Source organism: Mytilus californianus, unplaced genomic scaffold, assembly GCF_021869535.1.
Source record: "Mytilus californianus isolate M0D057914Y unplaced genomic scaffold, xbMytCali1.0.p SCAF_3, whole genome shotgun sequence".
Lineage (NCBI taxonomy): Eukaryota > Metazoa > Mollusca > Bivalvia > Mytilida > Mytilidae > Mytilus > Mytilus californianus.
Genome location: NW_026262679.1, coordinates 85371353 through 85430471, shown reverse-complemented (window position 1 = coordinate 85430471; position 59119 = coordinate 85371353). Strand labels below are relative to the sequence as shown.

The window sequence follows — 59119 nt, the reverse complement described above, 5'->3', positions numbered from 1 at the left end:
TAACCCCCAAAATCAATCCCAACCTTCCTTATGTGGTATTGAACCTTATGGTAAAATTTCATAGAGATCCATTCACTTAAACTAAAGTTAGAGTGCGAAAACCAATGTGTCTTCGGACGACGACGACGACGCCAACGTCATACCAATATACGACCACAATTTTTTTGCGGTCGTATTAAAAGCCTTGGCACAACAAAATGAGAAAACCAACTGCTTGATTTAAGCATACCTGCCAACCTCTGAAACCTTCAAAGAGGGAGATCTCCCTCTCAGCTATGACAGCTGAGGGGGAGATTTTGCGCGAACGACATTTTCAAGTGAAATATCTGACCTGTTTATTTATTTATCTACGAAACACATATAAGAGTTTATAGATATACTTTGTTTCTTTAAATATGGTTATATCCTACAGAAGGTGTGTTGTTTGTTTCATTCCTATTTCATCAACTTTGACATTTGAATCACTTCCAGACAACTTTCATCCCAGACCCCTCTGTTATAAGAGAGCAATCATATTGTCACAGGTGCATTTTGTGTGTGCACTTATCTATTTGACTTAAATTGGTTCAATACATATCTTATTAATTTCAATATAAACATTGAATAGAAGTTTAGATCTTTTAAGTGATTTTTAAAATATAATTATTTTTTTTTGTCTTAAGGCATACAAAATCTTTTAATTGCCCTTCTTTTATAATTCTTTGTTTAATTTGAATTTAGTTTATATTGTTTTATCAATTCACATTATTTTAAGAAGGGTAACTTAAAACAGGATTAAACAGGGGAAGTAACCCGAAATTTCTTTGAAGTGTTTTGCTTCAAAAGTCGTTAATTATCGTTAATTAGTACTATGTTTGACACCCAAGCTGTCAAGTGAAGCCATTTAATTTCACATGGTCTGTGATTTACAGGTAATTACAACCCTAATCAGTGAGACAAAAACGTAATTACTGTTGACTTATCATTCAAGGTTAAAATATCCCAAAGGGGGAGATTCTATACTCCCGCGCGGGAGGGTACCGGCAAGCGGGAGATTTCCCGTTTTTCGCCATTTGAGCGGGAGTCTCACGCTCAAAACGGGAGGGTTGGCAGGTATGATTTAAGGCATATTTAGATAATTGTACATGTGTGCATGTAGGTAAATGTTAATTATATTATCATACAGGTAAATTTGTGCTTTTGCTATTTCAATTTGGGAACTTATAATACATGAACATTAAGCACATACAGAATGTGACAGGGTTAAACATGTATGTAGATCATGATCTGATGGTTATTTTTCAGAGTTGGCATATCTCTTTGTCTTTTATATTTTTTAAAGATTAACTCAAACCAGTACTAGGGGTTGTCTTGAACTTCCCAGGAGGCGAGTAGTTTTTGCTCCTCACTGTGACTTTGAGAGGAAGATCATGGGTCAGCAAAAAGTCCTAATCTTTTAATGTGCATATATTGATTTTATGTCAAGAATTGACACACACTGTTCTTTCTTTTCCATTACAAAAATTGGTCAAAATAGCAAGTTAAGGGCAATATTCTAATAACTCCTTTAATTAAGGTTCATCATAACAAAAGGACAAAAATGGCTGTATTTCCACCTCAAAAACTACCCTGAGTACAGACTTACCTGTCCAGTTGGAAAAGTATTAAGGCCTGGCATCCACTGGATATATAAAAGTTAAATGCATTTTGAGTTTCAGAAAGATATAAACTTTTTGATATTTTGATATCTACTGGATGCCAGGCCTTAAAACTTTTCCAACTGGACAGGTAAGTCTGTACTCAGAGTCGTTTTTGAGGTGTAAATCCAGCCTTTTTTGTCCATATGTTATGATGAACCTTAAAAAGTTGTTCATTTAAAACTGTCATACATAATTTGTATAAAACCAATCAGGCGCAGCTTCAATCCTAAAGCTTAAACTATTGAACGCTATGGACAGAGCGGGAGTCTTTGACACCATAAAATATTCCAAAAGAAGAAAAAGTTTATATATGCATGTAGGATTTTTGAGAAAGAGCTTGAAGGAAAATGAAAGCTCTTTCTCAAAATTATATCCTTGGTTGCTTCAGTGATGTGATACCTGATCGTGAAGAAACTTTAATTAGTTTCTTTGTAACTGTATCAGTAAGTAAACGTAGTTCTTCTGTCTGTATATTTTCTAAAATTTCTCTACATCCTAACTTTTCCTTTTCGTTCATGTTTACATCTTTCACTGGTTCCTTCTCTCATCTCCTTACTATGTTCTTCCTTTGACTACGGGAATTTGTGAAACCAGTCGATAAGTAATTTTAGAGTCAAACATGGACAGTGAATGAATTTTCACTCCGGTTAGACACCTTGTAGTTTTTCAATTGTGTTTTTATATGTGCCTCGGAATAACGGTACTAATGACCATATTCATATCCCGCAAACAAATTATTAAGCGATTACAACTGTCTGTCTGTCGAGTTCTTTTCCCCGAATGTAAGATCTTCTGTTACTTTAGGAGTCCCTGTACCTCTAACATTGTCTAACGGTTTCATGTCGATCCGGCCCCACGTCGATCCGGCCCAAGTCGATCCGTCCCACGTCGATCCGGCCCAACGTCGATCCGGCCCATATTTAAAGTCGATCCGGCCCAATAAAAAAATATATTTATAGGGAATAAAAATAAAGATATATATTAATTGTAATTCATAAATGTTTATGAATTTTATTATAATGTAAAAGGTGTACGGTAAAAAAAAATTGGCCTTTGACAAATATTTTCTTTAGATGAGTTTAAAACAACTATGTTGATTATGTTTTCATTACAAGTTTTCAAGATTATTGGGTATAATTATAATAAAAACGTATATAACAGAATTTAGTACAATCAACAGACATCAACATTAATCAGCAGTAATTAGCATTTTCTTTCAATTGACTGTTTTCTTAACAAGTCTTTCATCCTGTGTAATAACAAATAGTTACATACACAACGGTACAAGCCGATCCCCAAGCTGATACATACAAACTCCACTTCTACAAGATGGTTCCAGCGCTCATCAAGGAAGCCAAAACTGTTTCGAGGCAGGTGCTTCTGGTAGATGAACAGAGTCTTGCCCGTTGGCAATGCACCAAGTATCAACGGTCACAGGGACGCCTCTCTTCACTATGGGAGCAACTTCAAGACGGTACCATCACCACCTTATTCTTCCTTCATGCCGTCGGACACATGTACGACATTCCTGTGCCAGACCCAGAACCAGAAGAAGACACTGACAGCGAGTGATTTAATTGACATTGAGTGAACTGTATGACTTGTATTATGTTAGTGCGGCTACAATCTATATGTTTATATAACATTTATTTATTAAATGCTTCATGAGTATTCTTTATGTTTAGAATAATATATATAGTGCGTTTGTTCTTGGTGAGCTAATCAAATTGAACAATTATAGTGCTGTTAGTTCTATATATTATATATGTACTGCGTATGATAGTTACTGTATATGTTATTACTTTATAGAACAGCCCTGATTTTTCCTGATATTCAGCATTGAAACCATGAAATTGATTGTTTAAACAAGCAACTAAATGATTAGGTTAAGTGCTTCTCTCACAGTTGGTGTCCACTGATGTTATCAAAAAACACAGATGGTTAGCTGGTCAAGATTATTTTATTTCAATATCACCTACACTAAATACATTATATATTCTTAGATCTACAAAATATTCTCTTAGACAATGTTTTTTCTTTTTTTTTCTTCTTCTCGTTTTTGCAATGTTTTCATCAAAAATTCAATTAAAAAATATATATATTTCATTTTTCTTTGAATATTGATGAAAATAGGAATTCTGCAGCTAATTTGGAAATGCTATGATAAAAATTTTAGATTTGCTCATTTAGCAAATTTTATATGTTTTAATAAAACGTGTCAATGTAATTATATTAAAATCAATCGGGTCCAGGACCAATCCAGTGTATCTTATTATAACCCTTTGTATTTAATTCAATTTTGATGTGCATATATTTAGAGCTGGCATTTTCGGTGTAGGATAAATATTTATTGTTATGGAATACATTTTTCAGTATTTATCTTAATTTCTTTTTAGAATTTCCGACTTGCATGCTTGTAGTACAATTATTGTGTGTGTATTTTTAGACTAGAAATCCAAATCTGGTCTGTGTTTCGGTCACGTAGAATTGGGACTATCCTCATCAGGTATCCCTAGCCTATATGTTTCCTTTCTTGTTATATTTAGAATGGTTCGAATTTGATTTCACTTATGGGGATACTCGAATAACTATATTAAAATCAATTGGGTCCAGGACCAATCCATATATAAACTGTATATATATATATTCTGCAGTTTTTTAGTATATACGGTTCAAATATTACCTACTTCTATTCATATGCAAATGTGGAGTGGACCCTCCACCTTATTTTCCACTGAATATAGGGGCAATATGTATATAAACATCTTTTTTGTTATATCGCATTGAAAAGAGTGAGATCAAATGCTTAGATTAAGAGAAAATAAGTTTAAATATGAAAGAATGTTTTCAAATGAAAATTAAACACAAAAACAATAAACAGCTCCGCCATGAGCGCATGATACGCCTGTCGCGTTTTCAAAAAATAAAGTTTAATATAAACTTCTAAATGCCATATCAGAAATTTATGAGAGTGTAAAAGGAGGTTATCTTAATAGATAAAAACCAGTCATTAAAGTTTAATGAAAACTGCTCAAAGCACTTTAAAGATATTGTCTGAAAACTGGAAAATCACCCTTTTTTTCATAAAATCCCATAACTGGGAAATGTAAAATGTAAAATCAATAAAAATTTGAAAGGGAGCTTACGTCAATAGAAATAACCAATTCACCAAAGCTTCATGAGAACTGCTTAAAGCAATTTTGAGTTATTGTCCGAAAACTTGAAAATCCCCCCTTTTTTAAGGAATAAAACCCCATTACTCGGAAACGTAAAATCTGAAATTTATAAAAATCTAAAGTGAGCTCATGTCAATAGATATAAACATTTCACCAAAGTTTCTTGCAAATTGGTGAAAGCATTTTGAGTTAATGTCCGAAAATAGGAAAATCACTTTTTTTTATGAATAAAACCCCATAACTCGGAAATGTAAAATCTAAAATTCATAAAAAAGACGAAATGGAGCTCACGTCAATAGATATAAACAATTTACCAAAGTTTCATGCAAATGGGTTACAGCATTTTTTAGTTCATATTCAACATGTTGACGACAGACGGACAGACAGACGGACGGATGAACAACGGTATGCCATAATACCTCTCATAAACGGGTGTATAAAAAGGAGGGTTCTTTTTCCAAATTGTCTTTGCCTAATGAATATTCTATTAAGAATTTCTTTTAAATATTTAGGAAATTTCCTTTTATCATTAAATGACATTTTATCAAAATAAATGTGAAAATTACAAAGAATATTCATTTCTAATGAAAATTAATCTTCAAAATGACAACAGATTATGGATCTATTCTAAATTTTAAAAAAATGGAAAATTAATAAAATAAAATCATAACTTTATATTACATTCCTTTAACTGTATCTGAACATGATTAATAAAAAAAAAAAACACTGACTAGATTTGTCGAAATCTTATGAAGAATATTTATATTTATCATGTTTATATTTCAAGTAAAGACAGAAAATGCCAAAATGTTGACTTTCTTATCAGATAACCTATGTGTAACATCTGTGGTCAGTTTATTGGGAAGAGTGATATATAAATTACAAGGACTTCAAACTGTGAAGCTAATCAGTTGTGAAATTTGATATTCCCTCAAATCTGAGGGCATTCTTCGGGCTGTACTATAAAGTATTATTGTAGTGCTGCAAGTGTGACCCCTTTTATATTATGTAAGTGACAGTGTAACTGTTAGTGTAAATGATTTAAGTGTTATATATATTTATGTGAGTGTCAGAGATAGTGTGTTTGTTAGTGTGTATGAATTTATTGTTATATTATAGTAGATGATATTATATTTTAGAGAGTGAAAATGTGCATTCAGTGTAATTATTTTGTTATTATCTTGCAATAAAGAATAATGGATACTCATATAACTTGTTTTTTTTTATCTACACACAACTATTCAAAATATTGTCAACTTTAAAAAAATATATTGACTATATTCGATATTACAAAAAAAGAATGTGTTATAGAAGCCTCTGATGTTACCTGAAAAAAAATATACAATTAATTATTATAACACATAACACCAAACAAAAGATCAAACTATAAAGACCTTGTTGATTACGTAACTTTAATCAATCAGGATTTGATTGAATTAAGTGATTACGAGTGGCATTACCTTAGTTCACAATCATCAGACAATTGTTGAATAAACAAACCAATTATAGACTAATGATTTGATTAAACAAGTCATTATGATGAGTTAAAATTTATAGGTTCCATTGGACAGTAAATATTTATTTAGCTATTCTGTGTGTGAATTAAATAAAATAAAAATCGCCATGACATTCAAAGTTATCATGGAAAATAACTTGATATTAATATGTTGAAGCTGCTATACAAACAGACACAATCACACTCATTTTCGTATCGATTTAAAATAATTCTTTGACTGGTACTCCAATACTTCACTTACCTGTTGTCATCCATCATCGATACTTTTTACAAATTCCATTTATACTGTTAAAATTTGTCACAAAATCCTCCAAAGTCAATATAGTTTATTCATATTTTATTATGGGGCCGGATCGACGTAGGGACGGATCGACGTGGGCCGGATCGACTTGGGACGGATCGACTTTGGGCCGGATCGACTTGGGGCCGGATCGGTTTGGGGACGGAACGACCGGATACCTTGTCTAACAGGGTAAGACGCCGCAGCTTGACCAATCATGATTTCTAGTGAGGCAAACGATTGATGCGTCCAAAACAAAGCCTTAGAGCAGTTCACAGACCGCGGTATGGATTGAAAATGGACGGTCATTAGTGTTAAACTGTCTTTGCAAAAGCAGAAAGTTGAATTTTAATCAGGTTAATTGATTGGATGATGTTTTTTCATGTCACTGAAAGTTCAGGGACAAATATTTCATGCCATATTCAGGACAAGAATCAGTAATGAACAACAATCCGATATTAAGGTTCTTCTGCAGAGTGGGCTGACGAGGATAAGAGCACGAATTTCAGCTGCAACTTGAAAAGGAGAGCATGTGGTAGACAGGGACAGAAATTTTGCCATGAAACCATAGGATATTTTTTTACAAAATCCGTTATTTTTTGTTTTCTTTTAATTTCAACTATATTCGCGTTTCTCGGTGTCATACATAAATATAATAGAAACAACATGTGTTTACGAATTACTATCAATTGCCAGTTTACTATCCACAGCGGTAACTGATACTAAAGACGGATTTTTTTCTTCGGAGTCTCCTTGGAGTCGGTTGGACGGCCGCCCCGACATGCCTTTGCACGCTGATGGTGACTCCGAGTAGCCTGAAAATTTTGATGTATATTATACCATTATATCATACTATGTACAAATGTACTATGCAAATCCTTGTTCAGTAAGATCCAAACATGAAGATTTGGAGGGTAACACGTACGAGCTCTAGGGGTCCAATACTTTCGTGGCATCCCATATGTGGTTTTACTAATGCCTTTTCAGCAAACTCAATTTTTGCAGAAACTATAAAAGATATAAGCCGAAACTGTATATGGCAATTTCAAAAATATTCAGCAAAGTTTGATCGACAAAATAAGGGTGAAAATCGCCGTGAGTTAATTGACCCCTGAGCGCAATTACTGACCTTGAAAAGTGATCGCCCTATTTTTGCAGATTTTGTACAAAATTTAATAGAAAGGGAAGAAACAGCTAGTTAAGCAAAAATGTTCAGCTCAAAAAGATCTACAAATCAGTTATCATTGCCGAAATTGTCAACCGACTCTTATATAAGTTAATACTCCTGAATGAGGATTTTTATTCATTTTTTGCATTTTTGGTCAAAAACTTAGTTAGAGAAAAAGCTAAAAAGATCAGCAAAGGTCATGTTTTTCTCTGACCGTTAATGACATCTTTAAACTAAATCCATTGGATGTTGGATGTGTACTGATTGATATTTTATTCTTAGATACATGATTTTTTTATTAGTTGTTATTGGCTTTGAACTAGCTATCAGTAACTGCGAGTACTCTCAGAGCTGTACTTTGTGTCTTTTTTGTTTTTAAGGATGTATTAATACTCTGCCACGTCCGTTCTGTGTTTTTATAAGATGTTTTTCTGCTTTGTATCAATCTGATGAGTTCAGCCCTTTTCAACTGATTTTTATAGTTTGTTCTTATGTTGTATTGTTACACCACTGTCAAAAGTTAAATGGATGGTTGGCGCCTTTAAACATGTTAAATCCCGCCACGTTCTATATGTGCCTGTCCCAAGTCAGGATCCTGTAAGTTAGTAGCTGTCTTTTTTGGTTTGCTGTTTTCACATATTGTATTGTTATAGTTTGTTCTTGTGTTGTTTTATCACACGAATGTCCCAGGTTATGGGGAGGGGTGGCGCCTTCAAACTTATTTAACCCCGCCATATTCTATATGTGCCTGTCCTAAGTCGGGAGCCTGTAGTTCAGTGGTTGTCATTGGTTTATGATTGTCGTATTTCTTTTTTCTTTTTTTATAAATTAGGCCGTTAGTTTCCTCAATTGAATTGTTTCATGTTTTTCATGTCGGGACTTTTATAGCCAACTATACTGTATGGGTTTTTCTCATGGTTTAAGGCCGTACGGTTGCCTATAATTGCTCACATCCACTTCATTTTAAATGTGTAGGATAGTTGTCTCATTGGCAATCATACCACATCTCCTTTTTTTTATAAGATATAAAAGTAAAGTCAACATGGCCAAATAGTCACAATATAGTTATAGGATTTATTGCCATTCATAGATGTTTTTTTCTCAAAAACTTTAATGGATAGCAATACAATGTAAACAGTAAAAATGATCATCAATTCATGACCTTCAAAATGCCACTAAATAAGATCTACAACAACAATAAATGATATATATTTTGCCAGCTGAGCCTCGTGTCAAAGCAAAATCGTGTATAGGAACTGACACGGAGACACAACTTGACGGCAGATACCTAGATTCACGCGAGAAGACCGTTTGAATAAAACAAAGAACCAGAAAAAGGATATGGATGCGCCAATGGTTAAATCATTTTTAAATGGAAAAAATTCGTCCTCTTAAAGGAAAACAAGAATGTGTCCATAGTACACGGATGCCCCACTCGCACTATCATTTTCTATGTTCAGTGGACCGTGAATTTGGGGCCAAAACTCTAATTTGGCATAAAAATTAGAGAGATCATATCATAGGGAACATGATTACTAAGTTTCAAGTTGATTGGACTTCAACTTCAAAAACTACCTTGACCAAAAACTTAACCTGAAAGACCAAAAACTTTAACCTGAAGCGGGACAGAAGGACGGACGGTCGAACGAACGGACGCACAGACCGAAAAACATAATGCCCATAAATGGGGCATAAAAATAATTTAAAAGTTTGAATTATTGTTTATCATTAGTTTGTAATAAATGCTGTTGGTATTGGGGTAAGAGCTTTCACATAAAATAGTATTAGGATTAAACTGGTTTCAATTTGATTGCACTATAGCTTATATTGGTGTGAGGGCTCGTCCTGGGTCAGAAATTGGGCTTCAAAGGGGTAGAACACAAACTGTCTTTTACTGATTTCATCGAGACCAAAATGTCTTGATCATGGGTCATGAAAGTAATGACTGTTTTTATTCCGTATCGTGCGTAAAGTATTACGTTTTAAATTCCAGTTCCCGTCACACTGGTCTTAGAAGTAACGCGAACGTCTCAGTTTTAAGGGTATCGTGTCAAGAAATAAGAATATTTGACGTATTGGGGTTTAGCTTTCATGTCGTATACTTGTATATGAAGAACTTCCTCTGTGGTTGATACCCAGATGGGTCAAACCAACCGTCATTTGAGATAATATTTCCTTCTTCTACACCAAGAACGCGGCAATCAAGAATAAGATTAAAGCCTCGGACTGATCTACTCGCAGTCAGAATGATACGTGTCCGATTGAGGTGACATGTCTTCTTTTATGAGGCGCCGTTTTACTATTTATTCCTTATTTTCTGATATCAAAAAATATTTCTTGATATCAAAAAATGTAATTCCTGATATCAAAAAATGATTTTTTGATATCAGGAAATATTTCTTGATATCAAAAAATATTTCTTGATATCAGGAATTCAATTTTTTGATATAAAAAAATGCCTTTTTTGATATCAAGAATTCGATTTCTTGATATCAGAAAATAATCTTTATTTCTTGATATCAGAAATTCGATTTTTTTATATCAAAAAATCATTTTTTGATATCAAGAAATCCATTTTCTGATATCAAAAAATAGATTTTTTGATATCAAATATTACTGACGATATTTTGATATCAAGAAATACATTTTCTGATATCAAGAAATACATTTTCTGATATCAAAAAATGATTTTTTGATATCAAAAATTCGAATTCCTGATATCAAAAAATGATTTTTTGATATCAGAAAATAAGAAAAGTATCAACGATTGCTCCCTGTGTGTCAATAAAAGCATCAACGTTCAGCAATGAGCCCTTACATTAAGTCTGGTGTTTCGGTCGTGTAATATACACGAAAGCATATATCAGAGTTCGGCTTCATCAGTCTCAATATAAGAAGTTTTGTGTTTTTTGTGTTTCTTATATTTATTATTTTAAGGTTTATAGTCAACAATTGTAAGTTCTCACTTCTTTTATAAGCAATTATTGGTTTCCTCTGAAACAGATTTGTGCAGTCAGGTTTTTGCAAATATCAAGCCCCAGTGTTTTGTTCATCTTGTTTTTATATTTTTTTCCCGTTGTTTATGTTGAGGATTTAGTAAGTAAGTTAGTTCTGTTAAGTTTAAAAATAAGGAGATGTGGTATGATAGCCCATGAGACAACTAGCCACCAAAGTTCAAATGAAGTTGATGTAAGCAATTATAAGCAACCGTACGGCCTTCAACAATGAGAAAACCCCATACCATATAGTCTCCTATAAAAGGCCCCAATATGAAAAAGAAATAAACAACTCAATTTAGAAAGCTAAAGGCCTATATGATTTATAACAAAACAATTTACGTAAAACAAATACGGCAGACATCATTCGTAAATATAAATCAGCATTCAGACTTCTTATACGTTCAGGTATTTCACATCCAATATTTTATGGAAATATTCTTTACAACGAACAAAAATGTCGGCATTCACCTCAAAGTTTAACCAAACCTTTAAAAAGACTTATTCGGAAAGGATATACCGGTAGTTACGATACTGTTGTCAATTAGTCATTAATGATTGAATATTTTGGTATTAATATTGATTCACTCATAGGGTCTTTGCATCGGAAATAAACACATTTATTCTAAAACCATTTGTTGGCATGATACGGTTTATGTTCTTCTCATGTATTCTATGATGGTATATGATACTAAACTCCTAACGGGAGGGATTGTACTTGATTTTCTTATGATGAAGACATAATCTTTCAATCAGTTTAATTGAGGTCTGGAGCTGGCATGTCAGTAATTGCTAGTAGTCCTTTGTTCATTTATGCTTAGTTTATTTTAATACCTATTCTGACATCGGACTCGTACTTCTTTTAAACTGAGTTTTACTGTGCGTATTGCTATGTTTTTCTTTATTCTACATTGGGTAGAGGTATAGGGGGAGGGTTGAGATCTCACAAAAAATGTCTAACCCCGCCGCATTTTTCCGCCTGTCCCAAGTCAGGAGCCTCTGGCCTTTGTTGGTCTTGTATGTTTTTTAATTTTACTTCATTGATATGTTTTGGAGTTTAGTGTGACGTCCATTTTCACTGAACTAGTACACAATTTTATTTAGGGTCCAGCTGAGGACCACCTCCGGGTGCGGGATTTTCTCGCTGCGTTGAAGACCCATTGGTGGCCTTCGGCTGTTGTCTGCTCTTTGATCGGGTTGTTTTCTCTTTGACATATCCCCCCCACCATTTCCATTCTCAATTCTATGAACCAAGACAATGCACTAAACTGCAGGCTCCGGACTTGGAACAGACACATAAAGAATGTGGCGGGATGAAACATGTTTGAGCGCTCAACTCTCCCCCTAACCTGGGACACTGGTGTTACATTACAACATAGTGTAAGAACAAACGTGGCAGGGTAACAACAACAAAAAGACACAAATTACAGATGCGATAGTGACAACTAGTTCAAAGCCAACAACAACATAAAAAAAAATGCATGTCTTGTATTTTCGAAAGATTTGTCTATTTCGTCTTTTTACGAGACTGCTAGTATTTCTTATGAACCGCGTCGTCCATAAACATTTTAGATACATATGAGCTTTTTCTGTGAAGTAATGAAACGTTTCAGTAGGTTGGATGTACGTTTTCATCTCTAAAATACCTTCATTTTGGAAAAGTTTGTCTTTATATTGAAAGGATTGTCAAGAAATTTTCACTTCATTTTGAGAAAAGTGGTATAAGTACTATTTCGACTCTTCAAAATTCAAGAGTCTATCCTAAACTGAGGTAAACTATATGGTCTTCCAAATACCGTTTCGATTCCTAACATCACTGAAGAGATATTAATTGTCGAAATCCGGATATGGTGTACAAATTTTTGCACCTCATGTTTGCGGTATACCATCTTTTCCGCAAGTTTATTGTTTTCTGTTTGGTATTAAATTAATAATATAGATCAATTTTGTTACATCTTGTGATCCGTTTATTTGGCAATCGCCAATGGCAGTCAGCAGGGTTTAAGAACATCAGTTGTTCGACCTGTTAGCCAAATGCGTTTTGTTAAAATATTCTTTTTCACTTTTATGATCTTTTGGAAAATGTTGTTTGTGCTGTATTTAGACCCCTCTCTACCAAGAAATTTGTTTTGCTTGCACACGTATAAAAATTTTATCCAACGCAATCATAGGTTAGAACGTTGTTTTCAATTTAGACTTGTTTATGCATTGTATTAGATATATAAGGCGAAAAGATCGTGTATATCGCCAGTTGAACCTGAATATATTATCGAGCCATCGTATCTAAATCTTGAAAACATTTTCCAGTATGTAATAAATTCTTAGGTCGACATATCCCGCCCATTCGGATTGTATGACACAAGAGTAAATATGTTTTATTTAGGAATAATTTAAAAAAATCTTCCATATATTGTCTTGTAGTGCATGGGTCTTAAATTTCGTAATAAGTCTGATCAAACTGAAGATTAGTGTAAATATTTTTTTTACTTCAAATATTGTTATTAAATAGCAGTTTTCCGGAGACTTTGAAGTCTTATTCACGTTTATAAAACTTGAAGTGTATAAGCATTTTGTTTTTGTAACAAGGGACACAATGTCATCAATATAATGACCAATACCGTGTATAGTGGTACTCCACACTATAAAACAATTGGTCTACCGGGAACATTATTTCAGATAATTCCTGATGTTTGGCCTCATTGGTGAGCCTGAATGTTTTAAATGACACACAGGGAGCCATCATTCATTTATTTCTTATTTTCTGTTATCAAAAAATCATTTTTTGATATCACAAAATCTATTTCTTGATATCAAAAAATCAAAAATATTTTCTGATATCAAAAATTCGAATTTCTGATATCAAAAAATCTATTTCCTGATATCAAAAAATGTGTGAATTTTTGATATCAGGAATTCGAATTTTTGATATCAGAAAATATTCTTTATTTCTTGATATCAAGAAATCGATTTTCTGATATCAAAAAATAGAATTTTTGATATCAGAAAATCATTTTTTGATATCAGAAAATAGGTAATAAATAGTAAAACGGCGCCTCATATTCTTTCGGACTGTTATAATCTAATGAGCTAACATGTTCAAAAACTGACTCAGTGTGTCGGACTAGTACAAAATATAGTGTATGCATATTATCGTGCTGAATATTCAATAATGTAATATTTGTTCCTGGACGTACATTCTTATGTTAATCTGCTCAAAAGTGGGAGCTTTTATCAGACAAATACACCGTGTTGAGTTTTCTGAGCAAATATAACGCGAGATGTATTATTATACTAACCTCGCAGTTTGATCAAATACTTTCGTTTAAAGACTTCTAATATTCGTTGGAATGTAGCTAAGGACAACGAAGTAACTATACAAATCATTGTACAATATAATATACCTTAATTCTCTAAAAACAAATAAGAGTACTGAGAGTTTCATGTTAAAAGAAATACTACCAATAAATCATTACTTTATATTGAGTAAACATGATGTAGTATATACAAAAGAAATGCAGGTTGACCATAAGGACCAATTTTTGGGGTTTTTTTTTTGTTAAAAAATTAATTAGTTTACCAGTTTCATTAGAACAGGAATTATCTTTTTATTAAACGTTCCTTTAATTTTTCAGTACAGGACATTCTTATATATAATGATATTCGTTTCCTATCTCTGACATTTTGTCGTAGTGTTTGTTATTTCTATTATCATTTTTACAACGGATGATCATGAGGGCATTCCGGTGTATTGCTATCGTCTAGATTTCCATTACGTAATATTCATTTTGGGTTTTTAACCGATCTATAAACATGATGAATACGTAGACATCATCAAGTGCTAACTAACATTCCTTATCGCTAGTTATACATTCATTTCTTTAATGAATACTCATCAAATACTTTTTTAAAGAAGATAAATTGATAATATTAAAATGTTTTGTTATATACATATAAATATAAGTAAAAATCATTAATATCTATGCACACGCATGCGGAAGAATATCTCAAGAACGTTTGCAATCTCAAGGAACGATAACTCTGCATGGATAATTAAACATTTTTTGCGGGAAAATACGAATGCCTACTCAAATCCATTCTATTAGAAAAAATCGAATTATTACTGAAGAGTGACGTGTCCACCATGCACTTGCACTGCACTATTATTAATATAGTAGAATAGAATGATATACAAATCAATGAAAATTATATATACATGTAATAGTAATATACAAGTATTAATATAATATATAACAATAAATTAGAGTATATTGATTTGTATCACTACAATCAGAAGTCCATTTCTAGACTAGTAATGGACTTCTGCTTCAATATAATGGTCATTACGATGAGGATGAATTCCCTGTCATTAATTTATCATCCACGCACGAACTTGTCCCAGAAAAAAATCATATCTGTACATTAACCTCACTTTCAGAGATATGATTTTTTTTCTGAGACAAGTGCTTGTCGGACCATCCACAAGAACTTGCTGTCATCCGATGTTCAGTACTTCAGTACTTTGATTCATTTTCCAATTTGCATCTTTCGGTTGAAAAAAGATTTGTTAAAGATTCCTAACACAAATACTATTGAAACTTTAAATTTTCCTTGTCAAGATAATAAAAATATTTTACAACGTTTTTGAGTTCTGAAAGCCGCTACTAACTACATTTAGGATAATAAGCATTTGTACCAGGAAAATGTTTTAACCTTATTTATTATTGATATTAACATTTTTTCACCAATTTACATTGTTATAAGTTGTGCTGCATGGTAAGCTTGTCATTTTCAAACGAAACCATGTAGCTTACACAAATAAGAAATTCATTTGCTTTCATATGAAGAATATGTTTCGAGAATTCAAATATACATTCTTGTACTTTTTCTTATCAAAATTATTCTTCCATAACCCATAACTCTTCATCCAAAATGGAAGGCCTTAACAATTTTTCATAAAGAAAATTCAGAATTAATTGACATGGTTGTAAATCTTTATTAGTGGGTACTTTTTGTTTCTATAGTTTGTGTGATATTTATAGCAGCCCGAATAATCATTTCATTTTCGACAATATTTGAAGTTTTATTTTTTTTACTTTATTTTCCGGGTCTTATACTACAAAATCACGGTAAGTTTTTACAGCTACTATGTATTTAAATCACCTTTTTAATATACAGATATATTTTCAATCATGAGAGTTTTGAGACATGACAAGACGCTTACTTTCTGTTTTATTTTAATTCTCAACCAGGCGGCTTAGTTACAACCCATAGTACTTATGGTCGCTTAATGGTTTCCTTTTAATCTATTACTATTGACATAGATCCAATTTTATACTTCCATGTTATCATGGACCAATAGATAAACATAATAGCCCCAGATGTTATACAGGTGGTCGGGGTTTAAAATCAAAGCAGGATGATTTCTCTTATCATTATGCCAGAGACATATAATACAATTGTATTATGTCTCTGATAATACGTATACGAAATAAAACAGCATATGCGAAATTGTATCTTACGATCTAACTTTTATAATTAACGGAAATATTTGGTTGTTTAAACAGATAGCTCGTTATAAAGTTAACCACATGTAAATCTTAAAAAGTGATTTTTTTTTTGTATTTGTAACATTTTTATTTTCATATGAGTTTTGATGTTTTTATTGTATTTTGTTTGACAAAACTATTGTGTAGGTTACATTTATCGTTTTTCGATTTTGATATTCCTTATTATTATAATATGGATAAATTAATTCTTGTATACATTATACCTGTCAATAAGTGAAATGCAGCCATCGTAGAGCAGCGGAATATAACGATTGTCTGTTATAAAAATTTGGGTTAATATGTCAAAAAAAAAGAAGAAAAAAAATGTCTCTAAAATCAAAAATTCAGTAAAGAGTTAACGAGTTTACTAACATATAAATCTAAATCCGAGAACAGCTTTAAATATATTGTCATATAGATAGTTAAAAATAAATTTCAAAACAAGTACACTTTAAACAAAAATTACGACAAAAGAGACAAAAAAAGGCTCAGAATGATAACAACCCCCCTTTTTTTCATGAAGGTAACAAAAAATGATAATAAAGGTAAGTTTTTAAATATTTTCTCGCCTTCAGAACAAATAAACACGACACAACAATAAGATTTCTTTTCGAAATATTTGTTTGGTCCTTAAAAGGACCTTTGGTATATTATGCCATTCCTGTAGTTTATCTTTCTGGTCACTCTGGTGCAAATTCCGTCTCCTCTTGGTCACCATCTTCTGCTTCTTCACGGTCAGAAATTATATGCACTATTTCTCCAAACAGTTCTTGTCTCAGCTGTGCCACTAATTTAGCTTTTTCGTGAGCAAAGTCATAGTAAACATTCCTCAAACCTTCCGCAACAGCGAGTCTAAGTCTCAAATTATATCGGAAAGAGCGAAAATTAACTTTTTTAGCTCTGTCATATCTAGTTTGTAAATTCCCAAGAGTTTGATTTAGCAATATAATTTGTTCACATGATCTTCTGAAACGTCTTTCTGCAGTTAAAAGTGCTGTTCTTTTGTCGTTAAAAGCCCTGCTTCCTCGGCGTAGCGTCCTCATCGTTTCCCGCTTATAGTGAAAATGGCTTAACAAATGGTCAACATCGATTATATAATTTCCGGTAATTTGGCAATATTTAGATAAATCTGCCACAGGCAGAGTGACAGCTATCGCTTGATATCCCGTGTACATAAAATGCAATCTGCAATAAATCTCTTTAAACATTGTGTGGTAATCTTGGAAAATTAAAAAACAAACAAGATTAAACTTAATTATTCATTGTTATCGGAAAAATTATAAATAATTTATATGCCCTTAAATTTAAATTGTTTCTTAATCACCACAGGGAAACCTTTGACAAGATTATGACACCTGTTGCATTTGATCATTTTAATTACCATGCATTGGCAATTAACGCAGACATTTGGCAGCCACTTATCCAATTAATTAAAGTGTAGAACCTGTTGGCACTTATCTGTGATTCCCATGATGAATGGCCTTTCATATTATAAATATGTGTTTTATTTTTGGACTGTTTCGCTTAATTATGACATTAAAGTTTTCTCTAAATTAAAAGACTTTTCAATAAAAAATATTAAATTATTAAAAGCTATATCAACAGAACATGTGAAACTAATCGGCAATTTTGAAAAGGTCATTAGAATGGGGATTTTTTTATATACATATATTTATGATTAATGATTCATGTTCAATCATATATATGTGTGTGAATGTAGGACAGAAAGTCACAGGACAAAAAGTCACAATTCAGTTTGAGATTATTTTTCTGTAAACAAGTAAACACTAATTTAAAAAATGAAATTTTTGTTTTTTCTTGAACTATTATATATGAAGCAACTTTGTAATTAAAATTTATTCAATAAATATCAATAATGATCAAATAATTGTTATGAAAACAAAATGTCAAAGTTTACCATGTGTTATTTTTTTGTCACAAACATGTTTAGTTTGTTTATGTGACAATAAAGATTATTCCTTTAAAATATATGACAATCTATAACGAAGCAACCACTCTATCGTTACAAAAGAGAGGCGAAAGATACTAAAGTGATATTCAAACTCGTAAGTCGAAAATAAACTGACAACGCCATGGCAATTGTATATTTTACTGATATACAAATCCTTGATCAGCGTTATCCGTGAAACGACCATATCTCATGATAAATATATCAAATATGGTTGAGATTAAACTTTCAAACATTAAGCTGCTAAATTCTATCTCTTAATACATTTGAAAGTCTGCGGCAGGTGTGTTTTGTTAAGGCGATGGGCTTTAGAAGATTAATTACCTCCTTTGAAACACCACAACAATCATACAGGCTCAGGATTATTAAAATGCTTAAAGGGTTGTTGACCGAAAGAAGAAAAAATGAACAATTTATAAGTGTTTATTTTTATTGCGTAGGCCTCATAAGGAGCTATGTCACCATGAGTGAGTCTGAATTTTATTAGGTATATATAAAAACAGAACCTAAGCAGCATAAGCTTTATGGATCTCTTACAACTGACATCTTTACCAGAATACAGCGATTAGAATGACATTTGCTAGAGTTAAATGTGATGCTGTTTTATTACCTTTTATTTGCATGCTGCATGCATGCCTTGTTTTACTTGTTATTGCAAATGTTTTAGCTCATTAGAGCTTATGTTGTAATATGCTTTGTCAATATGCCGAATCAAAATAAAGTTTTACTTAAGACAGAAAGTCACAGGACAAAAAGTAACAGACGAAAAAGTCACGGAAAAAAGGTCACAGGACAAAAAAGTCACAATTCAGTTTTGAGATTATTTTTCTTTGAATGAGAAACACTAATTTTTAAAATATTTTTGTATTTTCTTGAAAAATTAAATATAAAGCAACTTTGTAAAACAAAATATTCTAAAAAAAAAATCAAAAAATATAATGATCAAATAATTGTTAGGAAAACAATTTGTCAAAGTGGCTTGATACTTTTAAAATGGCTTCATGGTGCCAAGAATTATATTCTTTGCATAATACAAATTTGATTAAGCATCAATTATCGAGGCTAATGAACAATTTCTTAAACTGTAAATGAATTCTTTATGTGCTTGTCCCAAGTCAGGAGCCTGCAGTTCAGTGGTTGTCGTTGGTTCATGTCTGTCATATTTGTCTTTCGTAAATTGTTTTGTTATAGATTAGGCCGTTAGTTTTCTCAATTGAATTGTTTCATATTTTTTATGCCGATGCCTTTGATAGCCGACTATACGATATGGGTTTTTCTCATTGCTGAAGGCCGTACGGTTGCCTATAACTTCTAACATCCACTTCATTAGAATTTTGGTGGATAGTTGTTGCATTGACAATCATACCACCTTATTCTTACCTGTAATAAGAAGAAGTTATTTTAAGAACTTCCTCTTATATATTCAAACAATTATTAGCAATTTACTTGTGACTTTGTTTCCTATCAAATTTGTGACTTTTTGTCCGCTTACCATTAGAATATGTAACATTAACAATAATGTATTAAATAATGTTCAAATGATAATATCTTTATTATAAATATCCCAAACATCTAGTAACATCTTCTTGAATCCATTATTGGTAGACTGGTTTATAGAATAATAATGACTTGCCATAAACCTGTCTAGGGGACGATGTGTACGAAGACACTGCCTGGTAATCAATCCTCATTAAGTATCAATTAAATGTTTGAAGTGAAATGAAATATAAATTTTCCCTATGAACAAAAACATAGAATTAGTATCTGCATGAATAAAAGTTCACATGGGGAACAGACGGGTAACAAAAATATGTAAACAGCATTCATAACGGACCTTTTCTGATTAGCTGGCTATAGAATATAGGTTTTGCTTACTATGCAAGCCCAAACGGTGACATGTTATTGTTCATATATTTATTCTTACATCTCATAATTTTTACGTACTAACAGGGGACCGCTTTTCAAACGTCTGCTGCATTCATCTCTGAGGCATGTTCTCTGATGCAGCACTGGGTGTAAGGTGGCAATACAACAACAGAGGCATAGCTTTTTGGGAACTAATTATAGTAGTTAAAGAAACAAACATGCCTTTTTGTATTTGGTTATTGTTTAAATGGAGATATATATCAAAGGAATATTTCATCGATTAAGTCAATATGATAAAAATTTTCAATTGACCCCTTAAGGAGTTATTGCCCTTTATAGTCAATTTTTCGTAAATTTTTGTAATCTTTTAAAAAAATCTTCTCCACTTAATCTACTGGGCCAAATAGAATTAAACTTAGCCACAATTTTCAATAGGGTACCTTGATTGAAAAATGTATCTGATGACCCTGTCATCCAACCAACATGGCCGCCATGGATAAGAACAGAACATAGGGGTTTACTTTAGAAGTCTAAGGGGAAATTGTACAAAAAAACAATTACACAAATGGTCACAACTTGAAAACTAATTTAAATGATGATAAGGGGTCTTCAGTAACTATTGTAAGACTAAAATAACCAAAAACTGCAAAATTTCCTTAAAATTACCAATTCAGGGGCAGCAAACAACGGGTTGTCTGATGCGTCTGAAAATTTCAGGGCAGATAGATCTAAACCTGAAGAGTTTCAGAGATATAAGCCAAAACCTGCATTTTACCCCCATGTTCTATTTTTAGCCATGTCGGTCATGTTGGTTGGCAGGCGGGGTTATCGGACACTTTTTTTAAACTAGATACCCTAATGATGATAAAGGCCAAGCAATGACCTGCCTTAAATTTAACTACTGGGCCAAAGTAAACCTAACTTGGCCTCAATCATTATGAGGGTATCTAATAATATTTATTATGATTTTAACATGATTTCCAAAAACACAGTAGATACAGGTGAGCAACACAGGCTCTTGAGAGCCTCTAGTTTTTATTGTGTACAGAATTCTTACAGAAATTCGTTTTACGTATAATTTTCATTTCTGTTTTGTTACCAAAAAAAGTAAGGAGATGTTGTGTGGTTGCCATTGCGACAATTGAAAAATTATGGTCACCGTACAGCTATACACATGCTTAAAGGCGAAGTATAAGGGGAATATTTAGGATTTTTAATGAAATGAACATATCAGGGGTCATCTTGATATATAAATGCCACATATATTTTTTTTCGACATTCAGATGCCGTTTAACGTGTTCTTAATGCAAATAAAATTTCATTAAAATCCGAAATATTTTCATTTAACGAATACTTCGCCTATATCTGTTATTGTACTTATATGCATGTAATATTTGCCAATGGACTTTAAACACTAATCCACCCAACCTTGCCAAAATATGAATACATGACACTTTTCAACGTTTCAATGAATAAGTGGTATTAATTTTTATCCGGGTTATTATTAAGTTTTTTTATTACCATTTCCCTAACCTTCAGAATTGTTAATCGTTTTAGGGGTAGTGTGAATGAAAACAAAATACAGTTTGCCCACTATTCGTCCCAAAGAATCATCATATTAACATTTTATTTTCGGGTAAGATCCTATTAAAGCAGCTTCTTTCGTTGATAATGAAATAGATTGGTTGGCAACTAATAACTTTATTAAAAACAAATATTGCACAGTCAACACCAAGGATGCTGTTATAACTGTCGTCATTTTTGTTGGTCATTGGTTAAACCAAGAACCAAGAATAATTCTTTCTTTGCCAGTTCTGGTCTAATTTATTATCCTGTGAAAATAAAATCGACTAAATCAGTGAAAAAACCCCAAATAATAGTGTTCTTCCACAGGCAATAATTCACTTAAGGACAACATGATACTTGCATTTTTACATGTTTTCGCTTTTAATATCTCTGTATAAACTTTGATAAATGGTATATTTCAGATTAATTTACCCAAGAAATAAGAAAGGATATATCTTTCGCACATAAAGCCTTCCGCCACAATGACACAAAACGCACCTGCATTGAAGAACACTTGATAACAGTTTAAATTATGCTGTCAAATGTGTATAGTTAGCATTCTTAGAAAAATCTCGTTCTTTCTTCAGTTACACAAATACATTATATTGCATTGACAGAGCTGTCACTTAATTACTCCTTCGTAATAAGCATTTAATTTTTATTACTACTCCTGAATTTTTAATTCTTTCGTTGTATACACAATTATAATAATTTACAATTTATTTTTTTTCATGGTTCATTTAGTAAATAATCGTATATCAGTATATGTTAATTAATCCAATTAGAAACAATTCAATGTGTTTTATAATCTCTATACCTGCAATATGAAGCCAACCTGTCGTTCGTTTAACCGATGACCCTGCATGGTGTGTTATTACTGGTCCCCTGGTTATCGGCTTTGCTGCTTAATTTAAAAGAAAAAAATCAGTTCAGCACATCATTTCCGAAAACACAAATTCTTTATGAACTACACTTTAATTAATTTACATCCCCCTCCTTCTCTTGTCAGGGCTTGCAATTCGTTATAATCTTTTCTCTAAGCTAGCTCTAAGGTAACTAAAGGTTAAGAGACAACTTTATTTTAACCCCTAACCTTCCCTCGATCCTCTTTGGCTAGCGAAGATAAATCATGTATTTTTTTCTGACAATAGTAATTATCAGGACATAGGAAAAGTGGTATCCTGTATTATCATTATTTATTACATTGTCATGGTTTTTTTTATTATTGTTTATGAATATCTTCTCTGGTTTCCTCTACAGCGAATTCCGCTGCACATATGTTTCGAAAGAAGACTGTACAGTTAACCAGTCAAGATGTGGACAAAGAGTGTACTCTCAAAGGTATACTTTACCATGTTTAATTTTTATAATTACATTACACGTATGCTTTGTAAGAATTTGAACTTTTGATTGGCTGATAACAATCGAGAAACATTTAAAAATTAGATTTTATTTCCCAATAAAATGCAACATTTATGACAGCACATGCTTCCCTTGACAACGCCACTGCAATGCATAGGAAAACAAACGATTTTAGTTTATATAACTCGTAATTTCACAGTTGTAGCATAAAAATGTAATTTTAAGCATCGAATGTTTCTTTTTGTAATTTTATAGGTCTTTGAAATGCGTATGACCTATGATCTTTAGGTATTTTAAAACTTTTTGATGGTATATTTTTATATTTTTTCTATGTGTGTGGGTCTGTCTATTTGCTACCGTAAAACAATTGATAACCACAGGGATTGATCCAAGTTGTCCCTATACATGTCAAATTCGTAGGGGTAGCTTTTGTGGTCATTTTTGTTCCCTCGGGTTATTCTGTTCTTTTCATGCACTGTTTTAGTGGTTCTTATGTGGCCAGTTTTGGTAACGAAGCAACACATTTTCATTACACACACGCTAAGAGGAACAGGAAATCACTATATAGTGAGCGTGGTGTCAAAATAGATTTCATGTGAACTTTTTACATCGAGATGTTTTTTTGGCGACATTTAGACTTGTAATTCATCTTACTTGGAACATGTATCCATTCTACAGCTGTTGTTGCCTCTGAGGAACTAGCTCCTTCTGTGGGTAATGTAGTTCCTGCTTCTAAACCTATTAAATCGAAGCATGTCATTAGAAACTGTTATTCTATTTTGACTGAATTCTCCCACAACGAATCATTAAAGCGGAACGCATAAAACCAGAGGTTTAGAAAACTAGAGACCGGAATCTTAGCTTTTGCTTTATATCAACTACAGAATTCTTCATTCATATACCGAAAGAAAATTTATAATTTGGAAATATAATATCCACGAAAAAATGTAAAAACTTTTAAATGAAATACATATTGACATTTGACATATAAAATTTCACAAAGCATTAATTTCGTTACATCTTCGTATAATTCATTGTTTCATTTGTTCACGGCGAATTGTTACCTGCATTTTGTTGAGCAGAACATTTTATTAACCGTATGTACACGATTTTGATTCGAAGTGGCTGTTTGTTGACTTTACTATTGCTGTTTTACATTTATCATCTTACGATATCCATTTTTTCCGTCATATTCCGATTTCTTTTTAAAATGTAAAAACACTAAAGATGTATTATGATTTAAGCAAGCTAAAAAAATGAGATATACAGTAGAAATTCATAACACAACACCAAAATACGCAGAAGAGAATTTTCAATATAATGTAGTTGCATTCACACAAACTCCTCGCCACATTGAAAGTCATTGCAAACACCTATATCGAATAGCAACTCAAAATTACCACAACCTTAAACTTTTCAGGAATATAAACATGTCAAATTGAAATAAGTTTGTTAATGCAATTAGATAAAATCGGAGAAAGTGTCATTGGTCTTTCACTATGTACCCTCGGGTGCACACGTAAAGCGATAGTTTATAGTGATTTAAATCAATCAATGCGGTTAGACTACAGAATTAGACTTATCACCGGGTTTGTACTAACACGAGCAACACGACGGGTGCCATATGTGTAGCAGATTCTCCTTACCCTTCAGGAGCACATGAGATCACCATCGGTTTTTGATGGGGTTCGTGTTGCTCAGTCTTTGGTTTTCTATGTTGAGTTTTGTGTACTGTTGTTTGTCTGTGTGTCTTTTTTTTAGCCATGGCGTTGTCAGTTTATTTTCGACTTATGAGCTTGAATGTCCCTCTGGTATCTTTTTCCTCTCTTTGAAGTATACTTCGTTTCGTTTTTAATGTACCTTTCAAACTAATGCTACACAAACTCTGCGAATTGTATGAGAACTGTGAACACATGACCAAGTTGTTTTCTCCACAAAAACATTGGTTAACCCCATCTGGTGAAGTAAATGACTCGCCAACTTTATATTCCTTCCCGCCATAATTACAATTTCCTAAAGAAAAAAAATATTAAAGCTTATAGCTATTTCCAAATTTAGTGCACACATCCAAATGTCTTTTTATTTTTTGTAGTTGGATTGCTGTCTTTTGACTTATGACGTACATTGACACCTCCTTTCTTACGTAGTATAACATCTATGCTTTATATATATCTTTTTTTCATGTATTATCATGGTTGTGCGACAAATGTCATAGACGGGGTCAGCTTTTAATTTAATTATTCCCTTATGATTCTCTCGATATTAAAATAAGATGATGTGGTATGATTGCTAATGAAACAACTTCCACCAGAGATCAAATGTCATCATGAAGTATATATATATAATATATATATCTTTATTCGGTCAAACCTTTGCAATTTCAATGGCACACAGACACTATATGTCATCAATAAATACAGACATAAATACATGAATACACAGAGCAAAATATGTACACTATTAACACTTATACAGCTTTCTCAATTGAGATTTTATGGTTAAATTCTTAAGTTCCCTAGACAACAGTATATTTGGACGAGCTACATACTTTTTATAAATACATGTTTCTTTTTACTGACATATCTTTACACTTTATAATATAATGAAACTCATTTCCAAGATCTTCTAAATCACAAGTAGTAGTTTTAAAAACAACTATATAGGTCACCATACGACCTTCAGCAATGAGCAAAACCCATACTGCATAGCAAGCTATAAAAGGCCACAAAATGACAAATTTAAAACAATTCAAACGAAAAAAAATAATGGCCTGATAAATCTTAAATTTTATATTAAAAACACTGGTTAATCACTATACACATATTTGTTTATAGTATTCACACTACCTTGACAATAGGCTTTACAAGTACTTTGATCGCTGGACTTCGGATGTTGACAACTTGGTGTGGCACATGTCCATTCCTTACATGCTGTACTGGTACCGTGTGGCACACAAATGCGGCTTTTACCATCATTAATAGGTATTCTATCGTTTCCAGTGTATTGTTTGCAATCATGGCGGACTGTAAAAAAACATAAACAAAATACACAAAACGTGAAATAAATTAAAGAACAAAATCAAAAACAACTAAAAAAAACTTACAGTAAGAGCAACGAAAAAAAAACTTAAAAACGAAATGTATCTATCATTATATATATTCATAGAAACTAAAGATTAGAATAATTTCTGTCTTCATGCAGAATTATGTGTTAAAAAGACTGAAAACTATTCACTTATTTCAAGTTGTGTTTTGTATATGTTCCTATTTTCTTTAAAAGAGAGGCGAAAGATACCAAAGGGACATTCAAACTCATAAGTCGAAAATAAACTGACAACGCCATGGTTAAATAAGAAAAAGACCATCAGACAAAAAGACAAACAATAGTACACAAAACACAACATAGAAAACTAAAGACTGAGCAACACGAACCCCACCAAAAACTGGGGGTGATATCAGGTGCTCCAGAAGGGTAAGCAGATCCTGTCGTGTTGCTCATGTACAAACCCAGTAATAAGTCTAATTCGGCAGGTCACATTCGGGAAAAGGGGGCGGGATTATAGTTACGACATCAGGAACATATGTGCTATCATCTGTGAAACGGATTTTCCATAACAGTCAGTTGGCGTCCGTAAAATTTACGAAGGGATGATTTCAACTTCACTACTTTGCACTCTTGGTTTAATAGCTTCCTTGTGAGCAGCAACCCTCTATCAAGAAAGTCACGATAGGGAAAACAAACCCTAGAATGTCGTATCAACTGGGAGATATATACTCCGTATGCAGGCGCTGCTGGAATAATGCTACATAGAAATGGAAAGTTCACAATTGGGAAGCTGAAATCATCTCTTTTATCGTAAAGCTTTGTTTTCAACCGAACCTCATTGTCAATTTCTAGATGTAAGTCAAGATATGAGACAGACTTAACTATGTCTGTTGTATCCTTTATCTCAAGTTCGGAGGGATAGATGCATTCAAATGGCCATAGTTTAAAAATCATAAAACCAGTACATTTTGAAAAAAAAATTGAAAAAGCAAACTGATATAATTTGATTGGAAAAAACGTTTTACAACACATTGAAATAATGTAATTAAAAATCTATTTAATATTTAGAAAATGATTTTTTTAAAGCTACCTTCTGTTGATGACGTTGATGTTGTTGTCCGTGGTGTGGGTTTTAATGTACCCAATCTCATCGTTGTTGTCCGTGATGTGGATAATAACGTACCAAGTCTCGTGGTTGAAAAGTAGAGATCAGTTTGTTGCTCTTTCTTGGTATTGCAAAGATTTTCTAAGGTCAGGAACTGGTGAGTACAAAATATTGCGTTATTTTCACCACACCAACATGTATCTTGACCGTACGGTGAAGAGAATGGCTTTCCTTTTATGTGTTCTTTACCACCATAATTGCAGGTTCCTGATATTGAAATAAAAAGGCATAATTCTCGCTAACCGACTTAATGCTTTTTTTTTTAACTTAATCATAGTAAAGCATATAATATGTCGCTATAAAGACTCTTGTGAACGCAATACTCAAGATGTGTATGGATAACATCTCTACTCTCTCAAAACACAATTCCCCCGTCTCTAAAGGGATGAATAACATACTCATTGTTTGCGCCGGAAATTTCATTTTTCAAAACATTAAAAAAAAAAACCTTCGAATGTAAAGATTACAAGCATTTTCAAATTTAAGATGTTAGTTCGGTCTCAAATTTATTTATCATAAAAGGAACAACATAAGCGAATGTCAGACTCGTAATATTACGCTTACCTTTACAATATAAACCGCACTCTACAAACTGGTTCACCACTGGGTTGCTACAGCTTGGTTGTGCACATGTCCATTCCTTACACAATGTATCTGTTCCTTCCGACAGACAAAGCCTACCTATACCATAGATTTTTGGGATTGTTTCATTTTCCTTGTAACGTGTACAATAATCTCTCAAAATAACGAGATCACCTGAAAAATATTGTTATTTTACTGTACACCATTCAACGCAAGTTGGAATCTTATTTCATATTGATTTGATTAAAAGAAGATAAACCCACCACATGATCATATGCCTGTCATAATTCAGGAAATACGTGTGTCTGTTGCTTTGTTATATCTTTATGTTTTGTCTCTTAGGGATATTGGTGTTCATGGCAGTTTTTTTTTTCTTCTATTCTCTGCTGAATGTCCACACAACTTTTTTCAGACGCGAGGCGATTTAGAGGTTGACGTATACTTTCCATTATTTGCAGTACGTCCGTGTCCAGTGTCACATATAGGGACTAGGATCGGCATCATACGGGGACAGCAAATTTTTGCTTGTGTAATGTTCAGTGGCAAATATTTCAAGCATATTCAGGACGAAACTCATTATTATATTTTATCGTTCTGGAACTAAAATCTGCAATCGTGTTGACATAAACGATGTTTAATAAATTTAAGTTATTGACTAAAATCAACTGTCAAACGATTTTGTAATCATATGCAGTTTGGGTTAAATTGATAAAATGGACCACCGTTTTTAGACTGAAGATGCAACGTAATGAATTTATAAAGTGATAACATTAATTTTTCTTTTAATGTACTGGTTGATAGTGAACAGTTATATAACTGTAACCTGTTTTCGCAAAATAATAGAGGTTCAATCAAGCAAAAGTTATAACTTTCAAATTTGCGGGAAATGTCGATATATATATAAGCGGCAATAAGTGAATTTAGGCATAAAGCTTAAATCCTAGGCAATAAGCTAACGCCTAGGCATTAAGTCAATTCCTGAATTTTTTTGGCATTAAGCTTATTTCCTGAAATCTGATGATGATTATTCAACCTATTGCCAAACATCATTTCAGGCAATAGATATAAGTGAACTTTGGGATTGTTGTTTTATATTCCAAGCACATGTACATTCGGAGATATTCTTGATGTAAAGTATTGTTTAAATTATATTCCAAATATTAATATACATTAATTAAAAGATTTTCAAATTTTAGTATTTTTCCAAAATTAACTTGCATTTCTTTGTGGTATTACAAAAAATAATATGCTTCAAACAAGTGATTGTATTTAATGGAAGGAGAGTTGATTGAAGATTCTATCTGAAAATTATTTGAAGAAAATTCACATTTCACTTGTCGAGATGGTTTTGGTCTGGCAAAAAGTAGACATATGTAGATATGAATTTTTGCTCACATCATCTCTCCATTGCTTTTATTGGATAGGTAAAAAAATACTGTTAAACATTTTGTTATATACACCGAGCCCATATGGTCTTTTTCCCCATTATCATTTAAGCTGCATGCTACTGAAGAAACATTTCTTGAATCTATGCGGTCTAAATTTGAATAAGTGAAAACAAAGAGCATATACCCAAGACGGTAAAATGGTTTGTTTACTATAAGGTTATAAATAATTAGATATTTGACGATATTTATTGACTGACCTTGCCAAAGCGATATTTATTGACTGACCTTGCCAAAGCGACAAAATTTGATGTCCCCGTATGATTTCGATCGCAGTACTAATATGTAGCATTGGACACGGCGTATTGTTTACCTCTAGACTACTTTTGGTTTTTTTTTGTGTGCTATCAGGTCTTTATATAAATTGAATTGCTCAACTCTTATAATTCGTATAATTTATTTGTACCCGATTGAAAATAAAGTAAACTCTAGTTAACCATCAATGGAAATATTTTATATCAATAACAGACACAACATCTAAGTGAAATCAACATTATAATGCCACTCACCAAAACCAGTAAAAACCGACAGCATAACGAATGAAGTTAGTAAAGTTAGCATTCTTTGAACTTTGGTGGATAGTTGTCTCATTGGCAATCATACCACATCTCCTTATTTTTATATTACTAAAACCGGAGCTGCTCGTCAAAATAGAAAGGACGCACCTATGATGTTGGGCCAATAAAAGGGATTCATGATATATACAGGCTTAAAGCGCATTAACCAGGTTTAACACTGAATGAAACATGCATGAAACATCACATGCTAAAACCGTGCTTTAAACAATTTTTCAATATATCATTGGATAAGATAATTTATAGATTATGATGTTAAACAGGAAAAGTAAATAAAGTGAAAAATTAGAATGATATTAAGCGGACATCATACTTGAAATGTGTCACAATTTAACAGTTACAATACATAAATTGCAAGTGGAAACGCACACAACTACCAATTGAATTGATGTTCCAAATAAAAGGGGGATTTTCTGTGATATTCTTTATAAGTAGATTGTAATAATTGATGACAAATGTGAGCATATAAGATAGATAATGTGAAAATATTTTTTGTTTCGATTTACAACATCACAATAGATTACAGAGGCTGCAGTCACCATTTGGCATCCGTTTTCATTCATCATCCGTCAACATTTTGAATCTTATCAGAAATGTTCTTAATATTTTTTTCCGCACGGTCATTATGAACATTCCGATGACCACGACTGCAACTAATAAATTAGAATGTTAAGAAAGAATTGAACAAAAAAGTGTTGATCCTTTTCACGCAGTTATGCCGCAAACGAGGACATACTACGAGGAAAATTTGCCGAATGAGCCCTCTTGCATTAAGAGTTGTGCGCTGAATTCAATTCGATCCAACTAATATTTTCGAATAGTTTCGAACTTTAAATAGAAAATTAGATATATTTAGGATTCTTAAATATAAATGGCTTTGCTACTTCAAATAATTTGGTAAGAGTTTTTGCTTTTATAATGACTATCCTCCTGATAATGATTGTAACGGTCCGTATCTCTCCAACAATAATTCAAGGTATGCCGCTTTACTAAAATCAGAATATCCTCACATGTAGTCTATGATAAAAACAAGATATTGGTGTCATCCAGGGGGCATAATGTCGTTTTAATTTTAATGAAAGGTATATAAACGGTTGATACAACACTTCCGTCGACTCGTCATTTTGCATAGGGCATGGGCTAGCTGATGATACTGATGAAGGATGTTTTGGACCAATTTATATATTACTTATTTTTTCATTTAAAAGTTGCGCTGTTTTTAAGACGTATAAGTTATTATTTCTTTATAGTAGTGTGTAGCTGGTCGTTTTCATTAAAATCCAACACTTTCGTAAGACTGATAATCGTTGATACGCATGACGGTAACAGGTAAGATAATCATGCTTATAAGACACCGTGTGTAATGCACAACATTAGTAACACGGCTTAGAATGAATAACCGATTATTGAAGCTTTTTATCTATGGATATGGTTGATTTGGCTCGCAGGAAAACTCTTAACATTTAATATCTAGGGAACAACCTGCAGCAATTTGAACGATTTAACATAAGCACCATGGACATTTTCAGATAAGGTAAGGACTGAACCCAAAGTTTAGAAGCTTAGGCTACAGAGCCCATGTTAATTTTTGTCCTGGTTCGAATGCTTGGTTCTATGAATACGGCGTAGCCGGTGATGCAGCGGTAGATAAGATAACAGATGAGGACGATCAGAGGAGCGATGGGATTGGTTAAAAAAAATAATATTAAAATTCTTTAAAAATTATATATATATAAATATATACCAATTCTATCTTCATGCCTTTTATATCATGTACTGTATTACGACGCTAGATTAAAACTGACGAGGAAAGGTAACACCCGGCCACCAAAAACTTTATTATTGTGAAGCCTAGGTGGTCGTGTGGTCTAGCGCGTCGGATACCTTGCAGGCGATTTGGTGTCACGATATCTCAGTAGCATGAGTTCGATTCCCGGCGAGGGAAGAACAAAAAATTTGCGAAAGCAAATTTACAGATCTAACATTGTTGGGCTGATGTTTAGGCGAGTTGTATATATAGATTATAACATGGCCTTTTTCATATCAGACCCCTTATCAGCCCGAGAGCCGACAGGCTCGAGGGATGATTTTGACCATGGGCTGATAAGGGGTCTGATATGAAAAACGACATGATATTATCTTTTTATCATATACTTCAGCAGAAGACATACAGACAAAACTATTTTTAAAACTTTGAAACAATGCATTTGTTGTAATATTTGTTTTGTATTTTTTAATAATATATTTTCCTGATTATTAATATTTTCTTTTTCTCCAACTTTGTTATGTTTTACTAAAAAAAACGTACCATTGAGGTACATTTTCCGGAATTTGCCGAATGACGTCGAACTGTCATGCGATAACGTTACAGAAAAGCATGCGATAATAACCGGAAGCAGTTGATATGAAACGGAAGCAGTTGATATAAACCGGAAGCAGTTGATATGAAACGGAAGCAGTTGATATAAACCGGAAGCAGTTGATAACAAAAGTCATATCACACGGCTAAGGCAATTCTTCAAATTTAATGAATAAATATATGTACAAATAAGTTTTATCATGGGTACAATTATACCATTATTTTCTATAAGTATATGATAAATATATTTCTCTAATTCTTCGTCAATTTATCCCTTTCTGCACCCATTGTATAAAAAAAATAAGCATTTTAACTTATCTTTTACAAGCCTACAAATCATATTTACCAGGCAAAAATGTAAATAAATTGGATAGAAATTGAAAGCAGAGAATATAAAAGGTAAGATAAAGTTATTTGGGAAAAATGCATCCCTGAACGCCTTGGTGATTACGTTGTAGAGTGCTTGCCTCGAGTGGGGGGGGGGGCTGTTGATAGGATTCCCGGTATCGGTCGATATCGACAATTTATGTTCCAAATGTTTTAAGATAAAGTTGTCCATAAAGACAATTTAGTTTCTCCTTGTTTATCTGTTTAAGCAGTCGATATCGACGACATCGACACTATCGTTTCTACATCGACATATTACATTTATCTTTATATATAGACAATTTAGTTTCTCCTGGTTCGCCTTTTTAAGATGTCTATATCGACGATATCGAGTCGATATCGGCAAATTATGTTCCAAATGTCTATCTTATATATAGTTATCCATATAAACAATTTAATTTCTCCTGGTTTGTCTGTTTGAGATGCCGATATCGATAACATCACCTGATCATCACAACAAGGAAGTGCCGCAGGTTTTTCTCATGCTCATTTTGTTGAATTTTAGGAAGATTATCAGGCGTGTTTTAGTGAGTGAGTGTGGTAGCCGATCAATTGTGGATTCATTTGTACGCAGAAGAACGCATCATATTGATCTTCTTGAAAATTTAATGATGCATATAGTCCTAATTCAAATACATTTCAGAAGCTATATGAGAAGAGTGTCCTATTTGGCTATTATGTATCTGGTAATGAGATTGTACCCAATATCAAAATGTTGTGATCAGAGGCTTGTTCCATACTAGACGAAACGAACTGTGTAGGTGGTTTGACATGACAATAAAGACAATGTAATTACTGTACGTCTTCATAAGATTATAACAACATACTATCATTTTGTATCTTTATATATTTTCAATTGGTGTTGAATTCATATAATACTTTTTTTTATTTGTAAAAAAACCCCGAATTACCTCATTCCGTCACGAGTTTCCAATTGATGTAAAAGCAACACAAGAGTAGAATTAATATATCAACACTAATTTACACATTGTTCGTGTATTTCGTGCCAGCGGTTATGTTAAAAAATATGCAAATTTAACATTTAAAAAAAACAGTTTACATTATATATTGTAAGTATGAATAGAAATATGTAACAAAAAATATTCTCTTTGATATTCATGCATAAAATTATTGAAATTTGATTAATATTTTATGAGCTATCTACTTTGGAATGGACATCTTCATAATGAAGATGTCAGGCATATTACTTATAATTGAATGATACTGCTTTCATCCCATTAGACAACTTGTTGAAGTTTTTGACAATGTTTAAAGTTTTACTTTCAGATTCATTTTTTTTTAATTCGATGGTCTGTAAATATAAAAATTGCATGTCATGTTTTTTAAAATTTATACAAAATAAAGGCAAGAGACGATAACATTTTAAGCAAGAAACGCTTCAGCGCTTCATACGAAATGTGAAGGTCACTTGTTTTCATTTCGTATGAATTCAACAAAACAGCATTCATTTCTCTTATTAATTTACAATAAATCATGTACAAGTGAATATAAATATATATAAGAACAAAATATGCGTACACAATGCAACATGGAATATAGTACAGAAAATCACAAATAGAATGTATCACATATTTCCTTATTATATTACATACATGTATAAGGTATATCACTGAGATCATTGTAAGCCAATCCTTAAAAAAAAGCAATTCATAAATCATGACATTTTACTCAATGTGTAACAATTTGAAAGGACGGACACTTACATACCATGAGAGTTGTTGAACAGTTTGCGTGTGGTCCATATCATATTTAGAGGCATTCGCTGTCGATAAAAAGTACACCTGCTCAGATTCTTAACCTGAATCTGATTTTCGCTGGTCGCGTTAAAGGACATTGCCGGACAGACGTTTAGGACGAAGGGAAAATGTACAAGGAAAATACATAAATCGTAAGTTAGTTATATATAAGGATATTCTGGTGCAAAATTTTGGACAACGTCAACTACTTAATAACTGGTGTTTAACGATCTTGACTATCCGTTACGGTCTCACACGGTGGGCGAAAGAAAATGAAAATGCGGCATCCAGAGTGACTGTTTTTTAGGACGAGTTTATTTTGTTGCACTGTATTATTTGATGTTGTGGGGAAAGTTTACTTCTGTAAATAAATCTCGTCACGATCAGGCTGGGGATACTATATATGTATCAGTAAGAAGCTCCATTGAATTGATTCCAATAAAACTTTAACGAATTCTTCATAACATAATGTCAATGTGAACCTCTTACTTTCTCTTTTGATTTGAATGATTTCTTTATGTCTATACAATTTTACCCCAGACTGAACTTAAATGTTAACGACGACACGACGCCGAAGGAACCAAAATTTTAAGACCGATATACGGTTCGAAGTATTCATATGGCCCGAGAACACATGATTTATTTCGTAGTGCATTTCTTTTAGACAAATTAAAAAAATCTCACCGGCTTTATCCCAATAATATGTTTAAAGTGTGATGTACTACTTTTTGGACAAGTCATATAAAAAATTATAGAAAACTTCATCAGCTCTAACTAAAATATGGACAATTTTAAGTTCAGAGGTAATTCAGTTTGACAGCTTCAGACGAACTAATTTTATATTAACTGGAACAAATTACAACTTAACCTTAAAATTCGTACCGTTAATTTTTTAAGTGTAATATCATCTCCCTACTTTTTATTTGAGACATAAAACAAGGAGTAATTAATTGAAAATGTGTATGAAAAAAATGGCAAGTAATACATTTTCCACACTAGGGATTACTAGTATATTTGGACCATATATCGACTATTTGATGATTTGCGGGGTCTTTTAAATCTTTGTGTGTATTTCGTTAATATAAAGGTAATTTTCAAATCTAGATGAGGATTTTAATTAACCCTTTTTTCAGAATGGTGTGATCACATGGTTTCACTATAACATAACATTTTAGTATTACAAAGTGACCGATTTTAAGCGGATTTGCATACAATTTAATTTTTGGCGCATACATCATTCATTGCATTGTGTTTTTCTTGTATTGTTCTTTTAATTTATACTTTTAAGTGACCCCTTTTTTAAACAATATTAGGAATAGACATATTTGATAATCATTCAAACTGTTTCTCGAATTGTGTTTTTTTTTTTCGTCTTTCTTCGTCACTTTTCGAAAATTGATGATTAAGCCCTTTGATGTATTGGTCGTCTTGATTATAGAAATCAATTGCTTTCACAGCGCCTATTCCAAATGGTAGTGGCAAACCTTGTTTTGTTCTTACAGGTATTATTTTGTTTTCCGTACCACAATAATAAACTATTTCATCGAAAAAACGATTAAATTCGTTATCAATTCCAAGTTTATCTGACTTGTCACTATCCTTACCATTTAATGTTGATTGGTCATCAGTTTTTGGCAATGTTCTGTTCTTAATAAAAGTTTCAGTAACAAGTACAAAAATGAACATAGAATTATCGCAAGTCAGCTGTAATTGTTCGAGTTTTGAACTTGTAACATGATCTAAATGAGAATCGTCGTATAGGATCGGTTTTAGTGGATGTTCTAGTTCCAAAGATGTCAACTGTTTGCAAAATTCTGTTGCCACATTCCGATCTGACTCGAGGTAGTAAACCATTGCATCAAAATATTCATACCGCAAACACTCTGGAAGCTTGGTTTTATTCTTCGCCACTTCTTCGATTTTATGTTCTAAATTATCGTCTGAAATATATTTGACGAAATCATCTAATAATGTAAAATTTCTAATGGAATAATTTGTTTCAGAAATGCAGACTTAAAACATAGTTTGTTTTCATCAATTTAGAATTAGTAAACACAAATACAAACAACAGCAGTGGTGGTTTGTTATTTTTTTTCAAAGTTGAAAATAAGTGTTTGTCCTCAGAAAGAAAGAAAAACATGCCCAAAGCACACGGCCACAATGGATATGAAGTCGGTGTCTAATCCTATATAAAAATTATAGGTAGTACATGAATACACGGGGAGAACATGATTTACTTGTATCTATTAGTGATTATTGGCTTTGAACTCTTTCAGTAACTGCGAGTACTCTTATTTCGGTACTTTGTGTCTATTGTTTTTATGTTGTACATCGTACCGATCTTTTGAGTTAAGCTAATTGCAACTGATGTTTACAGTTTGTGCTTGTGATGTCCTGTCACACCACTGTCCCATGGTTAGGGGAGGGTTGAGCGCTCACACACATGTTTAACCACGCCACACTCGTTAGGTGGCTGTTCCAAGTATGGAGCCTGTAGTACAGTGGTTGCCGTTGGTTCATGTCTGTCATATTTGTTTTTCGTAAATTGATTTGTTATAAATTAGGCCGTCAGTTTTCTCGTTCGCATTGTGTCACACTTTTGTGTCGGGGCCTTTTATAGCCGACTATACGGTATGAGATTTTCTCATTGTTGAAGGCCGTACGGTAGCCTATAATTGCTTTCTACCACTTCATTTTAATGCAGGTAGACAGTTGTCTCATTGGAAATCATACAACATCTCCTCATTTTTAAACTAAGAGTCTTTTAGAAGTGAGTATTATTTATTATTCGATATAAGGAGGTTGGAAGCCACGAATATAAGTAAATGGCACTAACACATATCGCAAACAACTTTCCAGTTAGATCTAGCTACGTTTATCAGAAAAATTTCCCCGAAAAATGTTAAACTAAAGTTTGTATGCATAACATTCCGATCATATATCAGTGACACTCATCGTTTTGTTTGAAAATATCTTTTTACATCGTTTCAAAGGTCAGGTTGTATTGGTTTGTTTTTTGTTCGTTTTGGGGGTTGTCGTTTTTTATGGGATGGGGAGGATAGACACTAACAAATTAATTATCAAGTAAATAATTTTGATGAAATGAATGAGAAACATTAAAACGTCTGTATTTTAATTAATTAACGGTTTTACAAGCTAGACTTGGACGTGCAACACTCAATCTGTATCTGAAGTAATATCCCATCCCTTCCCATTATCATTTTATAAGACTGTTTCTGCATACACAGATTTGTTTATGTTTACCGGACACATGCCATAGTGCTCAGCACACATGAAGTTTTTAATTTTTCATTATGTCTGATTAATCGTTATCACTTAGGTTACTCTTTTATAAACAGATTGGGACGTACTAAATATTATTATTTTTTTACAAAAAAAAAAATTTGTTTTCATTACATTTACCTCAACTATGCAAATTTTTCTTTATTAATGAATTATTAGTTCAGCACAGTTGTCAATCCATGATAATAGTTGATACAGGTATCAAAGGCCAATCAAAAATGTTTCACAATCATGCATGTACCTAGAATTTTCAAATGCGTTTAAATTCTATTCAAAAGCGTAAGCAATGTAAAGTCTTAGTAAATGAGTAAGAAGTTAATTTATTGAAAACGAATAAATAAATAAAGGCAACAGTAGTATACTGCTGTTCAATATTCATAAATCGATTTAACTGAAACAAATCCAGGTCACAAACCAAAACCGAGGGAAACACATCAACTATAAGAGGAAAACAACGGAACAACATAAACACTGAACTGCTACAAAAACAAACGCCAACATACATAGAAACGGACTATAATAAGACACAAATACCTTTTTAAAGGGAGTTAAAAATCCTTTATCTGCCATTACGACATACGACGAAAAAACCCCATTTAGAAGAAAACAGAAATGAAAGTTATATCATGGAAGTAACATAGTCAATATAATACTTCCATGGTTATTTTGGCGTTGCCGTTAATAACATGCACATTGTGCGATATATAGCAAATTTGCATTAGCCTAACTAAAAGCTGTTCAGCCATTTTATCAAAGGTCATACCTTGTAATCCTCTTTGAATGATACAATTTATTTCTTCCTCTACAATAAGTGAATTGATAGAACATATATATATATAGAAAACATAACGATTGCATTAACAAAAAAAAACCCAGTGTACTGTCAATTTAAGGAATACTTCGATAGGAACCAAGAATTTACTATTTGTATTAAAATAATTCAATCATATATATGCATTTAAAATGTCAATGTAACTGAAATATTAAACGATAAATATTATAATTTTCTGCATGACCAACAGTTCATAGTTCAAAGCAGAATATGATTCTGAGTTCATAAAAATGTTACGTGTTTGAGAATGCTAACCAAGTGTAGACTAGTTCAGAAGAATTATCTTTCTAAATCAATTTTAGGGAATAAAACGTTGTGTAATTTACGTTTTAAAGATTAATCAATGGAATTATCAAATTAGAATGTTAATGTTTGTCAAAATCATCGTTTCAATAATGATTGAAAATCATAGCATCCAGACAGCTGACATCTGTATTTGGGCACTCGACAGGTTATGAGTTGATTTAAGGTTACATAAATTGATTATAATATAATTGTTTGGAGAGCATATTCATTAAAATCTGTTAGACAAATGAAAAATCCCCAACATATGACAATTATGGGCTACAATAAAAAATTATATCGATGATCTGGAAGGGAAAGAATTAATTGTGTTTTAGCTTTTGAAAGTTTTAATGTTTGACAGTCGTGATCGTATATACGTTATGCCCCGAATAAAAGAACAATACGTTGCCAAAAAAATCCGTTTAACTCGGAAAAAAAAATATATTGATGAATATAATACTGTTATCGAAAAATTAAACGTTTTTTATTATTTTTTTTTACATGTTTTGATAATTTTGCATTCTTATTATCAGGAAGAAATAAATCAGTTCACGTTTTCAGCTTTTAATGTTCGACTTTATTTCCCTAATATAATTTCAGTATAATGTTGACGCGATATTTATTTTTAGAAGTTTTATGTTCAAAAACCTGAATCTGGTAAATTTCATGACTTTTAAACCTTCCAACAATTGCAAACTTTGATAAAAATGAAAAATTGTACATTACATGTCAAAGGTATCATGGAAAGAAATCGAAAAACACCCTAAACTATTTAGGATCTTCCCCGAATCATCAATATTGGCTTTCCATAGGCCAAAAGATTTGGTAAGGGCTGATTTATCCCTCAAACCAGACTCTCTGTCAGCAGGCTCTTTTAAAGGTTGTGAGAACAAATGATGTCTGACTTGCAAGCAATAACTGCATACCCAGACTTTTAACAGTCACTCCACTGGTACGAAATACACAATATTTTGCAATATTAATGCTAGATTACAAACTCTGTCTATCTACTAAAGTGTGAATGTGGGAAACAGTATGTTGGTGAGTCAGAACAGCCATTTCACAAGCGTATGAACGGTCGTCGTAGTGACTATAATTGCAAGTCAGACCTTCCCCCAGTCGACATTTGAGATCCATTGACCACACCAAGACATACATTGTATCTCAATCGACTGACTATTACCATCATTGACCACAACACTGTATGATATAGGGAGGATAAATTCACTCGGGAAAGATTTTCGATAGTTAAATTAAAAAAGCTGGCACCCAATGGGGTCAACGAAAAGGTGAAGTTCATATCCTGTAGCACTATGAAACCTCAACAGCTGGTTGCACTAGCTGTTACATTTGGGATGTATACGTTACAATACAAATTGGAATCAGTAGGATCCCGAATCCTCTCAGTACAAATCGGAATTTCAATATCTACTAGTAGACATTGAAATTCTGATTTATGCTAATTAAAATCCAGTACAAATCAAAGCTTATGAAAGTACTATAAACAAAATATTAGCAAATAAAAAATTTCACGAACGTTTATGCATTTTAACATATTTTCTTTGTAATGAAGTATTGAAAGTGGCATTTTAGTATCATTTATTTTGTTTTTCTACTTTCCAATTAAGTGCAATTAAGTAAAAATAATACATTATAAAAAAAATCCAGTATAATCCAGAATCATACTAACTCTGTTTTAGTAGTTACACAGTGTGCTAGTGACCTAATACGATATATATGGGGTCAAGAAATTCCAAATGGGGTGAGAGCGAAGCTCTCCATTTGAAATTTACTTACCCCATATATATCTTATTAGGTCACTAGCACACTGTGTAACGAATTTATAACGACTATATCTAAATGTGGCGTTAAGCCACATTTAGATATAGTCGTTATAAATTCGTTACACAGTGTGCATGTGACTAGTGGCCTATCAAAGTACAATACAGAATCCTCCTGGTGCAAATCCGGATATCCCAATTCATACCAGTAGATATTGGAATTTCAATTTTTTAAATTTGCATTCTGGATCCTACTGAATTCAAATTTGTACTGTAACATATACATACACAGCATATTCTATTGTCAATACTTAATTTGCGTGAACTTCCATATTTTAACATTATACAAGCTTTTTTCGATTTTTAATTTTCATTACGTTCAAGATTTGTATCAGCATAGATTAATTAGACTCCATTTTGATTTACATCATACTGACGAAGTATATGTGTTGTTATTCGACATATATATGTTAGCGGCAATAAGTGAAATTATGCATTAAGCTTAAATCCTATACAATAAGCTAACGCCTAGGCATTAAGCTATTGCCTGAAATTTTCAGGCATTAAGCTTATTTCCTGAAATCTGATGAAGATTATTCAACCTATTGCCGAACATCATTTCAGGCAATAATTTAACTTTGGGATTTTTGCTTATCTTCCAAATACATGCACATTCGGTGAAATATTCTTGATAAATAATATTTTAAAAATAATATATTCCAAATATTAATATAAAGTAATTTAAAAGATCTTCAATTTTTAGTATTTTTTCGTATTCAAAACAGAACTTACTCGTATTTGGAGGTTTAAAAGACTGGTAATTAAAATGATGAGGGAAATTTCAAAGTTTTTTAAAGTAACTGTGTGGTATTTTGGGGGAAAAAACACAAAGAAATACGTCATAGCAGCCTATCCTTATTATAGACTGTATAATTAGGAGGGTTGACGCCTTCAAACTAGTTTATCCCCGCCACATTCTGTAAGTGCCTGTCATTTCGCTGACTTTGCGGTATGGTTTTGCTCATTGCCGAAGACCGTATGTTGACCTATAGTTGTTAACTTCTATGTCATTTGGTCTCTTGTGGAGAGTTGTCTCATTTGCAATCATACCACATCTTCTTATTTTTATGATAATGGCTTTGCAAACTTTTTCCAAGATTTCATTGTACTATTTCTTCCATTTGTGAAAATTGTAACATGATAAAAAGTGCATAGGAAAGGGAGTAGTAGTAGTAAAACCTGTTTTATCCAACGAGTTTTATATTTTATATTTTATATTACTAGAGCTCTTACGTCAAAAAGTGCTTCAAACGTGGCTTCTAATTTAATTGAAGTTTTCACAATATTTGATGTGCCACATAAACAGGCAATAGACTTACTGCCTAGGCGTTAGCTTATTGTCTAGGATTTAAGCTTCATGCCTAATTTCTCTTATTGCCGCTAACATATATAATATGTAAAATTCTCAAGATTTGTGCAACGGTAATGATATAAGGTGGTAATATACGGAGAAGGTGTAATACAGACGTATTCAATTACTTTCAGCTCAACAAATGGCCGTCTTCATGTCCATTTCTCTATCAAATGTCATACAATACTATGTCATCTGTAAAGAGAACACTTGTCTATTAAAAAAAATCAAAACAGTAGGGAAGGGGCTCGTTTAAAACAAACTGCTTGGTTAAAGCCTCTTAATTTGTTGATGAACAGCTTCTTAACTTCAGATAAAGAAACATACCATTTTCTTACATTTATAACTTCCAATAAGTACCTTTTAATCCGAGGGATTTGCATATTCCCAGAAGTTTAGACAATTCTTCATTTTCAATAGAAAGGACTTCTGTTTCATTAATTTTAAGAATAGTTTCTTTTAATATTTTATTCATCCGTTGTATGCACCTTATTTCGTTTCTTCTGCTCACTGATTTAGACGATTTTTCTGTACAATCTAGCAAAAAAAAAGAGAAATCTTTCAATAACAACTTAACTGTCAGTGCTAATTCTGTTAGAAAAAGGCAATAAAACATAAGTAAAAACAGAACTCATGTACCCACAATAGACTCAATACCCTATACAGTTTGGTGCCGTTTTTTACCTTTTACTTTAAAAATAATTGATCTTTTCAAATGTTTTATATGCGTAATTTACCCATCAGTAAATAATGTTGTTATTTAATGCAAATAATGCATATCAGTTATGACAAGAGCTCAAATGCCTTCAAAAACGCCTTAAAATATTTTCATATTTAACAGATTTCAAGTTTTTTAAAACCTCAACTGAAGACAAAGAACAATATAAGTGCATCAAATCGTTGTCATTGAATACGATAACTTATAAATCATCTACTTTTAATTTGTGGCACTAGTATAAAGTTTATTATAATTGTGGTTTGAAAATTAAAATTAATATCTTATTATCTTGTTTTTTCTCCGCTCAATACTTATGCAGACTGGTGTTTACGTAAAATGACTAGAATTTCTAAATTTTTAGAGTCATGAATTATTGCGTATTGATAAGAATCTTATTCCATATGTATTTATAATTGATTCAGTTGAAACAAAGGAGGAGGCCATTATCATTTGATCTTTATCAAATTATGCAGTTGCAGTTACTTACACCAATGGCCTATGATAAAATATATAGTTACAGCTTTTATATCTGTCCCACAAAAATCATATGTAACGAAAAATTAAAATATTTGAAAAGGAGTTAAAAAGAGAAGAACTTTTAGCAAAATTAGTTAGAAATGAAATATTCGACATCGCAATTTGTTGTGGCAATGAATATCTTTATATTTCAATTCCTGTTTTAATATCTTGATGGTTGGAGGTGGCAAACAATTTCTAAATTGAAAGAAAACATGGAATGTTCATGATACATTTGGTGAGTTTGCTGTTTTCTTATGATTTTACAAGATTCGAAGGTTACCATGAATGTTATATGTATAGTATAGAATCTGAGGTAGTAAAGGAAAGACCATTCATAAACGTAGGTAAAACATGTCATTTCCTATTGATAACTATACAATTTGTTTTTGAAAATTATAGGGCCGGAGAGACAGGCAACCCTAAAGTTAAAAGATCAACTCAACGATGTAAAGGACAGTCACCTGACTTATTGGACTAATTTAGGGATTCAGGGTCTCGCCTACTCAATGATGCTTCCTATAACAAACATTCAATCTTACCATCTTCAGGTTTGTTATTTTTCTCTGAATAATCTGTATTCGAATCATTTCTACAATGCAAAGACATCACAAAATTATAATTAATTGAAATATTTACTTCCTTTAATTAAAGATAGAGAATGGATTTGAAATATACTTAAAACTGCCATATCTTTGAATAAGATAAGATATTTATTCTTCGGATAAACGATATAAAATATTTGTCATTGTAAATAAACGTGGTGTTATTTTAAAAGAATAACGTATATGATATTAAATGAGGCTCATGAAATATAGAAACTATTTTATTGATATTTGTGTACGAGATTTTACAGGTCAATAATATTGTTGCATTTATTAGAAATAAGAAGATGTGGTATGAGTGCCAATGAGACAACTCTCCATCCAAGTCAAAATGTGAAAAAAGTAAACAATTATAGGTCAAAGTACGGCCTTCAACACGGAGCCTTGGCTCACACCGAACAGCAAGTTATAAAGGGCCCCAAACATTGAAATAAAAAAAAAACCCAATATTTTGTAATGATTAAAGTTCACAGAACTAATAGCTTGGATATTATTTTTCGATTTATCTTTCATTGACGTGCTGATTAATTCAGATGGGCCTCAAGTTCTGTAGAATAGATCTAACATCCTTGTTAAGGACAGTTTTGCCTGGTCTGAAACTATTTGCCTTCACTGTCCAGATTCAATTCATATTCATGATTAAGTTTTGAAATAACATTCATTGGATGCATATATATGTTCTTATAGTTTGTGTTAATTTTCCTAATAGTCATTTTATAATTTGTTGATATTTCAAAATCAAAACGTACAGTCTTAGTAGTAATTTAAAGGGGCATTAGCTACGAGATATTAAAAAAAAAGAAATAGATTTTTGATTGTTCAATCATTAATGAAAGTGAAATAGTGAAATAATAATTCGCTTTTAGCAGCCAATTTGGTTCAATTTTGTCAAAATAAGCTAAGAAACATAGATGATGAATTATTCACTTGTAAGTGAATAATTCGACCTCATTGAATCCGTATTCATGTGACCTTCAATTTAACCCCTAAGCTGAACATGGGTTACGCATGTATTCCGCTATTAAAATGAAAAGAATGTCAACATTGAAAGTGAAACAAGGATGAACCATTTGGTTGACTGATTCTATCCACAGAAAAAATCATTCTCATACAGGTAAAACGATGATAAACATACTTTTTAAACTTCAATATGAAATCAAACAGACCAAGAAAAATCCAATTGCACTTGAGCTATCTATGTATATTTATATTTATGTTTATATCGGGCTTAATGACCGTCGGCAGTCTTCGGAGGTCATCTCGATGGTTAATTAGATGGCGTCCAGACAAAAATACACACGAAATGTTGATATATATTATCGAGTCCATGCATTGTTAATTGTTTATTTAAGACTTTTTGTAATTTGGATTTACGTTTTAGTATGTTACAAATCAAATATGAGAATTTAAGTCAAATCGGTGAACATGAATTTGACAGTTAATACCCCTGTAAGAGTTCCTTACAGTCGATCCGACACATTTGAAGCAAGTACTTTTTGAATGACAACTTGAGGTATTACAACGGAAAATGGTCATGCAATTGTAATTAGAGGCAACAGTAGTTCAACGATGTTCGAGTCTCATAAATCCATAACGAAAATACAAATGAAGGTAAAAATAAAAATTATTAAAAAAGACTAATCAAATATGTTTAACACAAAAATATTAAACCCAGCCCATTCTGTATGTGCCTGTCCAAAGTTGCTGTTTGTCAAATTTGTTTTTCGATTATTGTTTTGTACTAGGGATGTCAAGTCGGTGAAGATTTACTAATCGATTACTCGTTGGGTTTACCGAGCGATACTCGAGTACTCGCTCGGTAAAACATTTACAAAACGGAAACACAAAATTATACCCTTTTATGTACATGTATTGGGGGTCGTTGTCTTATGGTCGTAAAACCCTGAACATTATTACCTAGGACTAGATAATATAGTCCAAGGAATTTTATACCATAATTAATAGCTCATGTACTACATGTACTAGTTATGTAAACTAATAATAATCTAATCAAGTAATTAATTAATATCTATAGAAAAATTATTACTCAAACAACAGTATTTGGGAACCATAGAAAAACACATTAAATGATCAACAAAGGGGTGATGATTAGAACTTACTGATACCATTAATTATTTTCTGAGGGTCGACACAGGGTGCAACGAATTTGTTCTAATTTAAAAATATCATCTTGTCAACTTTTTCTGGGTCATAGCGATTTCCCAAATCTGTTAGGTAATTAACAGTACTTGTATGAAATATATGCTCTGACGGTACAGAGATGGGGGAGTGACTAAGATTAGCTAAAAGTGTAAGCCTTGGAAAAATGCTCTTGTTCATATATCTTACATGTACATCTGTTTGGAGGAATTTTAAATGATAGTTTAAACGCAAACATTCGAATCGTATTTTAATCTTTTTAAATATTTTTGTTTTGTTTATAAACGTAAGAAAGCAACAACATTCTAACAAGAAACCGATTAGTCGAGTATCATTTTGGTAATCGATACTCGGTAATACCGAGCGATACTCGAGTACTCGAGTACTCGTTGACATCCCTATTTTGTACATAAACCGGGCCATTGATTTTCTCGTTTGAATTATATTAAATTTATGTCGGGGTCATTTATATAGCAACCTATGTCTTATGAGCTTTGTTGAAGGAATAATACCACTAATTCATAGCCCCCTTGCGTTCTTTGTTAAATTCTGCAACTTCAAGCATTCATAGCTAATTTGTCTTAAGTTTAAATAAAGTGGCAGACATTTCATGTCAAAACTATACCTTATCCTGACTTGTGCTGAAAAAATCAACATACCTTTAATTGCATATTAGAGCACACTGGTTCCCGGAAGTTGGGTAGTACAAAATTAGGCACTTCTGTCTGATCTGAGCAACAGGGCAAATATGCTCTCCTATCTTAATTTCATATTTTTTCATTATTCAAAAGAAGCTTTTAACAAGGGTTCTACAGTGATTCCAAGTCTTTAAGCTTTCTTTTGATATCAAAATTACCCAGATATTTTACTTATTGACAACGATACAGCTATGCGTAGGAACTATTTTGTTTAAAATATGTACTACTGAATAAGTGGTTCTATACCTGAAGGCCGTACGATGACCTATAAATCCTAACATCTACGTCATGTGATATCAGGTGGATAATTGTGTCATTGTCAATAAAACCACAATTTCTTATTTTTGTGTAAAAAGTAAAATAACAAAAAAAACGAACTCCCAAGGAAAGTTCAAAACGGAAAGTCCCTTATCAAATGACAAAAGTGAAAGCTCAAACAAATCAAACGAATGGAAAACAACTGTCATATTTCTGACTTGGTACAGGCATTTCCTTATGTAGAAAATGGTGGATTAAACCTGGTTTTATAGCTAGCCAAACTTCTCACTTGTATGACAGTCGCATAAAATGCCATTATATATAAACGTCAAGTTATTAACAACTTGTCAATCGACCGATAACCGTAATTAACAACGCCACAAGCTTTTAAAGCAGAGTGTAATAACATTGTACCTCAAATTTTTTTTTAATATTCGGATGTTGCTATGCATTCCAAATAATAGCAAACAAATTAGCACTAAACCGTTGAACAGATTTTAAAGTAACTGGAACATTAAAGTACTTGTTTAGAGTTTGTTTGCAATTTGTATCAAACGATGCCAATGTAACAGTATACCAAAGTATCAATGACCTATCATTTATACCAGGAAAACAATCCCTATTTACTTCGATATTTTTTATATCCTAGTTGAGTAATAACATGCAAAATCTGCCAAAGCAGCACATTCTTAAAATTAACATATGGTCAATTACCTAACAAAAATAGAAAGTTTGTTTCCTTTGAAGATGAAGCTATATGTTTAATTGAAAATCTGTTTGCATATTCAGTGTTTTTCCATAGAAAACTGTAATAAGCGTAGACGTGAAGTTATCGTCAATTTACCATTAAAAATTTGTTTATGACAACACTGCAGAAGTTTTGTACCGACATGACAAGATCTTGCTGTCATATTTTTAAAAGAATAAAGTTAATAGAATGGCTAATGTTAAAATATTTATATTTTAAATTATATTTTTAGTGATTGTCCAAATAGAAATCATGAAATTCATTATACCTCTAATTGACCTGAACGTCTCAGGACACTTATCACACTAATCATGTAAAATGTATGAAAGTACTAATTGGTAGAAAAAGTATGACGTATATCCTACTTGCCTTTTCTTAGGTTGTAAGGATTCAGTTGTAGTTGTAGAAGACTGTCGGCTCAAAGTTCGTGGTGAATTACAGTTGGAACTTCTTGAAGTAAGGGTTTTGTTAGAGAATACAGCGGAAACAAAAGCGTTACATCTGTTATCATCGTCAGCTTGCATATGTCCACAGTATTGGATGCGCTATTGATCGGTATTATCTCATTAATCCCGATCTGAAAATCGAGTTGGTCTTCAGCAGATTATCAGGTTCCTTACTATGTGTTTTCTCTTGATTATGTCTTTGATTTGTTTTGAGTCATTTTTTGTCTTTAATGAAATGTTAATTATTTCGACCTTTATCCTCTTCATAGTTATGCTGTAAAACAAATCAACAAAATAGACTTATCTACAAATTGAAATTCTTGGCTTAGTGTTATATATCATTAATGAACTGTAACGTACGGGCGCTGCTTCTATCAGTTAGGTTTCTGAAAAATGATGGCCCGTACTTTAATTCTACTACATCCCAGTTAATTGTATGGATAATTAAAAAAAGTTGGTGTCTGTGATTGTCTTAATACTTGCATTTAATAATAATATTTTGATGTAAGTAGCAAAAAGTAGTATTTGATACCTAAAGTGTATGTTCTTTAAAGAACATTAATTTTGTAAAAGTTATCGACAAATAAATAAGAAGGAACCACCAAATGTTAAACCAAAGACCGTCTTTATAGGCTAACTGTAAGTTCTAATTCTTCCACTCATATTTGAACTCACGCAGTAACCAACATGGTAGGTAAAGGGGATCAATAATATCTACCAAGTGCATGTGTTACGGTCAATGCATATCTATTTAATAGCCCAGGTGGAGACTCTATGAATATTTCTATTTAACCATATGTTGTATAGTGGTATTTACATATATTAAAAAAAACGGATTTTCTCTGTGTTCTGATCTGGAAGCTTATTAATAAAGCACCCGTTAACAAACAGACCCGTTTATATCTCCGTTAAGTTTCCATTAATTACAAAGCCGCATTTATGAGTTTATTCATAACCACTGGGTCAATGCCACTGCTAGTGGTGGTATACTCTCCGACAGTATCACCAGCCCAGAAGTCAGCACATCAGTGTTGACATGAATTATCATTAATATGGTCATACATATGAATTAACTGTTTACAAAACTTTTAATTTTGTTCGAAATACTAAGGATTTTCTACCCCAGGAATAGATTACCTTAGCTTTATTTGGCAAAACCTTTTAGAATTTTGGGTCCTCAATGTTCTTCAACTTCGAATTTAATTGACAATTTTTTAGCGTCACCGATGAGTCTTTTGAAGACGAAACGCGCGTTTGGCATACATAATTTTAATCCTGGTATCTATGATGAGTTCACTATTAAACGCATCCGTTAACGTCTCTGTTAAATGTTTCGTTAAACACGAAAAATACTGGGTACGTTAACATGGTTAACGATCACGGTAAACACCACTTGACTAGAGAATGATAATCATAATTAAAGTGATTTAAAATTAGGAATGTACGAATACATTTGAATTAAAATCGACGAGTAGTAAATAAAGGCAATAGTAGTATACCGCTGTTCAATAGTCAAAAATCGATTTAACTGAAACAAATCCGGGTCACAAACCAAAACTGAGGGAAACACATCAACTGTAAGAGGAAACAAAACGGAACAACAGAAACACTGAACTGCTACAAAAACAAACGCCAACATACATAGAAACGGACTATGTGATAACAACTGCTATATTCCTGACTTGGTACAGGACATTGTTACAAAAAAGGAGAAAAAAATAAGCCGAAAAACAATGACAAAAATGTACTCAAAATTGAGTAACCCTCAGTAAAAAAAACCCAAGGGTAAGCAATCTATTAGAATAAATTTAGTATCTTAATATCTAGTATCTTTCATGAGTTTTTTTTATATGAACATAGCAATAATTTTATATGAGATACGAATGCAAATTATTATCAAATACAATCTGAAAACTTATTAGAAAAAAATTATAAAGTACACAGAAAGCTAAAGATTGAATCAGTGAGGAAAACATGAGCGTAAGCAATTTTTGCCGTTATGTGTAGGTTCAGTGAAATATACATGTAACAAAGGGCCTATTGTTACATCGACAAGGTTAACGTATCCATGGTTTTCAGTCTCACAGATAATATCTATTTTGTTCATACATTAAATATCCAGGAATTCATCTAAGATCTGAATGTAATTAGACTACTCATATTAATTTATAATGGAGAGGCATTAAAACTGAACCGTGTGTATTTGACGAGAATTAACATGACATTTGTATTCTTACAATTTTAGAATATTCTTTTGATGTATGAAACAACTATGGTCTACAAATGCGGATCGTTAAGAAAAAAAATGTCGGTGCAGTACAAATTGTAACTGGTTTAACTATTTATTTAAGTAGCGACTATTTAATCACCGAAGCAGGTTTAGAATATTCTTGCAAAGACGATAATGACAAATCAAATCAAATACTAGTACTTTATTGGTATATAAATCATAACGCGGACGTTGTCAGTTTCATGGAAGAGGTCCGAGAAATGTTGGTCGCAGGGAAAACAGAAGACCTGTTTATGGACCTGCTTTGCAAACGAGGGAGTAGTTTTTATGAACCAAACATGTTACATTGGCGTGTGTTTATAATGATGTAAACTCGGGGTTGTTAAATTATTTTCGAGTGTCAACATTGTCATGTTGTCTTGGTAAGATATCGCCTACAGAAAGACTGATCCTCTAATAAGAAGTGAATAAAAGTAAATTAAAATCATGCGCGAAAATTCGTACTGGCTTACACTGAGGAAAAGTGGTGGCGATGAAAACCCCCAAAAAATAAAAGTACTAAAATGGACCAGTAAAAGAACTTTGTTTTGCTCGACATAAACTTAAAAGAAGAAAAGGAAAGAAAAGTCATACTTTTGATGAACCTTCAAACATATGTTGCCTTGCTACTTTTTTCTCCCAACCTAAATCAATTGCTGACACTTATGATCTGCAGGTAAACATCTGTTCAGGTATAGATGAATACCAAACTTACTCTTGTTAGAGACAATAATAACAGGTTCGGAACAAGGATTTTATGGGAAAGACGGGAGGGACATTAACTTTAAAATATGTTCTAGAGAGCGCTTTTACATGTTTTGCATATTTTAGGATGGCAATCCTTTCAAATGCGCTTAGCAAAACATGAAAATGAAACATTTTATTTATTTGCGTGAAATCTTCGGAAACATTATCCTCGGAACCTCTCGGAAAGTTTCGATCATTTATTCGGGTAGTTATTTATGTCTTTAATACGGCCCCTCTATGGATAGGCTACCACGTGACATTGTACATTTTCAACAAACAAAGTTCATTTGTAGTTTGGAAAGTAAAAGAAATAAAGACTAGGTTGCAGTCAAAAATTCTTTATATATTGGAACTTTTTGCTTTATAACAAAACATTTGTGTTTTTAATTATGCGAATGTTTATTGAGTATCAAGTATAATTATAACGCAATTACTAGTATGTATTTCATATTTTGAGACGGTCCCTGTACTCATTGTGTGTGTAGTAGTATTTAATACAGCTTGCTATTGTGCATTGTGACAATAAACCTGGGAATAGTTTATTAGTATAGCATGTCCCAGAATACACTGATTATCTCTGAACGTTAACCACGTGATATTTTATATTTCAATCATAGCCTCGGAAAATGTCGGAAAGCATGAAGAAAATTACCAAAACGATATTTATGTTAAAAATATTTATCTTATCGGAAACACAGTGATCGGAAAGCAGAAAGACAATTAAACAAAAGGATTTTTCTGTCAAAAATAATTAATTCCATTGATAGATAATACCAGACCAAGAGAATATTCATTAATTTAATTAAGTTTAAACTGAGACTAAATTTATCCTTAATAGAATATAATTAAAAATGCTATACGCGTATTATGTCCCACATGTTTAAACAGTGAATACATATATGAAAATCATGTGCAACATATGAGCGCCAATGAGCAGGGATGCGTACACATAAGTTAGTATTTTTTAAACGGTAGTGAATGAAAAACTACTTCCATGGTTTCAATTCACAGAGATTTTTTGAATCCTTGCATCTCACAAAAACACGTAATTAATATTTTACAAAAATTATAAAAAAAAATTAATTACTACATTAATTATTTTATACTATTTTAGTATGGTTTTATAAGTCTCTGCTTATATTTTGTATAGCAATATCTTCATATAGTGGAAAGTAAGACTTTAAGGAGAGATTAATTTGATAAATAAAATGTCCATCAGTAATTTGAATACTTTATGTTTATTGATATTATATTCTTAATTTTCGGAAAAGATTCATTAACAGGAATGTATGTCAAATTTCAATTTTTTGTTTTTGTTTTTAATAGTTCAACCTTATAGTATCTGAATCTTTGCAACATGGTACGATTTTGAAAACTGTATTCATTGTGTTGACCAGCTATTCTACACACGTTTTGATTCAATTACATGATATACCCTGTTCACAAACGACACACTATCAAATTCCGGATTAAAGGGCAATAAATCCAGAGTCAAAACACTTGAGGTAGTTAGTTTGACATCCGAATTCAACTATTTCAAAACATTAGATCTGAGCCTAGATTAATATATGTGATGATGCAAATGCGTATTCTTATCCAGAGTATCAGTGCATATGCTTTCTTTTTACTATTTCTTGCGCAAGAAAACCACGTGCATGCATAAATATTAATTTCACTCGCAAATTTGAATTTTCGGATTTGTTATATAAATTCAGGACACGCAGTAAGAGCTTGACATGTGACTTTTAAGCATGGTCATCATTACTTAAGGTTTTCTGACCTCTAGCTGTGTCTCTTTTCTTGTTTATTTTTTTGAGTGACTGTCATAAACTTTGACATTTGCAAAATGCAAAAGATTTTCTACTCCAGGAATAGATTACGTAAGATGTATTCGACAAAACCTTTGTTTCGAAATTTTGGGTCCTCAATGCCTTCAACATCCTACTTTATTTCGTCCTTTCAAATTTTTTATTCGAGCGTCACTGATGAGTCTTTTGTAGACTAAACTCGCGTCTGGCGTACAACATTTTAATCCTGGTATATATATATATATATATATATATATATATATATATATCTACATATCTTTTTATATAAGTTGTTTGCTTTTGAGAGTATGTTCAGGTAATCATAAAACTTCTGAAAATAAGATATTCTTTAAAACCAAATTTTCCTGTAGAATATTTGGATTGATTTAAGTAACTTCAGGAAATCCTTAAAATTTGAGATGTTTTGTGAGACTAAATTAATTGTCAGTATATAAGAGGTCCCAATGGAGCTGGTGTGTTACTCCCAAGAAAAATATACGAAACCTTCTTTTAAGTTGCATGCCTCAGGGTTTCACTTCACATGGACATTGGACTTTAAATTTATCAATACAACATCTACCATGAATACAGATAACTTTAATGACGAGTATAAACATAATTGAAGGCATCCGGGAAACAAAATATGAAGATATGATAAGATAAAATAAATGTTTCCAGATTATGAAACAAACTGAGTGATTAAATTTATATTGCGATTGGTTTGTGCAATTTGCATTAGACATCCGGTTTGCAGAAACTGGGGTTTGCAATAGGATTTAGAAAAAATGATGTACACTCCCAAGAAATCAATAAAATATTCAAGCCTTAAAAGGTAGTTCATATAGTAGCTGTATATTTCAATTGACTTGTGCAAAAATCTTCACACAATTACATATTTTCAATAAAGGTGTTTTAACATATTTATTACATTATTCTATTCACAAACAATTATTTCAATCAAAAGCCAAAAAAAAATCAACAATTTTTTGATGACCTGTCAGTGGGATCGGGCTCACGTATTGCTTTTTTTTTAAGAAAGCAACTTGTTTTAATTTCGAAAAGTGTGAAAATGCTTTACAATATTAACGTGGTGTTACATTGGTAAAATTCTTAGTCAGGTAAACAACATTATAAATGTTCATTGTGTCAAATAATTTCACAGTGCAAATGAATAAAGGCACTGTTGAGATTTTGGTTATATTTACTCTCTCAGGAAAAATCGAACTATAAGTCGTGTCTTTTTGCAGCAGGTTTACAAACACCATGAAAGTACATATTGGCTATCAATGACAAGTTATGTAAACTTATGCACGTTTCAGTAACGTGTGGTAAAAAAACGAAAGGATCTTAGGTTCTTTTTTTAAATCTGGGTTTTACTAAACTATTTTTGAATGAAGTTGACTCAACACTAATTTTAGGAATAACAAAAGACTGATTCAGAATCATAAGAAGTTACAGACTGAATTTAAGTTTCTTTCCGCCTGAACATTTTTTGCGGATGCTGTGGTCCTTGGACAGGAAATTGCTTGAAATTATGTGTTTTCGGCACTTTTCGCTAAAATGCCTGAATTAGTTCATTAGATAGTTGGTATGTAGTCATATTATAAGAAGTTACTGATCAAGTCTGAGGTTTGTTCTGGTTGAATATATAGTCCTTGGACATAGACAATTACTAGAAATTACTGCTTAGTTTAATTTCGTTTAAAATATCTTAATTGCAGAAGTAGCAAAGGGATTGGACACAAGTTATAACAACATTAGTGATGTCCTCTCCCTACTACTGTCCCCGGGGGCATCTATTCCTCAGGGATTGTGTGGGGCTGGCAGCTGTTGAAAACATCTGCATATTCTGATAGTATTTTTAAATAATAAGATCATGGTATGTTCCAACTACAAGAATTGAAATTGCACGTGATCCCATCAATCAAATGTTTGTCCCGTATAAGTGTAAACTCATCCAAAAACGCTGCCGGTAGTGGACATTTTATTGAATATTCAATACCCTCAGAAATTTATTTTATTTTGGTCTGTTTATATTTAATATTTCCATGTAGCATATATTTCATCCAATGTAATGTGTAATGTTTCTGAAAAAATATAATGAACATGTCGTTTCATTATTTTGTTAATTACAACGAAATCCTCTAAAGATTTCTAAAATAATGCTTGATTAGTTTTTCCATATGTTATAAAAAATATAAATCTCATAGAATGGTAAAAAAACATTTAGGCTATAAATAATATTTCAAGTAATCTATAACACATTTAATATCGTTCTGCCTAGTGAAATTAAGACTTACGTATATAATTGCAGTAGTTTTCTAAAATTGTTATCAAATACTCCTTCAAACAGCAAATGCAATATGTTCTATAACCTATAGATAAAATGTTGATTAATTGATCGATAAACACTACATCAAAGATAAAGGAATAATATGACACTTGAATTTCGAAGAAATAAATGTGTATTATTTATAGGAATGAGTCATTTACTTTTTAAGTATATTATCCACTTATAAATTGCTAAGTGCATAAATAACCAGAAACTTGTCAGGAAGAAGGAAACAATCATTATGAAGGATATGATTTTTTACTTTTATACCAGGAATGTTACAGTATCATTCACTTAGAGCATTCACTATGGTCATCTGAACTAATCGTTTATTTTACAAATCACCCACACCCTCTAAATTTCCAAAAAAGAAAATTACTGAAATAGAAATAGCACAGCTATACCTGTAGGTGCAAGAAGCACAGCGGACTTGATACATCATCAAACAAGTATTCTCAGTGGTTGAGGCTTCAAATGGAGAAAGCAAGGCTGGTATTGTCTTGGTGTCAAAGTGAGTGTTTTTGTTACCTTTTACACTTTATGGTGTAATCATTAGTAAGCTGCAACGGACAATGTATAAAGGTAAGTATGCAACTAAAAATGTTAAAAGACTAAATATTTTAATGAGAAGTTTTGTTTCTACCTAATTGATGTGCATTTCATTTCTCGTTTTACTCATACCAACTAAATGGTCAGATTTTAATAGAGGACACATCAATAGAACTCAGTGTTTGTAGTAAAAACAGTACTCGATGAACCAAAGCTATAAGTAGTTAGAGTTTCTCTGAAGAAATGCAAGAGTTCTTACGCTACTTCTTCTACAAGTAAACTAAAAATGATTTAGAAAAAGATTTTGAAAATAGCGATCTTGCTTGATTAATCAAATTTAAGTCGATACAATTGCAGATAAATTAAGCAACACACTAATCGACAATATTGTTTACTTTTGGTATTACTTCATCTGCAGTAGTTACAGCTATGCCGGACTTACCCAGATAAACAAATGAAAAAGGCTTATGGTAGTCATAGGTTGACATAGATTACTATTTTTCGAATGAAAATTGTACCATTAGGTTACATGGTTTAGAACATTAAATATGTCATATGTTGTTGTTTTTTTAATCCGGTTTTTACCCTACTATTTTTAGATATTTTTTTAGATATTTCAATAGGGATAAATTTAAAGTTGATTCCACACTTTTGTTTTTAAATCTGACTTTAGCCTTACTACTTTTAGATATGGTTGATTGAGCACACTTATTTAGGCATAATGATTGAGGTTTGAAAATAGGAAAAGTCAATTTAAAAGAAATTATATTTAATACTGCAGTATATTATTATATCAATGTCGGGGGAAACTAGCTTAAGATAGTAAATAAGATGAATATGTCTTGATGCTAACACACTTCAGCTTGAATGTAGCAAGAAAACGGAAAAACACAGAAGACAGATAATTTATATTACTAGTAAAAGAAAGCCTGGTATCTTTTAAAAAGTTTTTAGGAGCAACACAATTGATAGATTCTTAATTTAACCATGACTGAGGTAAAACATTTTCAGTGCACTATTATAAAAATTGACATTCAATATTTGTCTTATAAAGCAGAAAAGAGATAACAAGAGGACAATCACAACTATAGGTATAAAAATGAATTGTTGAAGGCCGCACGGTGACCTATAGGTGTTAACTTCTACGTCATATGGTCATATATACAACGCCATGGCAAACAGAGGTGAGTACTTACAACAGTCCACAAAACACTTATAAGAAATCTAAAGATAAAGAGAATTTAAACCTCACAAAAATTGAGATAATTTCGAATGCTCCGTTCCTAATGCTCAAGTTAAACCTGAGGTGTGGCTCATGCCAAATAAAAGTCATAATTCCATAAATTACGAATGGACGTATTTGTATAACGATTAATATACTATAAATGTATATGAGTGGTAATCTTTGACTTAAAAAGTATAACAAAAATACCGAACTCCAACGTAAATTCAAAAAGCGGAATTCCGTACAAACTGACAAAATCAAGCGTTATCAACCTACAGAAAGAGTGGAAAACAACTGTCTTATTCCTGACTTGGTATAGACATTTTCCGAAGAAAATGGTGGGTAAGGTAAGGCAATATTGATTTTCCGATGTTCTAATCTCGTAAATCGATTAAGAATAGACAAATCAATGTAACAATGAAAACTGATGGAATCGCATGAACTCCAAAAGGAACAAGAGCGGGTGCGTCGACAGGGTAAGCGTATATGACATAGACATCCCATTAAGGAAATGCGTTCTGTCCGTTATGAATTTTAATTATTTGCTTTAAAAGTTTTTTATGAGTTGTTTATCGTCTTGGGTGATAATTTCCCCCCTCGTGTGTTAATCTACCCTATCACCTTCATCCAAGGGCAGTATGTTTATATTATCCTTAGGATGTGAACATTTCACAATCCGACTTATCTTAAGATTAACAACTGTATGAAACATTTGTCACTAGTTTTGACCACAGGAAACAATGAGTTGGAAAAGTTTCTGAACACGTGTATTTCAACTTTCTAAAGTGTTAAAATCATTTTGATGCGATTTTTTGGGGATAGATGTAGGACTGTAAAAGGTGTGTATTTTCTAAAATCATTTGTAAATAGGTATTATTTTATGAAATTATTAAAAAGATATCAAATAAGAATGAGAATATTTAATGTTACAACTATAAATTAAGGGCCATTCATGGGCAGCATGACACTCACACATACAAAACAATACACATGGATTTCGGAAAACATTTTCACATTGAAATGAAATATTGAATTTTCATATATTTATAAACCTACAATATATACATATATATTTATTCATCTCAAATAAATCCTGTACATATTTGATACAGAAAGGAACAGAACCATAAAATCAGTGATATTTGCAGTGTGTTATTTTCAGTTGCACTTCCAAGAGTGGGATTGAAATAAAAAAATAACTATATGATGAGAAAATTAAAATCCACGAACAAAAAACATCAACATTCATACCCAACTATATCAGTCCTATTCAGGACCGATAACTCTGTCGATAAATATTGTCGGGTATACAATGTTGTTGAAATCAGAGCAATTGTATTATATGTCTCTGTTCAAATGTATACAATAACAAATTTTTTTACACAAGTTTAACTTTATATCGATTTATTGAATGCCTGGATTTTGATTAAAATATTGAATTAAAAAAAATAAATAATAAAATCATATTCAATGAAATCTCGTTTAATTTTTTACGAAATAATACAAAATCCATTTAAATTAAAATTTGAATCAAAATATTTCTTTAAAATAATTATAGAAACATAAATATTAGTTTGATTATCTTTTAAAGCAAACATTTTTTTTTTAAAAGATTTTTTTTTATAATATTCATATTTTCTTAAAGTTTATTATGATACATACTTCTTCTGGTTTGACACGGGGAAGAGAAGATATTTATTTGTACAGTTATGAAAACTTTTGTATATCACAAAATTTAAACTCTGGTAATACATGTATACACAGGATGTTTAATGTCACCTGGTTGCTTTTGGTTTGCACGTCTACCTGACAATATATTGTTATGTAACATTACATCCAAAGTCAGAGTTCACCTGTTCGTCAAGTGATGGGATTTTGAAGGTATGGAATATTTATCTATAATAATTGTTGGGATTTTTTTCTCTCTTGGGACGTAAATATTTTTTTGTTCTAAAAGGAATGTATAAATATATTTCTAAAGAAAGATAA

The 59119-nt window shown here is 32.1% G+C and overlaps 2 protein-coding genes and 1 long non-coding RNA gene across 4 annotated transcripts in view; all 3 read right to left on the bottom strand.

The window, feature by feature from the left end:
- The window catches only part of LOC127735285 (uncharacterized protein C3orf38 homolog), a 9623-nt gene extending 7363 nt beyond the window's left edge, over positions 1-2260 (bottom strand). The window contains exon 1 of the mRNA XM_052245411.1: positions 2079-2260. Coding sequence (XP_052101371.1) covers positions 2079-2196 — 118 coding nt within the window. The 5' untranslated portion in view covers positions 2197-2260. The remainder of the gene's footprint in view (positions 1-2078) is intronic.
- Positions 2261-21890: 19630 nt separating this feature from the next.
- LOC127735287 (uncharacterized) lies at positions 21891-28316 on the bottom strand. 2 transcript variants are annotated; one of them, XM_052245415.1, is made up of 7 exons: positions 27899-28316; positions 27260-27541; positions 25971-26147; positions 24985-25137; positions 23779-23862; positions 22580-22663; positions 21891-22028 (listed from the first exon to the last, which is right to left on the bottom strand). In XM_052245415.1, the coding sequence occupies exons 2-7, from the start codon at positions 27318-27320 to the stop codon at positions 22024-22026; spliced, it is 564 nt and encodes a 187-aa protein (XP_052101375.1). In that variant the 5' UTR covers positions 27321-27541; positions 27899-28316; the 3' UTR covers positions 21891-22023. The 2 variants fall into 2 exon arrangements, with proteins under 2 accessions (XP_052101375.1, XP_052101374.1); XM_052245414.1 differs by having other exon boundaries at positions 22580-22666; positions 27899-28313.
- A 6638-nt stretch (positions 28317-34954) lies between these two features.
- Positions 34955-43879, bottom strand: LOC127735288 (uncharacterized). Its single transcript, XR_007998227.1, has 4 exons — positions 43828-43879; positions 42412-42588; positions 38506-38544; positions 34955-36379 (listed from the first exon to the last, which is right to left on the bottom strand). It is a non-coding gene; the product is annotated as an uncharacterized LOC127735288 (long non-coding RNA).
- Positions 43880-59119: the final 15240 nt, after the last annotated feature.

What these genes read in the sequence shown, in the direction of transcription:
- LOC127735287 (XM_052245414.1), bottom strand. Translation starts at nt 27,320, where the DNA reads ATGAGATTGGGTACATTAAAACCCACACCACGGACAACAACATCAACG. An exon ending in TTGTAAAGCCTATTGTCAAG is followed by an intron (nt 25,138 to 25,970) that starts GTAGTGTGAATA and finishes TTTTTTCTTTAG; the next exon opens with GAAATTGTAATTATGGCGGG. An exon ending in AGAATGGATACATGTTCCAA is followed by an intron (nt 22,667 to 23,778) that starts GTAAGATGAATT and finishes TTTTAAATTAAG; the next exon opens with CAGCAAAGCCGATAACCAGG.